This window comes from Emys orbicularis, chromosome 7 (genome assembly GCF_028017835.1).
Source record: "Emys orbicularis isolate rEmyOrb1 chromosome 7, rEmyOrb1.hap1, whole genome shotgun sequence".
NCBI classification, from domain to species: Eukaryota; Metazoa; Chordata; order Testudines; family Emydidae; genus Emys; species Emys orbicularis.
The window spans coordinates 88,383,748-88,455,836 of NC_088689.1; the positions used below are offsets into that span (position 1 = coordinate 88,383,748).

Sequence of the window (72,089 nt, forward strand, 5' to 3'; positions counted from 1 at the left end):
TACATAAACTAAAATATCCACTAAAACGTTGGTTTAGCCAGGTCACCGCCTGACATTAAGTGAGTTGAAATGAATTGTTCCATGTGTCACGCCGCTTTAGTTCCTGTCCCCATCGGTCAGTAGATTAATGTTATCAATTTTCTGGGATGACATTATTCTGGAAAAAATTGGTTATTAAAATCACTTTGTCCACATAACAAAGAGGCAGAGCAACTTTACACTTGACCCAAGGAGCATGTTGCAATAGAAAGGGGAGATGCACTCAAGAGTAAATTTGCCTTTTGTCACTGTGCAATCAGTACTTGTCATACTCCCTTTGTTCAACTCTGCCTTACTCACAATTTTTAGTACATTCCCAAAGGCCATCATTGCACCCCAGATACAAATAGATAAGACAAAGAAAGATGGTGTGATGATTTCAAGAATCTATGTAAAACTTATGAATTACTATTTGATTTTATTAACAGTCTGTATCCTTGTCTTATGACGGTCTTTTACTATGTTCTGCCTCACATTCATTGTGCTAAAGAGAACGGGAGTGGTACTTGCTTGTCTATCTAAGAAGAGGTTGATCGATAAAGACTATCATCACCTGCACAGATCTCACCTGGAGAGAACAAGAGTAACTTCATCCTACGTGAAGCCAGTTTTCTCCAAATTCTCTGTCTGCAAGGGGGGTGGATTGGAGCTCTGGGAAAGCATGTGCTTGACCAGCTTAGTAGCTCAAGTTCAACCGCAGGTCCCCTATAGGGTTTAACTCAAGGGGTTGACCCAAGTTAAAAGCGGAGTTGCCATGTCTTCTCTGCTATTTTAGCTAGCCCAAGTTAAGAACACACCTTTGTTTGAAGTGAAAACACTCAGAGAAACAGAGGAAACTTGGGCAGGAGAGAGGAACAAAGAGGAATGCTTTCGGGGGGAGGGGAGTCCTTTTCTAAATGCAGAACAAGCCAAGAAGGAAGGTAACTAGCTGGCTGGGAAGAGGGGGTAGGGGGGAAGGAGCGAAGAGAGAGACTTCTTGATTGAAAGGATGAACCATGAGAGGAAATGCTAGGAAAATGTAGAGCCCTCCTTCAGAAAAAAAGAATTGCAACACCTCAGGCAATTTCCTGCATTTTAGAAGAATATAACATTTCAAAACAAAAAGCTGATGCTAAAAAAAGTATAAAAGCCCATCTAGTATTTGACTCCACTATAGTATGAGGATAGCCAGCACGTGGCAAGCTAGGTTCCATTCATGACACAAGTGCACATGTGAGTCCAACATAGCCAGCATCTCCCAAGCACCTGCATGTAGCTCGCATCAGATGTAGATGCAAAGCTGTGTGTATACATATATATTATACACACAACCTCCAAATGCAGTTACAGAAATGTATACAGGTCTGTTGCATCTTACGTGCATTTAACATGCGCGATTTCAGTTTTACGCGGTCGGCAAAAACAAAAAGAAAAATAATTTTAATACTGTACCTGTAGTGCGGGCGATTCCGCCCGCCATTGAACTCAATGTAATGTTGACTATACGCGGTTTTTGCTTTACGCGCTAACCACGGAACGGAACCCCCGCATAAGATGAGACAGACCTGTACATATTCACAAATACAGAATCAACATGGACAAAATTCAAAGACAACACAGCTTGAACATAGGGACACTAGGCTCCTGCCCACCTTCCATTCACAACCAAGTTCTACCAGCTCTCCCCTCTGCTCTTCCACCCCCATCTTAAAGAATCATGCCCCCTGTTGTCCAGTGATATTTAAAAATTAAATTAGGTGGGTATGCATTTTTTGTAAGTGTTTTGGCCCTTAATTTTCCATAAAATACAAGTAATCAACTCTGCCTGCCTCAGGTTTTGCTTAGCTCTCTTCACTTACCTTTCTTCTTTCCTTCTCTCTCTCTCCTCCAGTTAACATCTACCATCCTCCTTGTAGTCTTCCTAACCTTGCTCCATCCCTCACTGCCCCACTCTCTTCCATTCCCGAATCTCTCCCTCTACTCACCCCAAGTTATTTCCTCTGACTCCCACTTCCCCTGCTTTGTTGGGATCCTCTCCTTGGAGTTCGATCTTTCGCTCTCCAAATTTGCCACTCTCTTTCCTGAGATCCCTTCCCTCACAGCATCCTCCTCTGGGCCTGCTCCCTTCACAACCCGCCCTCCTTCCCGTCCCAGAGCTCTCAACATCTTCCCCCATCCTTATATCTGGAACCTTGTCTCTCTTGGGGCCATCTCCCCTTCACTCTGGGAAAAGAGCTCTTCAGATCTGCTCCCATCTCTTTCCAATTGGGTTTCACCCCAGCTCCTCTCTGAACCCCATTGCCCTTCAGTCCCCGCCCAACCATTCCACCACTATCCCCAGCTCCTCTCTGCACCCCGCTGCCCTTCACCCCTCCAGCCATTCCACCCTCACCCCCTTCCAGCTCCTCTCTGCACCCCACTGCCCTTCAGCCCCCCCAGCCATTCTACCACCTACCCCACCACTCCCCAGCTCCTCTCTGCGCCCCGCTGCCCTTTGCCCCCCCATTCCACCCCTCACACCCTCTGCCCCCCCCCCCGTGCCTCACCTACCCTGCCATGGCTGAGGGGTCGCGGCTCCTTGGGACTGTTCCCCTGAGACCAAGAGCAGAGCGTGCAGCTCGCCGCTGGGCGCTGAGGAGCCAAGCCCGCAGCTCGACTCCCTCTGCTGGCGGGAGGCGGGAAATGCAGGGTTTAAAATTCCGATGCCAGCTATGGTAGTTAGCTGAGAAGGCAGCTCCCCCTACTGCTTTCCCTAGGCATAGGCCTCATTCTACCAACCACTGGCTGAAGTGCTGCACGTTGCAACTCAGCTCCATAGATCTCTCCCGGTATCTCCAACCCCACGTGTTCGCCACTGACGATGCTGTGGAGAAGCCTGATTCCTGAGACTGGTTTAAGGTTAATTATGATTTAAAATAAGCTTTGGGGGGAGGGTGTTTTCTGGTTTCTATCTGTCTTAGGTACAGTGCATACCACTTAATAGCAATCCTGATGTTAACAGCTTTCACTTAATAGCAGCACTTTGCCTAGAAATGACCCGTCCCCTTGACTTTAATGTTAATGGAACTCAGATATTGGCAACAGGCGGGATACTTCATAGCAACTTATTTTTGGAAGAAAGGCCTTGGCCACAGGCAGATTTTCAAGGCTGCACTCGTGCAAGGAAGCACTGGAACGCGTCTTCCCTGGCTGCAGCCCTGCTACAAACCTACCTGTGACCAGGAACCCACTTCCCACACAGGAGGTAAGGGGCTGGGGCCCCCACATCCCCACCAAATGAGGAGCCCTTGCCAGAGTCCTAGCACTTCAGCCTGGAAGCAGAGGCTGTAGGCAGGGCAACAGCAGAGAGAGAAAGAGTTCAGCCTGGATGCCAGGGCTTTCCACAGGGAGTAGGGGCACTGAGACCCCATGGAGCTGCATGCTACCTCAGGCTCTTCCTATCTTCTCTGGACCGCACCCTTCCCTAGCACCAGGGGCCCAGACTCTGCACATTCCAATGTTTCCTTTCCTAGCTGCAAAGTGCAACAAGTGTACAGGGTCTGCTCAACAGAATAACTTACAAACCAAACAGAACAAGAACCTTTCTAAAGAAAAAGGGACCGAGGTAGTAGTGGGTCTGCCTTGTACATGGTAGAGTAAATTATTCCAATTTGAAGTGAATGCAAAGTAGGTATGCAACTTCCAAACTCAGAACCGCAGGGTTTTACACCAGCTGTACAAGTCTAAATGACTACATGGAGTGTAGGGAAAGTGGAAAGGCAGGGAAAATGAGTGCGCACAGGTGTGTGGTTTGCATTACTACTCCCCAACTGGTGAGCGAGCTTTTTCTGTGTGGACTTCATATTTAGCAATGCAACTGTAAGAAGTGTTACTACTTCAGTCATTTCTTAAAAATCACAACTTTATCGCTACTGTAACTCCATTGGCACCATCTGCCATTATAAACAAGGTACTGACAACCACTTATGCCAGAGTATATGAATGACATTTTAATTATATATTTTCTTCAACTTTTCTGAAGCTTGAGTTCAGCAAAACCTTAAACTTTATCTCCTATGGCTCCTGGATTATCTAAAGAATACTGTCTTAAATAGTGAAGGATTTTACATTTATAGAAATCACATTCCTGAAATTGTATTAGGCCATTCTCCCCAAGCACCTGAATTAAAGCTTTTGCTAGGTCTATAGCAGTTCAGAACGAAAGTGCATCCTTAGCCCAGCAATGCCTGCCCTTTATACTCTCAGTAGATGTCCACAGAAATGTAAATGATAATGGCAAGAAGAATACGCTTTTGAGGTGTAGAATGAACCTGATTCCTTGAATATTCTGTGGTCATTACACCAACACCCTTAACAGAAGGGTCAATGTGTCTCATGATCCCTTGAATCATGATCTGGAAACAAACTAACTGTTCAAATACTATCCAGATTAGCGGCAGCATGATCTAGTGAACAGGACATTGGACTAGGACATGGGAGAGAAGGTCTACTCCCGAAATCTGCTACTGGCCTTCTTTATGATCCTGGGAGAGTCACTTTATCTCTGTGCCACTATCTCCCTTCCTACCCGTGTGAAAAGATGCGATGAAACAACATGGAACTAATCACTGAATCTGACAGTTCCAAGATCAGTTCAAACACCATTGGGCTTTAGCTAATATTCTATTTACAATGTACAAAAATAAGAGCAATAGCACAAAGACCCATACCAAATAATACTCACACACAAGTGGCTTTATTTTTTCACACTGCAACATGCATTCTGGAACATACGGTCAATCTGTAGAAAAAAATTTAAAAGGGCCTCTATACCTTGTGATTTATACTTATTCTACACCAAAAGCCTACTTTCCTGAAAAGATATTTCAATACTAATCACCAGTTCTTAACTGCATATATTTATGTTACAAGTTAAGTAGTTGCACTACTTCTTTTGATACAACATTCATCTGTATACATATCTCCTTGTGTCATTTTCATCAATCTCCATACCAAATTATAAATTTGGATGTGTACCTACCAGAAAATATCACTTAAAACACACAGTATAAAAATGTATTAAATATTATGAACCTGCCCTGCCTTCAGGACATACATTTTTCATGACAAGCGCAGCTCTATATTACTTTTTAGGTATTCCTACTGTACTTGAATTATTATCATTTATTATTTGATCACCAAGTGTGCTTAACACTGTACAAATAGGACATTGTGTTCACAAAGGCACTTGCTGTCCAGTCAAGAAAAGCAAACACTAAATAGATGTAATTGTCTAATCAACGGTATTTAGGGGAATTTAAAAAAAAAAGAATGCAGTGTGCCTGGCAGCCCTGTACGAACAACCAGCAGGAATCTCTTTGGATCACACAGCCCTATTCCCCACCCTGAAAGCCAATTTGTGCACTAATGGCAGCTATTTCAGTGAAATTTAAATGTCAACACAATGCACTGTGTAAGAAAAGAAACTGATACAAAAAGTGGGCAGCATTTGATACAAAATTTAAAGACAATTTGTCCATTTATCTTGAAGATTATTAAAAGCCTTAATGTGACTTCCGTAATATTGCTGATTAGGTACAAAAATGAGGTAGCGCTTCATTAATGAATCCATTTATTCCATTAACGTTATACGGCTCTGATATACCATGATTTTTCAGTTAAAAATGAATACTAAGTAGTGGAACTGATTGCACTGAAGTAATTGAGCACTGACTGATGATGCAAATCAATATTATGAATTTTTCCGCCTTAATTTCACATTCTTGTAAACAACATATTTCCTGCTATCCTTGAGATTTAATTAGCAAATGAGATATTTATAATATTAAGGACTAATTCATCTGCATACATATGTCAGAAAGAAAAGAGAGTCTGGCAATTTAACTATGTGCATAGCAATAGGAATAATATTTAGCCTGCATCTGACTGGCTCAGAAGGCTAATACCCAACAGTTTCGGGCTTTCACATGTTATTTATATAAGGACAAGTCTTGATCACTTTCATCACAATTCATGATTTCATTGGGAGCAAGACAAGCAGGATCTAACCTATTAAGGGTAAAATACAGAAGAGAACACTAGAAAACAGAGTTTCAAATTTGGGAACCAGTCCTGCTTCTTTAGTCATCAGGAACATGATTGGGCTCTACACATAATAGATTTCTGTATAATCCAATTGAAACATGTCAGCAACCTCAAATTCCTTAGAGTATGTAACTCATGAGTTATATAAATCAAGGTGACTTTACATAAGACTCTTGCTAAAAACATTAAGCAAGGATTCAATTTTTTAAAAAATTCTAATATTTTCATAACTAAAAATAAGTCCAAGTTACAAATCCATGAAGTTAGGCAGAAGCAAAGGGGGAAATTGAGCCAATATGCCAAACATGCTTCTCACAGGAATACTACAAAATGTATTTTCCCATTGAATTCAATGGGAAAAGTTATGTAGGTTTCCAGGTCTGCGGAGTCACTTCATTTGTGAACATGGATTCATCTGTATAACAGCACCTAGATATCTCAACTACATTCAGGTCTTCTTTGTGTTAGGTACTGTACATACCTATAAGAAACTGTAAGCTCTTTAGGATATGCACTATAAAAAAAAAAGACAAACAGTCAAAAAAAAAAAAATTTCATAGTATCCTTATTTTACACCCTTAGAATGCAACAATTGCTTCAACTTCATTCCTCTCAGTGCAATCGGACATCAGCACACAACATCATTATTCTATTTTCAGAAGAGAAAGAGGCAAACTAACCCTCCTCCAGGTTCAGCCTCAGGTCTTTGCAGCATATCTGCAAAATAATTTGAGCCGCTCTAAAGTCACAGAACCAAAAGACATAGGCTTTATGAGCATCTGAGGCACCAGGGATCCACAATGGGGGGGGGGGGCGGGGGGACTGAAAATAAGTTGCGGTTGTTAGGGAAAAAATAAATAAGATAAAAAAAAACCATGACCAGCACCTGGTTGAAATTTTAATCACTATTTTTGCAACAAAAATTCATAATTTACTTCATACAGGAAAACTATGAACAGCATTCACGTTAAAGCCTGCAAAAATCAAGGGACTGAAGCAGGCAGCTTCATAGATTCATAGATTCTAGGACTGGAAGGGACCTCGAGAGGTCATCGAGTCCAGTCCCCTGCCCGCATGGCAGGACCAAATACTGTCTAGACCATCCCTGATAGACATTTATCTAACCTACTCTTAAATATCTCCAGAGATGGAGCTTCCACAACCTCCCTAGGCAATTTATTCCAGTGTTTAACCACCCTGACAGTTAGGAACTTTTTCCTAATGTCCAACCTAGACCTCCCTTGCTGCAGTTTAAGCCCATTGCTTCTTGTTCTATCCTTAGAGGCTAAGGTGAACAAGTTTTCTCCCTCCTCCTTATGACACCCTTTTAGATACCTGAAAACTGCTATCATGTCCCCTCTCTCAGTCTTCTCTTTTCCAAACTAAACAAACCCAATTCTTTCAGCCTTCCTTCATAGGTCATGTTCTCAAGACCTTTCATCATTCTTGTTGCTCTTCTCTGGACCCTTTCCAATTTCTCCACATCTTTCTTGAAATGTGGTGCCCAGAACTGGACACAATACTCCAGCTGAGGCCTAACCAGAGCAGAGTAGAGCGGAAGAATGACTTCTTGTGTCTTGCTCACAACACACCTGTTAATATATCCCAGAATCATGTTTGCTTTTTTTGCAACAGCATCACACGGTTGACTCATATTTAGCTTGTGGTCCACTATAACCCCTAGAGCCCTTTCTGCCGTACTCCTTCCTAGACAGTCTCTTCCCATTCTGTATGTGTGAAACTGATTTTTTCTTCCTAAGTGGAGCACTTTGCATTTGTCTTTGTTAAACTTCATCCTGTTTAACTCAGACCATTTCTCCAATTTGTCCAGATCATTTTGAATTATGACCCTGTCCTCCAAAGCAGTTGCAATCCCTCCCAGTTTGGTATCATCCGCAAACTTAATAAGCGTACTTTCTATGCCAATATCTAAGTCGTTAATGAAGATATTGAACAGAGCCGGTCCCAAAACAGACCCCTGCGGAACCCCACTCGTTATGCCTTTCCAGCAGGATTGGGAACCATTAATAACAACTCTCTGAGTACGGTTATCCAGCCAGTTATGCACCCACCTTATAGTAGCCCCATCTAAATTGTATTTGCCTAGTTTATCGATAAGAATATCATCCGAGACCGTATCAAATGCCTTACTAAAGTCTAGGTATACCACATCCACAGCTTCTCCCTTATCCACAAGACTCGTTATCCGATCGAAGAAAGCTATCAGATTGGTTTGACATGATTTGTTCTTTACAAATCCATGCTGGCTGTTCCCTATCACCTTACCCCCTTCCAAGTGTTTGCAGATGATTTCCTTAATTACTTGCTCCATTATCTTCCCTGGCACAGAAGTTAAACTAACTGGTCTGTAGTTTCCTGGGTTGTTTTTATTTCCCTTTTTATAGATGAAAGGCCTACACTTCCTATCTCTCAGTCTTTCACAATTTTCTCACAATTTTAACTTAAAAAGGAATGTATCCCAAGCCTGTAACTGAGCAACAGTTTATTGAACCACATTAATATTTTCCTGAAGGCAACTGGCTGATTAATATTAATCTATTCTACTCTATCCTATCCACAGCTACACACCACAATATTTTCCCCCACATCAGAACCTATGAAGATTAGTGTTATTTAAAAAGACTGAACAAAGAATTAAAGAGTTGCAAATCAAATGTTCTTTGGCCAGGGTATGGACCAGATGACCTAATTTTTGAAAAACTATGAAATAGATACCGTATTATAAAAAGACAAGAATAACTGACCAATGCTGATTCACAAACTTAAATTAGAGACCCTCTGATCTGGTCATCAATAGTGGTTAAACCTGCAGTAATTATTTAGTCAGGACCTGAACCACTTAACTGGGAGGCAAGACATGTTCAATTGTTAAAAAGAGACCCTTCCAAAGCCTGTCCAGTAGGAAATCAAAGCAACGATTCTTTTAAAGAAAATTACTCAGAATTTCAACTACAAACTGTATACCACTTATTTTAGACAAAGTTGTTAGAAATAGCACATCATCTCTCCTGAACAACGTTACGGTCTCCCACCCTCATCTCATCAATGGGAAAATGGTTAGTAGCAAAAGTAAAATGCCAGATGTGAAGAAAAGCTTTTGTGGCATACTGGAGAAGGCAGGCAAGATTAGGGTAAAAAACGTATTCATACTCTTAAAGTATCTTATATCAAAGGTACTCAGAACACTTTACATAAACACTTTTCAAACTTCACAGTACTCCATGAGGTAGTTTAGTTTACTTTACGGACTAGGATGCTGAAAACACGGTGAAGTCACAAGTCATACAACAATAAAATGACAGTGTCCTTTTTTAGAATCCTAAAGTCTGACTCCTGTCTTGTGCTTTTCGATGAAGTAACACCCAAAGGTAATAAAACTCTACAAATATATAACACAATGGAAAAGGTCTAGACATTCTGCAATCCAAGGCCCGGTACGCCAAAATGTATTAGTAATAAGCCAGGAAAAAAGTTGTAAGAGAATATAGAGGGGAATAAAAACAAAAAGAAGCCAAACCTATTCAAAGGGACACAAAACGTTTAAATAAAACTATTGCATTCATTTTAATCAGAAGAATTTGTACCCAGACAGACAGAAGCAGCAGAGCTCCAGGCTTCTACCACCTTCCAGCTAAGAATTGAAAACACCAACAACATCACAAGGAAAGATCCTACGCACACAAGTATCTTCAAAAACATATTTTTAGGCCTGTAAAGGTCTCTCTCTCTCAAACCCATGACATTTTGCTGAAGTATTTTTATGGTATATGCTACTATATTGCAAGCCAAATCCTGCCCTCTGTGACAAAGTTCCTCCTCTATCTTGGTGGGTCCTGCGCTTATTGGCGGATTTTCTTGCCTCAGAGATTCACCATGTGGGTTGGGGAACAGCCCAGAGACCTTCCCCTCTGAAAGAACCCACAGTCCAGGTCAATTGGGAGGTTTGGGGGGAACCCAGGCCCGCCCTCTACTCCGGGTTCCAGCCCAGGGCCCTGTGGACTGCAGCTGTCTATAGTGCCTCCGGTAACAGCTGCATGACAGCTACAACTCCCTGGGCTACTTCCCCATGGCCTCCTCCAAACACCTTCCTTATTCTCGCCACAGGACCTTCCTCCTGGTGTCTGATAACGCTTGTGCTCCTCAGTCCTCCAGCAGCACACCCTCTCACTCCCAGCTCCTCACACTTCCACCACAAACTGAAGTGAGCTCCTTTTTAAAACCCAGGTGCCCTGATTATCCTGCCTTAATTGATTCTAGCAGCTTCTTAATTGGCTCCAGGTGTCCTAATTAGCCTGCCTGCCTTAACTGGTTCTAGCAGGGTCCTGATTACTCTAGTGCAGCCCCTGCTCTGGTCACTCAGGGAACAGAAAACTACTCATCCAGTGACCAGTATATTTGCCCTCTACCAGACTCCTGTACCCCACTGGTCTGGGTCTGTCACACCTCTTACAGAAAAACCCCCAAAGGAAAGCAAAATAATTTAGTAAACCCTGAGAGTTCAAACTGGTGCAGCTGGAGATAGAGTCTGAAGGAGTTCCTTTCCTGAAGAGGGATTGGGATGAGGCCCATTGCCTTCAAACCCTCTGCTATTCCAATGAATCATTGGGAAGCATCAAGGATTTTGGAACAAATAAATGGAGGACCAAGAAATCCACACATTACTCCCTAGACTTCTTCCTACTGGCAGCACAGCAGCCTACTCCCACTGCCTCTCACCCACACTGTAAGACTACCATATCACCCTCAAGGGATGGAGGGTCAACAGCAAGAGCCAGGTACTTGTGATATTTAGGCCCCAGTTCAAAGCATTTAAGCATGTGCTGAACAGAGGCTGGATTTCAACAAAGGACTTAACTTCAAGCACATGTTTAAGCATGGTGCTTAATAATGCTTTGCTTCATCAGGGTGTAAACTATGACAGCCTCAGCTTTAACTTTAAACTAACCTGGAATAACATGCATGTCAAAGTGTATCCCCCTGCTCTGCCCCAAGCCTGGCCAAGTCTTCCAAAGCACAATTAGCCAAAAATGTGTGCTTTTGCACAATTGAGAGTTAATGACATTTTCACGTATCTTTCTCTGGAAGTGGAGTTGACAATTTGGACTCTATAGCTTAGTTCTGAGCTGGTGTTTTTGTAGTTTTGAGTTAAGTTCATAACATTATCATACTGGATTTTACACAACTCCACAGTGCCTCAGACAACTAACAATTAAAAATTCAGTAAGAACACTGTACATGCACCAGCACATATTTTTCATCACTTGACTTTCTTGGTCTGTCCAAACTTAGCAAAATGAATGTTGATCATTAAAAACCTGCCACTTATGAAATCTGAAATTTCAGAGCTCTGTTCTTAGAAAACAGCTAATTGTTTTTTTAAGCTTCATTAGTATTTATCTAATTCTAAAGCCTCCAGTTTCCAACAACAACAAAAGTCACATATGGGTTAAGGTTAACCCATTAGTCTGTCCATGGAAACTATTCAGAAAGTTCTGAGCAAGTGAAAAGATGCTTCCATCCAACAATGAAGCTTTATATATATATATTACACATACACACACACACACGCCATTTTGGTCATCCAGACATTTGGGACATATTTTACACATGTGAATTATGAGAGAATATTTTTATTTAAATTTTTTGTTTGCACTGGTATTTATAAATTGACTAACAATAGAGATAAACTTAAATTCTATAACTTTTATTTTAACTCTATTGAGCTTCTGGACTTCGGGAAATTTCAGCTGTGACTTGCACCCAGGAGAAAGAACAGAGAGGGCTTACGCTTTGCAGAACTTCCTTCCAAAACACAATATTGTGTAGTTTAGTGAACACTGAAGTAGTATATTTTTGGTATATTGACCAGTATGGTAAGTAAACGGTATGTAGAAAAACAAGCACTCTTGTACAATCCACATGCATCCATATACAAGTTTGTGCATTCCATTTATTTGTTTAGAACATAAAATGTCTGAAGTTTTCTGTTCCAAATTGTTTCATGTTTCCCAACATTAGTAAGTCAATTTCTTTGTACTGGATAATGTTGTTTCTGTATACTATTAAGTTACTATTAGTTCATGCTCTATTGTCGAGTGTTGTTCTCCTTGAACACAGTATATATTTATTTATATTTTTTCTTAATAATTAAGTGGCCTCACTTTCTTTGAAGGGTCATTCATCCATTTTAATATTTGATAGTTGTGTAAAAGTGGGTAAAGTCTAATTCTTTGACACTGTCACCCTTGGCAGTCCCATTTGTAACAACAGGGGCGTCCCAAAAGGAAGATTTGCATCAGTGCAAGTCCTAGTTATTTCATTCTGCTAAAACAAAAAGTTAGGCAATACTGTTATGAAGGAAAAAGCTTTGATAAGAATGACAAGGAGAATTACCTGGCCCAGGATTGGTATAATTTGTGTTGGAACCTGTTATGAGTTTAAATGATTTGAAAATGGAAATAGTATCTGGTTGCCAAATATTTCCATTTCAGCTACACAGTGTCAGAAATATTCAGTGGGAGTTTCTTTTTAAAAAAAAAAAAAAAAAAAAAAAAACCAAACCTTACAAGGTGCCATTAAAACTTATCCTATGCATATTTTATATATAAAATATACCTTTGTAGCAAACATATACATACATACATACATACATAACAATTATTCCGTACATGATCATTTTAAGTTTCTTTCTTGGTATATCGTGACAGGAACTGCGTTCTAACAAAGTTAATCAGCTTGGTCTCTGTGACGAATATAGTGATAAGTGTTGCTGCGAAGCACAGAGCTCCCACAGTGATGTGAATCAGCCTTGCCAGCCAGCCTTTATCACAGCACAAGAATACCTACAAAAAAAACAAAAGTAAGCAAGCAGTTGTAGAAAGATTACTGGTAGAGAGGTGGATGCTCTGCATCAATGACAAGTAGGCTCTAATACTTCTCTTGACCACAATACCGGTACTACTGAGGTGATCATCAGGCTGCCAGTCTCAGGCAAGGCAATCAGATAGATTTGGCTAGTGTAATTTGAACCTACAAAATATTATAACTAATATTGGCCATATTAATATTTTTATAATACAATTTCTATGAAAATAAATAAGCATTTGGTTTCAGAGTAGCAGCCGTGTTAGTCTGTATCCGCAAAAAGAACAGGAGTATTTGTGGCACCTTAGAGACTAACAAATTTATTAGAGCATAAGCTTTCGTGGGCTACAACCCACTTCTTCGGATGCATATAGAGTGAAACATATATTGAGGAGATATATATACACACATACAGAGAGCATGAACAGGTGGGAGTTGTCTTACCAACTCTGAGAGGCCAATTAAGTAAGAGAAAAAAAACTTTTGAAGTGATAATCAAGATGGCTCAGTACAGACAGTTTGATAAGAAGCAAGTGTGAAAATACTTACAAGGGGAGATAGATTCAATGTTTGTAATGGCTCAGCCATTCCCAGTCTTTATTTAATCCTGTGTTGATTGTGTCTAGTTTGCATATCAATTCCAGCTCAGCAGTCTCTCGTTGGAGTCTGTTTTTGAAGTTTTTCTGTTTTAAGATAGCCACCCGCAGGTCTGTCATAGGCCTGGTCCACACTAACCCCCCACTTCGAACTAAGATACGCAACTTCAGCTACGTTATTAACGTAGCTGAAGTCGAAGTACCTTAGTTCAAACTTACCGCGGGTCCAGACGCGGCAGGCAGGCTCCCCCGTCGACTCCGCGTACTCCTCTCGCGAAGCAGGAGTACCGGCATCGACGGCAAGCACTTCCGGGATCGATCAGGGATCGATTTATCGCGTCTAGACAAGACGCGATAAATCGATCCCAGAAGATCGATTGCTTACCGCCGGGTCCGGAGGTAAGTATAGACGTACCCATAGAATGTCCAGACAGGTTAAAGTGTTCTCCCACTGGTTTTTGAGTATTATGATTCCTGATGTCAGATTTGTGTCCATTAATTCTTTTGCGTAGAGACTGTCCGGTTTGGCCAATGTACATGGCAGAGGGGCATTGCTGGCACATGATGGCATATATCACATTGGTAGATGTGCAGGTGAACGAGCCCCTGATGGTATGGCTGATGTGATTAGGCCCTATGATGATGTCACTTGAATAGATATGTGGACAGAGTTGGCATCGGGCTTTGTTACAAGGATAGGTTCCTGGGTCAGTGTTTTTGTTCAGTGATGTGGTTCAGTGGTTGCTGGTGAGTATTTGCTTTAGGCTGGGGGGTTGTCTGTAAGCGAGGACAGGTCTGTCTCCCAAGATCTGTGATATATGCCATCATGTGCCAGCAATGCCCCTCTGCCATGTACATTGGCCAAACCGGACAGTCTCTATGCAAAAGAATTAATGGACACAAATCTGACATCAGGAATCATAATACTCAAAAACCAGTGGGAGAACACTTTAACCTGTCTGGCCATTCTATGACAGACCTGCGGGTGGCTATCTTAAAACAGAAAAACTTCAAAAACAGACTCCAACGAGAGACTGCTGAGCTGGAATTGATATGCAAACTAGACACAATCAACACAGGATTAAATAAAGACTGGGAATGGCTGAGCCATTACAAACATTGAATCTATCTCCCCTTGTAAGTATTTTCACACTTGCTTCTTATCAAACTGTCTGTACTGAGCCATCTTGATTATCACTTCAAAAGTTTTTTTTCCCTCTTACTTAATTGGCCTCTCAGAGTTGGTAAGACAACTCCCACCTGTTCATGCTCTCTGTATGTGTGTGTGTATATATATATCTCCTCAATATATGTTTCACTCTATATGCATCCGAAGAAGTGGGTTGTAGCCCACAAAAGCTTATGCTCTAATAAATTTGTTAGTCTCTAAGGTGCCACAAGTACTCCTGTTCTTTAAGCATTTGGTATATACCTGATCATTGTAGAAGTTATATGCAGTAATATATCATTCACTATGCACACACAAAGTTAATTGATATACTTAGGAAAACTATTTTCTTGTTATGCATTGAGATTAAGGCTACACATCATTCCTTCATTTCTGCAACCATATATCCACCTATGTTTAAAAGACAGACGTATTGGAAATCTGGGAAAATAACGAACAGTTACCTACTTTTCGTTATTCTTCGAGATGTGTTGCTCATGTCAATTCCATTCTAGGTGTGTGTGTGCCCACATGCACAGTCATCGGAGATTTTTGCCGTAGGGTTGGCTGTGGCACCCCCTTGAGTCCTACGCTCATGTGTTGGCACATCAGGCGCCGCCAGCCCTATGCCTTCTCGGTTCCTTCTTGCCGACAACTCCAACAGAGGGGCAGGAGGATGGGTAATGGAATGGACCTGAGCAACACAGCTCAAAGAACACCAGATACGAAAGGTAGGTAACAGTTTTTTCTTCAAGTGCTTGCTCATGTTGACTCCATTCTAGGTGACTCATAATCAGTATCTATGGAGGTGGACTTGGAGTTCATGGTGGTACAGCTTGCAATACTGGTCTACCAAAGCCAGCATCTTAACAGGCAGTAATCCAAGATGAGATTCTCTGGGCCAACACTGGACAACCTTTCATCCTGTTGGCAACTGCGACGAATAACGGTGGTGACTTATGAAAAGGCTTGGTTCTCTCCATGTAGAAGGCTAGTGCCCTTCTGATGTCCAGAAAGTGCAACCTGTGCTTCCTCCTCCGATTTATGAGGTTTAGGGAAGAAGACAGGTAAGAATATGTCCTGAGTCATATGAAACTGCAGAACCACCTTGCATTGGAAGGCCAGACGCGATCGCAGTTGGACCTTGTCCTTGTAAACACCATGTAAGGCGGCTCCGAGGTAAGGGCCCTAATCTCGGAGACCCTGTGGGCAGATGTAAATCACCAAGAAAGCAACCTTTCAGGAGAGGAGGGAGCTCCCGTGATCTGCAACAGCACAAGATTTAGGTCCCACGGAGGAATGGGGCCCTACTGATGTGAGGGCCCTTGAGGAACCTGGCAGTCATGTCATGGGCGAAAACCAACCTGCTCTCGAGCAGAGGATGAAAGGCCGAAATAGCAGCCAAGTGGACCTTAACAGATGAAAGAGACAGACCCTGGAATTTAAGATGCAGGAGGTAATCCAGGATTAACTGCAGTGCGGCCCTCTCGGGTGGAATACGTTTATCTGAAGTACAGCATGTAAACCATTTCCATTTGGCCAGACAGGTTGCTCTGGTAGAGGGCTTTCTACTACCCAGCAGGACCTGTTGGACACTGGCCGAGCACAGCCGCTCATCTGCATTCAACCATGCAGCAGCCAGGCCATCAGGTGCAGCGCCATCAGGTTCAGATGTAACAGCCTGCCATGGTTCTGAGACAAAAGGTCCAGCTGGAGCAGTAGCTGTAACAGGGCAGCCACCAAGAGGTCGAGCAACATGCCAAACCAGTGCTTCCACGGCCAAGATGGCTCTATGAGGATCACTTTCGATCTGTCCTGCTTGATCTTCATGAGGACTCTAGATTAACGGCACTGGAGGGAAGGCGTACATCACAGGGAGCATCTGTCGGTCCCCCGAAATGAACAGAAAGTGTGACACTTTCTGTTGTGCCTGGATGCAAAACAAGTCCACCTGGGGAGTCCCCCACCTTTGGAAAATAATGCTGACTATCTCCCGATGGAGCAACCACACATGGCAAAACGAGAGGGTCCTGCTGAGGTGATCTGCCAAAGTTTCTCGTCCCGGGGAGGTGTGCGGCCACGAGATGAATGGCGGGCTGAACATGGATGTTCCAGACCCTGAGGGCTTCTTGGCAAAGAGCTGAGGACCAGGCTCCGCCTTGCTTGTTGATATAGAACATAGCAGCAGTATTGCCCGTCAGGACCTGAACCACCTTGCCTTTTATATGAGGCAGAAAAGCTTGACAGGCCAAGCATACTGCTTTGAGCTCCCTGACATTTATGTGTAAGGAGCGATCGCACTCTACCAATGACCTTGCATGCCCACCCCAGATCCGAAGCATCAGAGAACAGGGTAACTGATGGGGCCACGAAGGGGACTCGCCTCCAACACTGATGCGGGGGTCCAGCCACCAAGCGAGCAACAACAGGATGCGGTCCAGAACCTTGACTACCCAATCTATGTTGTGTCTGTTGGGGACACAGACCGACGCCAGCCATGCCTGTAGGGGCCTGAGATGGAGCCGTGCATGCCGGACCATGTAAGTGCAGACCGCCACAAGGCCCAAACAGCCTCAAGTACATGTGACCAGTGGTGAGAGGGTGGTCTTGCATATGTGAGATTAGGTCTGACATAGCACAGAATCAGGTTTCGGGGACGAAAAGAAAGGAAAGGAACACTTTCTGTTCGATTCCACGGCCCAAGTAGGGTCGAGGACCACTCCTATGGACTCTATGCGCTGCACTGGAACTAACATCTGTTTTTTTTCTCATTTATCAATAGACCTAAATCGTGACATGTGGAGCAAACCAGATCAAGGTGCTGCCACACCTGATGCCAAGACTGGCCCTTGATCAGCCAGTCATCGAGGCTTGGGTAAATTTGAACACCCTGACACCTAAGGTAAGCGGCCACTGGCGCCATGCACTTTGTAAATACTCTTGGGGCTGATGAGAGACCAAAGGGCAGTGCCGTGAATTGGAAATGGTGCTGGCCCAACACAAAACAGAGGAACTGTCTGTGTCCTGGGAAAATGGAAATATGTCGTTCAAGTACAGGGCGGTGTACCGGATCCAGGGAAGGGATGATGGAGGCCACGGAGGCCATGCAAAATTTCAACTTCTTGAGATGCTTGCTGAGGTGAGGTAGGTCCAGGATGAGTCTTGGGCCCCCTTTTGCTTTCAGGATTAGGAAAATATCGGGAGTAGAATCCTTTTCCCTTCATATCCTGAGAGACCTCCTCCACCAGTCCCAGCATTAGGAGGTTTTCCTACCTCCTGAGCGAGGAGTTGCTCGTGAGAAGGGTCCCTAAAGAGAGACAGGACGGAGGGGGGGCAGTCGAGAACTGTAGGGTGTAGCCCAAGGATATTGTGTTGAGCAGCCAACAGTCAGATGCCACTCGTGACCATGTCAACTGAAAGGGGCACAGGCGGGTGAGGAAAGAACAGGAGAGTGGATCCAGGTACTTGATTGGGGCGCCATCCTAGGTCACACCTTCAAAATGCCTGTCTCTGGGCCCCGTGTGTTTCAAAGGGCCAGGTTGAGCCTGGGCAATAGAGATCTGTGCTAAGGTGATTGTAGGCGGGAGGCTGGCTGGTACCAGGAGTGTGGGGACCTGTGCCTCGGTTCCAGTGATCCGTGTCTCATGGAAGGAGAGCGTGGCACCGGGAACCTGGGCCTTCTAGCTGGTGACCTATGTTGCAGGACTGGTGTCCTAGGCTATGGGGACAGGGGCAAAGTCTGTGATCCGGGGACCAATGGTGCTCCCCTGCCCTTTGGGGAGGTTCCATGATTGGCTTGCCATTGGGCTGTAGGGCCTTAGTCACTTCCAGCACCTGGCACAGCATTCGTGATACCGGTAAGCCCACCAAGGTCTTTGGTCACTTGGGCTCTCTCAGATGATGAAGGTCCCCTAGAAGCCAGGATCCCCTACCGCTCCTGGGAGTCAGATCCTTGGCTGGGGTAGGGGGTCCGACCATAGCGGTACTCCCCTGTAGCTCTGGGGCGGGCACACTGCCTGAACTAGGTCCTTTGCCCAGAGCCCCCTTCCCCTCCTTGGACAGTGCCAGGGAGCCCTTTTTCTTCAGACACTTCTTGGGCACTGGCGAGGGGGATCAGTGCCGGGAGGATCCCAGTGCCAGCAGTGCCACTACACCAATGCCGAGGTGCTAGGAGCGAAATCCGGTCAGGCGGACTCTGATGCCAGGTGCAGCGGCCTCCATCAGGAGGGCTCTCAAGTGGATGTCCCTCTCCTTTTGGGTTCTGGGCTGAAAGTTTTTGCAAATCCTGCACTTATTCTTTATATGGGATTCCCCCAAGCACTTCAAACAGCTGCTGTGAGGATCACTGAGAGGCATCGGCCTGTTGCACAACGAACGCAGCTCCAGGGTAAAGTTCCAGCTGGGACTCTAACCACTAAACTACCACTTACTTAAAAACGTACCTACAAACTATATAGAAAGGGAATAACAATGGGCTGTTAAGAACCGCTAATGCTCTTGCTATGCAAGTTAAGGTGCTCTGACCAACCGTCATGGGCAGTAAGAAAGAACTGAGAGGGAGCAGGGCTGGCGGTGCCTGATATACCAACGCATGAGCACGGCACTCAAGGGGGCACCACAGCCAACCCTTTGGTTGGCAAAAATCTCTGATGACTGTGCACCTGGGCGCGCACACACCTAGAATGGAATCGACATGAGCAAGCACTTGAAGAAGAATCTCCCTTTCCAATACAATCTCTAGTTTCTACCCCTCAGAGCCATGGAATATTCGACTTAATACATGTAATCGTTACCACAGAAAATCTGCAGCTGGACTGAACCATACCCATCTTCTACCCTAGGTAGGTGTGAATGGGAGAGGAATGCCACATACTGGGGAGGGGATGCCAGGGGGGAAAAAGAGGGAACATTTTTGTGGCAAGTTGTTTTTTTATTGATTGCTGTTTGAAGCTTTTGGGAGATTGGAGATATTGAAACAAGATCCACGAAGACTGATTAGTAGGCAGAGAACAGATGGTATGGTAAAAAATAGCATTATTCATTAATCTGTCAGACCCTGGCCACGTGGCATTGATAGATATTCTGTATACACATACTCACTCCACAATGTTTGGTAATACCCACGTGATAAATTGCATTTATCATCATGCACCTTTGTCTCATATACATATATACAATATAATCAGCCTTGCAAAATTGTAATAACATTTTATTAGCCTATGCTCATAATCTACTTGCATGCTGTTTAGTGAGATTCTGATAATGAAAAAACTAATTATATTTTCTAATTACTTGATATGAGCAGACTTTTACAAGAATGATAGTGAAATCTGAAAAACACACTCACCTCTGAAAAAACAGTGACTACTCCACTAATAATATAAACAAAAATTAGTGATGGCGAGAGTAGCAGCCCTTTCAAAGGTCTGTAAGAGCTCTCTTTGAAGTAATTGTCGATGTAGTGAATGCTGTGTGCTATTCGAATACTCATATTGAAGCAGTTTGCAAGGATAAAGCCTACACTGCCTTGCCACTGAGTCAAGAAATAAGAGACGCACAAGAATGTGAAGGACAAGGCCAGCATAACAAAATTGAACCTAAAGGAAAAAAGAGAAACAAGTTAAGCAATGTATGCAGTGAAAATATTTATCCATTAACACCTACGTCAGCAAAAGTCCCACAATTTTTTCCCCTAAAAGAAGAAACCAAATTATGGTTAATTTTGAACATAAACAGTAGGGTAGGGATCAAATTAAGATGTGCTAATAAAGAAGGCTTATTGAAGGGTGTGGAGGAAAACAAAGAAAGAGCCACATTAAGTGTGAGATTTTTATTTTTAACAGTGAACCATATATTTCTGATTTCTCTTACCAGATTTGACAGACTAATTAAGCTTGCAAAATCTGAAGATTTCTACGATATATTAAGTATCAGGGGTTAGCCGTGTTAGTCTGTATCTACAAAAACAACAAGGAGTCTGGTGGCACCTTAAAGACTAACAGATTTATTTGGGCATAAGCTTTCGTGGGTAAAAACCTCACTTAAAATTCTTAAACAAGAAGGCACATTCATAAACTTCTGTAAACCTTGGTTAAAAAATTTACTTCACTTACAAATCAGCACTTTGAAAAGATCATGCAAGTCAGCTGGTTCAGTCTAAAAATCTGTGTATGAAAAGCAAGAGTGGAAAAGTCTTGTAACAGGGAGTTGTTGCACACTGCTGAATAAAGGGCTGTTGCTAGTTTTAGCAAGGCCAGCAGTGTGTTAGCCTTTATAAACAGAACAGAACAAGATTCTGGTTTAAAAAAAAACAAAGCCAGATGGTCATTAAAACTTAATATATGAAGTGGATAGTTATAGCCTACTTAATTTCTGAGACTACATCGTTTTTTAAAATAGCAAGTATTGGGAAAGGGCTATAGTCTAAATAAAAACATTTTTTGGCAAGCGATATTAATCTATTTTAATTTGAACTAAAGTGCAGTAGTGATGTTACACACACACCACTCTCTGCAGGTGTGTAACATCTGCTAATTTTCAGCAAGCACGCATGCATTGGAACAGTCTCCCAGATTGCTGGATATGTGGTTACTCCAACATGAAGTATACGTGCAATCAGTGTGCAGAGAGCTATACCAACCATTTTGCCCCTACAGAAACTTAGATGAAAATTCACTTCACTTGGTCCAACTTCTATTTCTTTATAGTATCCATAGAAAAATATCCAGTTCATACATGATCATCCTGAATTGCAACAAGTTCATTAGTTCACAAAGTCACACCCATAATGACAGCTAAAATAGATGTGAACAAATAACTAATTCATGAAAATAGGGATTAATTCAACATTACAGCCCTAGTCTAAAAGACTACAGTGAATAACTTAAAGGCAGCATTGGTACAGCTGATAATGACAAGTCCTGCTGTCTTCCATTAGATGAGCACTCTGCAGCTGTTGTATTTCCCAATTAAGCACAGATCACGAATCTACAGCCTTAAAATGCATGTTGTACATCTGACAAAAACTGCAAATTTAAAATGAGATGCAATTAATATAGCATTTTTTCAAATCAACAGAAAATTATTATACTGTAACAGCAATTATTCTGCCATAAGGTTGTGGTTAAAATGCAGTGTATGCTGCCATATTTTTATTGCTCTGCTCTTGATGCTCAGGAGTGAAATTCAGTTTGAAATTTGACATTTCAGTAAGATGCCTAGATTGCCAAAAAGACATGATAGGCATACAGTCTCACTAAAGCAGGCAATTATCCCAACATGTTAAAAGTAAGTTTTAAAATCTAATTTTAAAGTTTCAATTGTGGGGATTATTTTGATGAAGTGAAATAAAAAGTTCACATTTGGAAAATTAAACTTTTAATTAAATTGACATTTAAAATGGATCAGTGGCTCAGACATTCAAACCTGTAAAGTCTGATAATTTAATCTAATGAAGACTTTGGTCCAAACAGTATATATGTTTAAAATATAATGTGAAAATTGTCTCTGTGTCAAGTCACATGACATACAAACTTGTTTCCTCAAGGCAGGATGTTTGCCAATCCAAAAATAGTCTCATTAATATTCTTATATTATTGCACTATTTTGACAGTCCTCTTATATTGATAACCATTTCACTTTTAAAAACCCAATATGCCACAGAATTGGAGAAATTGGGCGGGGGGGGACGGGGACAGACTAGGTTTTTCCATGAAAGAGTCCTTTGTCAAAAATTTGAAGAGACTTGAAGTTTAATGAGTCTTATGTACATTTTTTAATAAGACAGCTATTTCATGATGTATTGTAAAATCCCTGGACCTAATTAATTGATATATTGCCGAATACACACAATCTTCTGTGCTGGCAAATATTTATGTTCACTTGCCTAAAATTAATAAGGTAATAAGACATGCTGTACAATACAGTATTTAGCGCTTATATTTTTTTCTTTAAAGGAGAGTCAAATCTATAATTGAGATTGGCAAATTCTTTATAGTCAAACCCTCTCCTTGAAAAAGTTTGGAACCAAAAAAATGTTTGTAGCGCCACTTAACAGTGACCAAAGCTGGTAGTCATAAGCATTATGCATTAACCCTTCTCCCTGTCAACAAAAGCAGCCTCTTCTACACATCAGCACAGATTTCAGAAAAATAGGAAATAATTAGCAATTAAAATAGTCAAGGAAATATTAGACTATATAGACAGGAATTTCATTCATTCAGAAAAATACCCGAGATGGAATATTTTTATAACTGAAATTTTTAAATGAGATGTATTACTAAATCAGTATACTTTACAATAAAAAATATTGCTATTATGGAAAGTTATTTTTAAAACTACTCAATGTGCACACGTATGGAAACTAAGGTTTAGGATTTTTTCCCCCCCATTATTTTCTTCCATTTCATACTTTGACCAGATATGTATTCTGTGTATATAACGTTAAAACTTATACGTGCCCAAGATTATCCATCTAATCTATATTTAGACTGCTAAATAAGTAGCCTGTTTTTCAGCAGTGCTGAGGAGCTATGAACACCCTTTAACCTCAAAGGGAGGAGTGGGTGCTGGCTGCAAAGCGTAAATAAAGTCACTTACTGAAACACCTATATATGGATTTAGGTGTGTAATCTTAGGAACCAGAGGCTGAACATTTTGACCATATTTATATTAGTTGAGACTGTATCGCTACTTTAGAACTGGCACTGAAGATGGGAAATTCAAAACTGAAGCTTAAGTGGTGAAACAACAGTATGTAAAAAGGAACCTTAATTTCCAAAGTGTTCCTCCCTCCCCTCCCCCCCCCCCATCCCTCCCTCTAGGTACAGATGCACTGTAGACTGACAGAGTCGACCTGCAGTAAATTTGTTTTTCAGGAACACTTTAGAGGCTATTAATGGATCCACAAGCCTTCTTGCCTACCTGTCTACCTCCTCTTTGCACATAGAAGCAAATGTAAAACATTCTGTTACTCCATTGACAGCAAGAAGCAGGACATATAAAGAATAGCAGCGCAGGAGACTGGGACCTAAAAAATAGTAAAACAATAAATGAACCAATATTCCTATAATGAAGGCTCATGTATATACTTCTCTTATCTACTGGTACTCAAAGATCAATCCTTCAAATGTTTTCAAGGATGATTTTACCATTACAGCTACTTTTAAGTTCAATCTGTAATCTAAATTACACAGGCATGTTCCTATCAATACCACTATAAGACAATGAGTAGACTAAACAAAAAGCCAAGGACACCACTTGTAGCTCAGATCTTTTTTTCCCCATAGCCAAAAGGATATTTTAATAGTTGAGATTTCTTTAATAAAGACGAAAGCTTGTTAAATACAGCATTGTCTATTGTAGAGGACTTGGGGAATAAGTCTGAGGTCAGTCCTCAAGAGCTGGAAGCAAGTGAGACTATATACACACTCCAGCCAGGATATACTGTCATAAGAAACAGATAGCAACTGTGCTACACTGAGAGTTCCATTAATATTTTTAATGGGACAGAGGTAATTTATAAATGAGTTAAAAATTCTACACTAGTTTTGGAAATTGGTTTAATGCCTTTTAAAAGATTCTCGTGTGAACTTGTAAAGGTGAGAAAATTACAAAATGGCAGCTAACATTTCAGTTTGTTCTGGTAGCAAAAAATTAATGCTGACAAATGAACTCGTCTCCCAAAAACGGACTTAAATGATCAGGGTTATGACACTGCGCACTCTCCCTCTGTCTCAGTTCTGAGGAGTAATTTCCTGAGCAGCCACGGTACAGCACATTTCTTTGAGGTGAAGAGAAAGTCTTCAACTCTATGAAGATGCACATAAAGGCAATCAAAGTCAGGCTACAAGCACGCGAGAAAAAAGGGAAATGAAATAATTTAAAACAACTAACGGATACTCAAGGAAAATCAAGGTAGATACAAATGCCAGTGGGTCACATTTAGGAATTCACTTTCATAGGACCCAATCCTGTGAATATACTTGAGAGTGACTTAACGCACATATGTAGTCCTCCTGAAGCGAAGAGGCTAATACCTTAAGTACAGTTAATGTTTGATAGATTGGGCCCACAGTGAGTAACACCCTTTTTCATTTCCCCTTAACTGACGCTAAATGTAAAGCAAGTGATGCTAGCAAGGGGATAGAAAATGCTCTCTTGATAAAGAGGGCTAACTGCTGCTATTCTATAACAACCACCCACTTTCAGAATTTTCATTTTCCTGAAATTAATAAAAATCTAAGCGGATTAGTGATAAAATATGTACTCAGAACAGATGTATTGACAACTGATGCAAGTCATGTTTCTTTATTGCTAAAAATTCTTCATAAAAACCAATGTGGGCTTCCAGACATGCATCTTAATCTGTCAAGAGCCCAAAGTTCTTGAGGAACAGGTGATAATATTTAAGTGCTTATATTTATTGCTCATTCCTCTTTGACTGCATTTTGCACCATACTATCAAATTTCAGATTAAGGGACAACAGAAGCAACAGCAATTGTTACAAGCCTGTGTCCGACCAACCTCCTTAAAGATAAAAGTAACAAGGGTCTTCATGGAGCTACAATGTCTCTCAAATTAATTATCTTGAAACTGAATAAGGTAATTGCAACTTTCTCCCTGTTATTCAATTAGCGGTATTCAAAAGACAACATTTCACACTATAAAGCTCCTATATATTCCATGTAATAAATTGTGTTGTAAGGGTTTCCATTTTCCTTGTAATTTTTCAGTATTAAAGACATAAGTGTTTGTCAGTCAGAATATTAATATCCCATTGTGGCACTGTCAGTGTCTCCATATTGAAGTGAAATGTCTCAGGATGGCTAGCCCTTTAATTGGAATTGCACCCAGCCTCAACTGACAGATCAGCTACCTCCCAACTGAGAGAGATCAGCTAGGGATCTCAGTTGGGAAGAGACCTGCCAGGAGTGGGGAGGCTCTGGCAGTAAACCCATGGGTAGGGTGGGGGAAGGAAAGTTACAGGAAGCAGGTTGGCACCTATATCAGGCACTGGAGCAGGGTGACTCTCAAGCAATAGTGGCCAATAGATTGCTAACATGTAGGGAATGCATAGGCCCCTGCAGCAGATCCCAGATTAGGGGCAGGGACAATTGATGTGTTGATTTTGTGTTAGGTAGAAGAAAGCTACGAGAAAAAGGACTTGTACCAGTCTCTAGGACTAGTGTCAATTCTTCCAGGGCTAGGAAGAGAGGCCAACAGCCTATAGAAATTATTTTCCAGTTGTATGTTTTACCCTTTAACATGTAAAGCTGCACTGACAGTGTTAAACCACCAAAGGATCAATTTTATACCCAAATCGCCCCCAGTGATTACTACTGAGACAGTGATTACTGTTTTGAATAATCTAACTGCTTTGAATAATACTTATGATTGCCACAGACCTGCATCATAATTTTATAGATTTACAAATAATGGTATGCTCAGTACAGAAGCAGTTTTCAAACAAATGTTTTTGCTAGTCTTAAAAAAAATAAAAATAAAAATAAAAAAAATGCCACACACACGAGACACACACAAGACAAACACACCCCTCTTTGTATTGTTAACAACTCTGGCATTTTTATCACGAGTCTCATAATACTTGGCGTTTTCTTCAACCGTTGGCTCCTGGAATCATGTAATTAAGCAAGCACCTCAGCTTTTCATGTTTAAAAATAAGTAAGTTTGTAGCCCTCATGATTACAAAGAAAGATTTAAGAACATGACCCTAAAGATTCAGAAGCTTGAAAACCAATAAAAAGAACCCACAATCTATTTTTTATTGGGACTGGGGAGGACTGACTCATGATTTTTGATCTCTTGGGGTTGGTAATACTGCATTATGGAATAACCAAACGCACATTATCTTTTAAAGTAACTTTCAACAATGGGAAATCTTGAAAAAAAATTATGTGATCACTAATTAAACTCTCCAGCAGATTAAAACTGAAGATAACTACACCTCTACCCCGATATAACGCGACCCGATAGAACACGAATTCAGATATAACTCGGTAAAGCAGCGCTCCAGGGGGGCGGGGCTGCGCACTCCAGCGGATCAAAGCAAGTTCAATATAACACGGTTTCACCTATAACGCAGTAAGATTTTTTGGCTCCCGAGGACAGCGTTATATCAGGGTAGAGGTGTACTTTATATATTATTTATATATATAAAGAGCTTGAATACTAAAAACCAAATTCTGGACTCAAATAGACAAACTAACCTACAGGCCTCCATGGGAGCTGAATATACATGCACAAGGGAGGATTTTGGCTCTAAATCCCTGTCAAATGTGATTTGAAATGAAGGAGATCAAACCCCACAACAATAGGTTATAATGGAAATCTACAGCTGCACTGATGAACTGCACACACACAAAATTGTATATAAAATGCATCTGTAACACCATTCTCGTAAAGATATTATAAATATACCAGTTAATTGCTACATAAGTCTGAAAATGCAACATATGGAACGCCGCCCCCCCCCTCCCAAAAGGATTACCCTGCAAAAAGAATAAAATAGAACCCTACAAATTATTAGCTTCAAATGTGTCTACAGCCAAATGTAATTACACAGTGCTTCTAAGCAATGGTCTATCTTCCATAGCAGTTCTCAACAGCTACCTGGCAAGTTGGTTCCCTAGTGCCATTAAATTCTGAAATTAGGTGTGCATAACTGAACAAATGGATGCAGCGGATTATCCAAAGTGAGGTCAGTGCATGATACTGTAGACTGCAATACAGAAACTCCGTGGGATTTTAAGTACTTCAGTTTCTCATGCACAAGCAGATAGAAGTACCTTTCTACTTATCAGATAATTTTGCTCGACTGACAACATGTGTGATTTGTAAAATAACTCAATAAATCTGCATCTTCTGTTCAGAAAGATTTCTAAAACTGGCAAAAAGTGATTAGTTACCTGATCCTGAACTGAGCATTGAACCTCCATAAATATCCAGAGCCAGTTGAGAATAGGCGTAGCCAAAAACTGTAATGCTCAGGCCTACCAGAAGCACGAGTTTTAACAGTGACTCCAACACTGCTGCAGCCATTGCAAGATCATCCTGGGAAAAGAATTTCATGATCTACATGAATCAGAAGCTACAGAATTCTGCAGTTTATTTTGATGGACATTTTCACAAAGAATTACTTTTAAAAAAGAACAGCATTTTTCTACTGCTTTAGAGAGATGGTAAAATATTCATTAAGTTTTGAGTTATCCTTATACATTTTGTGTACAAACATATGCACTTTCAATCTTAACATACCGGTCATTTACCTAGCGTTTTATATGTTCAAAGCTCTGTACACTACATTATGCCTCAATGAAGTAGTGGTAAACTGAGAAGGGCAAAGTATTTTCCTAAGGGCACAGTGATTGAGTGGCAGAGGCAGGATTTTTACTGCTGTGCAGGAACATAGCATTTGCATACCAGAACAGTCCGTTAACTCTAGTGTCCCTTCCGTAGCATCGGCCTATACTAGATAGGTGACAGAAATGTGAAAATGTATAAGGCACTTGGCCAATTATACAATATGAACATGAGAAAATATACATTTGTTACCCCATGCACCAATCAAATAATGCCCTGAAGCAAGAGATTTTATTAACCCTGTTTTATCATGTGTACCAACAAGTACTACTGAAAATAAAATATCCAATTATATTATTTGTAAACTCCAGAGGCTGAACTTTATGTTTTATGAAGTATTCCTTACATAGACTTGCATCTATAATTCACTTCCCTTGTTCTATTGTTATTTACCACCATGAAAAAGCAGTACAAGGCAGTTTTTACTATGCACTTCATAATCTCAAATAGCTCAGTTACAGTCTCATCTGATTAGTCTCTTTTCAAAGCTGGGGGGGAAAAAACCACTATTTTTTTAAGCGTAGTAAGTGGCAATACGACTATATAGAGTTCCATATATTTTCAAAGCACTGCACAAAGTAACTAGGAGCGTTTTTGACAGTTAACCTAGAATAAGACAACCTGAATGGTGTGTGTGCGCAAGTGAGTTGAGTGAGGTTTATGTAAAAAACTATTTCGCAGTGTATTAACATTGAAGCTAACATTCTGGGAAATACCATACTATAGAGTTTTGTTCCCTTTATTCATTTTTACTTAAGGATGTAAGAGTGGCCATTCTGGGCCAGACCAATGGTCCATCTATCCCAGTAACCAGTCTTCCCATAATGGCCAGTGCCAGATGCTTAAAAGGGAATGAACATAGCAGGGCAATAATTGTATGATCCATCCCCTTTCATCCAGTGCCAGCTTCTGAAACACCTAGAGCATGGGGTTGGCATTCCTGACCATAATAGTCATCGATGGACCTCTGCGGATGTCTGTGTTCTTACTTCTACAGTCTTTGAGGAACACATTTTTGCAATGACTTTCCCACCCTTTCTCTTCCCCTAAATATTAAAGGAAAAACTTACTCCCTTTAGGAGCGAGTAGATTTTTATGATTAGTTCTTTACTTATTTTAAAGCACAGTTCTATAGCAGATGTTTACTAATTTAGAATTACACTCAACCTACTTGTTTCTGTAGCTTTACATCCGTCCCTCTTTCCAGCACCTTAGCAAAGAAAATGTAAAAACTCTCCTCTATTGGCAAAAAGATAAATCTAGCCACCAGAGAACCGAGGTTATTTACTATGTCATACACACCTTAAACAAAACAAAAACAAAGAAACCATATATTAAATTTTATAAAATATTTTATTTTCAGCTTCCTAGTTCTAGATCTTAAAGTTACGTGCACACAAACTCCTTTTGAGCTGGCATTTCTGGTGAATGGTCATAAATAAAACAGCACTTTGTCTCACAATATATAGAACACCACTTTTAAAAGAAGCAGGATTCCTATCCATAAGGATTTTGGACCTAAACATACTGATAACAGTAAGCCGCTGGAATTACAAATCTCATTTTTGGACAGAAAAATTAAGTTTCACTCAAACTTGTCTATGTGCAAATATGTAATGCCCCTCAAATTATATTAACATTAGCAGGGGATGACTGTAGGAAAAACTCGTTGAGATACGATCAGTAGACACCGTAGAACAAATGTTGTTTCACTGAATGGGTACAAGATCAGGACTTCAATAACTCAAAAAAAGGGGAATAGCCATCTTCAAATGCAAGGTCCTTTTTTGTTTTCATTCAAACGGAAGAATTTTATATAAGCTACCAGAATGACACTCTACAGCACTCTAACAATTCTACCCCCAATAAGAAGTTGACTAGGGTCCAATCTTGCAAAAACTACTGTTCATTACTACAATGTGACTACTCACAGTGTATTAAGTACATACATAACTCTTTTCAGGATCATGACCTATGAATGAAATAATGGTCCTAGTTAGTTTCCCAACCCTAGGAAAAATACAGTGTTACACTAATGCAACAGCGTGGATTTTTTTTTAATTTCAGTTGCTGGTGCCTCGGAATACCAAGCAGAAAAAAAATCAAATGCACTAAATGCACATATTCAAAGAGAGAAGTGAAGGCAGCAGAAGCCTCAAAAGGAGGCAAAGACAGTTTAACAAAAGTGCTAAGTAAGATACACTTTAAAATGTACAATGTTCTTGCCTTCTCAATTACTATGGGGAAAATTTTCATCAAGAGAAACATAAAATTAAAGCCTTTGATCATAAACTACCAACATCTTCTGTCTACATCTTGCACTTCCCCATCATTTCAGTACAAAGTCATTAAGACTTTGAGATCATCTCTGAAGTTTCAAAATACCATTTCAATGTGGTGTCTTAATTTCAAAGTTTATGTAAAAGCAAAAACCAAGTAACTTTACCACCACTTGGTAATATATCATGCTTACCCTGGTCTCCAAAATTTAGCACATTCAAAAAAGTCATCACGTATCTTTCACCTGTAAATTCAAAACAAAGAAATTAACAACTAACAATGAATGTTAGTACCCATATCCTTTTCCAGTTTTTAATCATCTACTTCTAGCAGGCAATGTCGTAAGGAAGCCAAAAGAAAAGGTAAAAAAATCTACTAATTACACCATAGGCCTGGCATGAATTGAAGTCAATGGGAATTGAAGGTGCAAGCAGCTCTGAAAGTCAGGCCCAAAGTGTTGAGTTGGACAGCTAGAAATAGAAACAACAAAATCTGTGGACACTTTAAGAACATTTTGTCCTCACTGATCATTAAAGACACCTAACTGTTCTTGAATTAAATCCATCCTGTTTAAACACATCCCAGAAATCAACAGCAATGCGATTAATATAAAACTTTCAGAACAGTTCCAAAATGGATCAAACATGACCCAGCTTTCTCAAGCTCCAGATTAACCATAAAATATAATAATTAGTATGCATCACCAGCATCTGTATTTTCCAGCCATCCATTAATCTTTTAAAATTTACTTCCTCTTCTCTGTGCAGGAGATGCTGGACATATTATTGTATACAAAGGAGACTTAAATAGAAAAAAGGCAAGGAAATGAGGAAGACTGAGAGTGACCTAAACTGGGACAATGTAAATGATGTTCCAGACTTGCTCAATGTTTAAATTTCTACTGCAACAGAAAACCCTAAAGGTATGTCTACACTGCAATGTAAACCCAGGGTTCAAACTCAGGCTCAAGCCTAACCCCCCTTTCATCCACACGCAAATCATGCTAAAACTAGAGCTCAGACTCAGGGTCCCAAGACCCCACAGGGTGGAAGGTCCGAGCTTAAGTCAAGCCAGGACCCAGGCTTCAAGCCCCATTGCTTTGCAGTGTAGACACAGCCAAAATGGACTTGTGCTCTGGGAGTCTGCCAAAGTATCCCACAATCCCATAGGCTGACTTTCTTTGTACTCTAGACAGTCAAGTTTATCCTTACTGCACTAGGAACAAAGGGAGAAAGAAGCCACATGTTCGGAGGGCACTAGGAAATCTGGGATATGCATAGTTGGACTTGGGCCAGTATAATGCAGCGTTTGTTAACCTGAGGTTTGAGCATCTACACGAATATGTAAGCCCCAGGTTAACAAACCCAGGGTCTGCTAATTTGACTTCTACTAACACTGGGCTTACATTGTGGCATACACATCCTCAAATCTCATATAGATACTTAATTTGTGAACACTATTAAGATGCAACATTTAAGAGTGTGTGAGAAAACAATCCTTAAATTGATTCTGTTCCATACAAGCCAATCTTCATGATTTGTTGAGTTTATTTTCTTACATAAAGCATCTGGGTTTTTTGTGTGTTTGTTTTTAAAAAAGACAAAATGTGGAGTGGGCAAATATCAGCTACAACTGATGGCCAAACTCACGTTCATTAATGTTAGAACAAATCTGAAAAAGTCTCCAAGGCCAAAAGGCTCATATGCTAAACCAGTATGGCACAGAGGCTCTACCGCAGTGGAGTGCTCTACTATAACATACATTTAAAAAAAAAAAAAAAAAAAAACTAAAAATTTACCATGACATATCGGGGCACAATCCAAGCTAGCGGGGGGGCCAAGTCACCCCTGTCCTGCAACCTTGGGTGCCTTACAATTAAGGCTAAAATTATGTCATGGAGGTCAGGGAATCCGTGACTTCCAGCGACCTCTATGCTCCTGGCAGCAGGAGACCCCACAGCAGCCCATCCTCCATGGGCAGCAGAGGACCCTCTTGCAGCTGCCCAGCAGCTGCAGGTGGTGGGACTCCCCGCAACTGCCCAGCCGCTGCCATCAGCGGCAACCCCTGAGCTGCCCAGCCACCGCTGCTATCAGGGGTCCCCCCTGCAGCAGCTCAGCCACCGCGAGCAGCCAAGGCCCCCCTGTAGCTTCCTGCCGCTGGCAGCAGTGGAACCCCGGAGCTGATCAGGGGCCGCAGGTGGGGGGTGGAGAGAGGGCACACAGCTTCCATCCGGCAGCGGCAGAGGGACTCCAGGGCTGCTCAGCACCCAGGGGTAGGGGGCCCCACCCTCAGGGCTCCCCAGCCTCGGTCGCTGGCAGGGGGCCCCCCACAGCTCCTCTGCCACTGCGGGCAGCAAGGAAATTCACGCGCGCACACACACACACACACACACCACAGCGCCCAACCCTGCAGGGCAGCAGGGGGACCCCTCCCAGCCACTGGGCAATGGAGTCCTTGCAGCTCCCAATTGCTGCAGCGGGGAGGGAGCAGGGTGCTGGACCCTCCTCTCTCCCCATTTTGTCAGAGATTTTTTAGTAAAAGTCAGGGACAGCTAACGGCTTCTGTATGATTTTTTGTTTATTGCCCACAACTTTTATTAAAAATATCCATGACAAAAATTGTAGCCTTACTTACAATGCCTTGCTGTAGTAGCTCCCACCTGAGCCACTCAGCCGTCCAGCAGACAAGCTACACACTGAGTGTCCGTGCATATCTGCAGTCTGCCAGCTACACCCTGGCTCTCACCAGCCTTGGTTATACTGCAGGGTGACTCCAACACACCCCAGTCCCAGATCTTCCCCCAGAAAGGATTGTCCTGCATTGCCCCACCCTCTCCTGAACAGTACAAATATATTTAATCTATTATTCCTTTAAAGGAATAATGTGCCATCTTAAATAGTTACCCAGGCCCTCCAATTTAAACACACTGGATTAGATTAAACAGTAAAACAATTTTATTAACTACAAAGAAGTAATGAGGCATAAAAGTCAGAAATGGTTACAAGAAGATAAAATACTTACTTGCTTCTACTTAAGAAACTAACCTAGTTGCAAAGCAAAACTTTCTAACCACATGCTTCCAACAAGATTACTGACCAAACTCTTCAGGTCAGGACACCACTACCACCACACCCCTCACCCTCCAGAGTCCAACAGCTGTTTTCTTTTGCCTTTTTAAGTGTGGTGCCAGAGAGACAGGGAGAGAGAGGAAGGTGTCTTGGAGCTTCTGCCCCTTCTTTTATAGTCCTATTCCTCCTCTGAAAAGCATTTCCAGATGGGAACAAGGTGACAGGCAATCCACTGAAGAAGAGTAACTCCATGCTTTTTTGCGAAGATGCAGATTTTTGTCCTTACCCCCTTCCTCGCCAAGGCCACTTAGCAGGTAATGGCTCATCAGCCTTGTTGACACCCGACTGAGGCATCAGCTTCCCTTTGTCTCTGAGGAACTGGTTTAGCCACTCCCCAAAGTTATTTGGGAAACATACTTCAGTCATGATTTCAGCTTATGTTCATAACTTCACATATAATGTTGCTATATGCATTTTGCCATATTATTGATCAGCAAATTATGCATTTTAAATAATACCTCATAAGGCATACCTTGCAGAAACATTATCACAATAGTGTAGGGTGTATATAGGGATATATACGTACAGAGATATATTCAGTCACACTTACCCTTGCAAATTTCATGCAGTCAAAAATGTTCTGCCCAGCTCTACTGGAAAAGCACAGAAAATAAGGCTGGGCCACCAATATGCTGATAACTCCTTTCCTATTGCGGGTGTCAGTATCACAACCACACTACTACTAGTCTTTTGTGATTCTTTTCAACCAAATGTTATCTGTGGTTTCTTGCTATTGAATTGACAGCCAAACAAGCAATACCAAGGTCTTTCTAACCATGGACAGGCACGAAGAGGGCACATAATACTCACCTTCTGTCAACATCTGTTTCAAGAAAGATTGTTTAAAGAAGCTCCAAGTCAACCTAGCCTCTTTCCAGTCAACCACAGTCTGCAAGAAAGAAATACGTACTGTGATTTAACCACTGGAGTTGATTTTGAGAATTAGAATTGCAAGATAATATGTGAATACATTGCTCTTATCATCAAGGCCAACTCCATCTACTCTATCCCCCCTGTACTAACCAGGAAAACCGTCTCTATTATTGCAACTAATGACGAACGTAAAATGCAAGCACAGACTTATCACTACAAGGTGACAGACTAAGATCAGTCTCCACTGCATCGCACCCTACAGAAACAAAAAGAACAAGAATAGCTGAAAGTTTCTACCAGGAAGCATTGCGCAGCACAGGATGGGACCAGGGAGAAGTATATTGCAGCTGATTCCTTGATATGCAGTAAGATTTCTGTTATCACTTAGTCTGCTAAGCCTCTACCATGAGGACAGCTGAAACATTAGGAAGGGTCAGTTTTCTTTCCGTCTCAAGTTCAGTTATTGAGTGTTGTTCTTGAATTGTATGCCAACCCTGAGTAGACTGAGTAAGTCGGGGTGGGCAAACTTTTTGGCCCAAGGGACACATCTGGAAATAGAAATTGTATAGCGGGCCATGAATGCTCACAAAATTGGGATTGGGGTTGGGATGTGGGAGGAGGTGAGAGCTATGGTTGAGGGTGTGGGCTCCGAGGTGGGGCCAGAAATGAGGACTTCAGGGTACGGGAGGGGGCTCCAGGCTGCGGCAGGGAGTGGGGTGCTGGGCGGTGAGGACTCCGGCTGGGGGTATGGGCTCTGGGGTGAGGCTGGGGATGAGGAGTTTGGGGTGTAGGAGGGTGCTCTGGGCTGGGACCAAGGGGTTCGGGGGGAGGAATCAGGGCTGGGGCAGGTGTGCAGGCTCCAGATGGGGATGAGGGGTTTGGGGTGCAGGAGAGTGCTCCAGGGTGGGATCGAGGGGTTTGGAGCGTGGGAGGGGGATCAGGGCTGGGGCAGGGGGATGGGGAGAGGCTCAGGAGTGCAGGCTCCAGGCAGCGCTTACCTCAAGAGGCTCCTGGAAGCAGCGGCATGTCCCTTCTCCAGCTCCTACATGGAGGCGCGGCCAGGCGGCTCTGCACGCTGCCCCGTCTGCAGGCACCGCCCCTGCAGCTTCCATTGGAGCACCGGAGGGGGGCCATGCCGCAGCTTCTGGGAGCCGCATAGAGCGACCCCTGACCCTGCTCCCGGCTGGAGCATCGGAGCGGGGCAAGCCCCAGACCCCACTCCCCAGCAGGAGCTCGAGGGCCAGCTTAAGACAGCTGGCAGGCCGAATCCGGCCCGCAGGCTGTAGTTTGTCCACCCCTGGAGTAAGTTGTTCTCAATAAAGTTCTATCTTGGATACAACTGGGAAAGGCTGAAAGAAGGGAGAACACAGTGCTGCTGTAGGAGCATTAATAAGCATGGAGAAAGCGATCTGATGATCATGCTTCCCATATTTAGGAGAAGGAGAGAATAAGGTCTACATCTAATTGGAACTGCATGCAAGTGCTCCAAGTCCTAGGAAGCAAACTATTAATATTTAAATGTCTCTCTAGTTAAGAAGGGGGTGCCTAGTGCAGTAATTGTGAACAATGAAAGGTTTAATATACTGAGATGTGTGGCCAAATCATCCCTGATTAACTAAATCACAGCCAAAGGGCAAGTTGGAGCAAAGATTCCCACTCTGAGGTCTTGTGTTGACAGAGCAGACAAACCCTGCTTTGATTCCCTTTTGCTTAACTGTGAATGCATTTTTTAAAATAGTGGTTTATTTAATTCTTGAGATGAGTAACACTATTTCTGTTAATGCTCTAGATTAGAGAGATACAGTGGGTGAGGTCATATCTTTTACTGGACCAACTTCTGTTGGTGAAAGAGCCAAGCTTTTGAGCTTACACAGAGCTCTTCTTCAGCCCAGAGCTGAACAGAAGTTGGTCCATGTAGCGGGGTGCTTACCCCGCTCCTGCCCTGAAGGGTTTATAACAGCCCTGGGGGAAGGTTGTGGCAGGGAGCTGCTAAGCTGGGCTGATTGGGAAGCAGCTGCAGCTGAGCCACACCCCAATCAGGCCTCAGCTGGCCCTATATAAAAAGGCTGTGAGCCAGAGGCCAAGCAGTCTCTCTCTGCCTTCAGAGGGAGAAGGGCCTGGCTGCAGCGAGCTAGAGACAGAGTACCTGAGTGGAGCAGGGCTGGGGAGCTCCAGCCTGGAAAGCCCCAGGCTGCGGCCTAGTAGGAGGCCAAGAGATACTGGGGGTTGCAGAGGGCAGCCCAGGGATAGGCCAAGGCAGCAAGTCCAAACACAACCTTGCCTATGATGAGTGGCTGATACTGCAGTCTGCCCCAGGGAGCGGGGGCTAGTTGGTGACTGGCAGTGGCCTTATTCTCATAGAATCATAGAATATCAGGGTTGGAAGGGACCTCAAGAGGTCATCTAGTCCAACCCCCTGCTCAAAGCAGGACCAATTCCCAACTAAATCATCCCAGCCAGGGCTTTGTCAAGCCGGGCCTTAAAAACCTCCAAGGAAGGAGACTCCACCACCTCCCTAGGTAACGCATTCCAGTGCTTCACCACCCTCCTAGTGAAATAGTGTTTCCTAATATCCAACCTGGACCTCCCCCACTGCAACTTGAGACCATTGCTCCTTGTTCTGTCATCTGCCACCACTGAGAACAGCCGAGCTCCATCCTCTTTGGAACCTCCCTTCAGGTAGTTGAAGGCTGCTATCAAATCCCCCCTCATTCTTCTCTTCTGGAGACTAAACAATCCCAGTTCCCTCAGCCTCTCCTCATAAGTCATGTGCTCCAGACCCCTAATCATTTTTGTTGCCCTCCGCTGGACTCTTTCCAATTTTTCCACATCCTTCTTGTAGTGTGGGGCCCAAAATTGGACACAGTATTCCAGATGAGGCCTCACCAATGTCGAATAAAGGGGAACGATCACGTTCCTCGATCTGCTGGCAATGCCCCTACTTATACAGCCCAAAATGCCGTTAGCCTTCTTGGCAACAAGAGCACACTGTTGACTCATATCCAGCTTCTCGTCCACTGTGACCCCTAGGTCCTTTTCTGCAGAACTGCTACCTAGCCATTCGGTCCCTAGTCTGTAGCAGTGCATGGGATTCTTCCGTCCTAAGTGCAGGACTCTGCACTTATCCTTGTTGAACCTCATCAGGTTTTTTTTGGCCCAATCCTCTAATTTGTCTAGGTCCCTCTGTATCCGATCCCTACCCTCTAGTGTATCTACCACGCCTCCTAGTTTAGTGTCATCTGCAAACTTGCTGAGAGTGCAGTCCACACCATCCTCCAGATCATTAATAAAGATATTAAACAAAACCGGCCCCAGGACCGACCCTTGGGGCACTCCGCTTGAAACCGGCTGCCAACTAGACATGGAGCCATTGATCACTACCCGTTGAGCCCGACGATCTAGCCAGCTTTCTATCCACCTTACAGTCCATTCATCCAGCCCATATTTCTTTAACTTGGCGGCAAGAATACTGTGGGAGACTGTATCAAAAGCTTTGCTAAAGTCAAGGAATAACACATCCACTGCTTTCCCCTCATCCACAGAGCCAGTTATCTCATCATAGAAGGCAATTAGGTTAGTCAGGCACGACTTCCCTTTGGTGAATCCATGCTGACTGTTCCTGATCACTTTCCTCTCCTCTAAGTGTTTCATAATTGATTCCTTGAGGACCTGTTCCATGATTTTTCCAGGGACTGAGGTGAGGCTGACTGACTGAGGCAAGGTAGGGATAGTGGGTGAGGGTTCCCTGGGGAGGGGAGACCCTAGTACTGAGGGGTGTACTGCCAGGGGGAGCACCCCAGATAAAAGGGCACCGGGGTCCGGGAGGGACATGGGGGCCGGAGGACAGGCAGACCACCAGCCTGCAGGGGGCACTCCAACGGTGAAATGAGCTAATTCCCGGAGACGACCAGCAGGAGGCGCCGCAGGGGTGAGTCCCCTCCTCTACAGTCCAATAAAAGATATTACCTCATCCACCTTGTCTCTCCAATATCCTGGGACCAACACAGCTACAGTAACACTGCGAACAGCGTTCTATATTGTTTGCAAGCACTTTTTATTCGTAATAACAGATTTAGCTGTGCCTTAGAGCTCATCAGGTAAAGCAGCATGAAATGGTTTGTAATAATCGTGACTGACATGAAAAGTTTAGTTAATGTCTATAGCTCATACTACTGCTCAGATTTACTGGCAGTACCATTTTAGGCTAAAAGTTAATGGGTGTTATTTTACATTCCATTGACTTCTTGAATACATATGCAGGGCTTAAAGCAAATAAGGCTTTCTACAAAATTTCTCACAGGATATGCACAAAGTGCAGTCAGCAAAAGGTCACTACTTCACCCTTTTGCATAAAACCGGATGCCAAAACCCCCCAAACCACTGCAACTTACTCTGGCAGCTGCAGACTTTTTCCTCCTTCTCTTCCTTTCTTCTGCTTAGTGCCTGCCAAGCTGGCTCATCTGCTTCAGACTCAGCTGCTGCTTTTATGCAAGGCAGTGCTGCCACCACCACTTGGAATATGAGCACCTGCAGCCTCACTGGGGAGACAGGAGCACACCCCAACCGCTGAGTCCACCCTCTAAATTGTTGCAATTTTTCTGACAGCAGGAAGATAGAAGCAGGCATCTGTGCATGGAGGTCTCATACTCGGTGTGGCTAGTAATGGACAGCATCATCATTTTGGACAGCAGTTCGGGGGGGAGGCGGAGAGACACGGCAGCTGGTGCAACTTCTGCCTCCCTGCTGAGGCCGCAGCTGCTCATGTGCACCAAAGAACAGCAGTGCCACCTCACATAAAAATGGCTACTAAGCCTGCAGCAGGTAAGCCAGCTTGGCAGGCAGGTGGACACCGAGCAGCAGACAGGAAGAGAGCGTGGAAGAAGTCTGCAGCAGCCAGAGTAAATTGCAGCAGTTCGGGAGTGGACTCAGCAGCCAGTTTTATGAGAGGCAAGACGGCCACCACTTGAAATTGCTGCTCCAACATGACACTGCCACATGCTACACGCCACACTGAGCCCCAGACCAGTGCGCACAGGTGCCCACTTCGATCTCCCTGCTGTTGGAAAAATTCGGGTATTGGGCTAATTTTGCCCAGTCCATTAAATCACAATTTTCCTCAGAGCCCTATCTACGAAGAGAATGGAACATGTTTTGCTGAATAGGGATTCTGAATATTTCAGAGTTCAGTATTTTCCAAAAACATTGGGTAGAAAACTCCACAGCACAACAGTGAGATTATCATTCCATTAGGAGAGAAACTAACCTGCTTGGAATTCAATCACAAATGCTCATTCTATTCATTATTACATGCAGCTACATTCTTAAAGGTCTATGCAAAAACACTAGAAAATATATTTCAGTGAAACAATCCTGCATTGAAGAAATTAGCTAGTTAATAACTGATCTCATTTCTCACTTCAATAAAAAGAGTGCTTGAGAAGTTTGGGGGAACCAGAGTGTTGACCAGAGTGAGGTGGTGGCCATGTTTTAAATAGTAATAAAAGCTTTATTAATACAAAGAGAACCATTACAAGAATAATTTACCCAACTTGTTTGTTCTTACTCAACTGTATCCTCTGCAAGGAGGCTACATCCTGCAAACTCACACTTAAGATGGGTATTACTCAAGTAGTTTCTCCTTATTCAGCAAAACCAACTTTGAAATTCCCTTATTCATGAAAGACTACAATATTAAAAACTTTAAGCTCTGCAATTTACCTGGTCTTCAGTCAAGTTGGGTAACAGATCTGTCATTCTAGAAACTGGAAAAGATTTCTTTGTTGCTTCAGGAGAACCCAAAAACTTCATGAAATACATTACATAGCACAACACCAGAATACTGGTGTATAAAAGCTGGAAGGAAAAAAAAAAAAAGATATAAAACATAATATAAACTACAGATTTAAAACTACATACTAGGGTTCAGCTAAATAATAATTGGATACCTCACAATTATTCTGAAATTTCAAATAGTAATAGTTTACAAACAAATGTTCTAAACCAAAATTACTACTATCACTAGTCACCTTAACACACAAAAATCCCATTTTTTTTTTTTTCTTTTAAAAAGCACATTTTAACATTACTGGCCCCGATCTGTGTCACTCCACCCTAAAATTGGTTATATTTGCACTGCAATAAAAGATTTGCAGCATGGCTGCAGCTGGCCCAGGTCAATTGATTCAGGCTCACAGGGCTCAGGCTGAAGGGCTAAAAAGTGTAGTGTAGATGTTTGGAGACAAAGCTCTGAGACCACACAAGTCTTTCACTGCACTGTTTTCCTCTTGTGTTGTCCAATTCATTTGTCCTAGTTAGTAGATATCTAATTATAAAGCTTTAATTAATTCATAGACTATTTTATTGTATTGATCTGTGCCACAAGCACTTGTATATGGAGAAGAGGTTTATAAATAATTCAAAACAGTTGAAATTTGCAGCCAAATTATAATAATCTCTGTAAAAGGGGGACCTAAATGGAAGGATTGATAGCAACTACAGTGACAGACAGCATTAATATTATAACGCCACAGGTATGCACTACATTTTGCAGAAAAATTAAAGGCAGGATATTTGCAATCTAAGGGCCTGATCTTACAAATTCTTACTGTGAAGTAGAGTTTTGCAGGATTAGACTCTAAACTGGAAAGGGTTACAAAGATAAAAATATGTAATTGATTCAGTTTGTTATGCCTAAAGTAAGGTGTTCAAGCATGTATTTAACAGAGGAACAGCTAACTTTCAAATCCTGATTCAGTCCATATATTATTTCACCATCCATACAACTGCTATGATTATAAATCAGTCTGAGTCTTGGGGGCAGGTCTGTTATGTTCCTACAGTGCCTAGCACAATAGGGCTCAGGCCTTTAAGCACTACCACACCACAGAAAAATAACAGAAGTATTTAGTCTGCACAAAGGCTCTCTTAGGGTACGTCTACACCCAGCCGCTAGTTCGGCGGCTGGGGATCGAAGTTCCGAGTTCGATTTATCGCGTCTGGTGTGGACGCGATAAATCGAACCAGGAAGTGCTCGCCGTCGACTGCGGTACTCCAGCTGAACGAGAGGAGTACCGCGGAGTCGACAGGGGAGCCTGCCTGCCGCGTGTGGACCGCGTCTGAACCGCGGTAAGTTCGAAGTAAGGTATGTCGAATTCAGCTACGTTATTCACGTAGCTGAATTTGCGTACCTTACTTCGACTTGGGGGGTAAGTGTAGACCAAGCCTTAGTTTGGAATAAATTCTCAAATATTAAATGCCAGTTATTAAAGTTGTTACATATAAACATTGATCTATTTGGTCATATTTATCGTTGAAATTCTTTGCTTAAGAACTCAAGATCTTATTTCTCATACACAAAGTCATCTGATCTTTACTACAATAAAGGGGGGGAAATCAAAACATATTTGTTGAACTGGTACACACATCGTCATTTCCTGCTGCAAACAGTAGGAATTCAAAGTAACAAATTCAAAGATTAAGCCCACCAATCATTAGCATATATAAGTGAATTAGAAATAAGAAGAGAATAATAAGTGTCCATATTTGGAGAATGTGCATGCATACATAAAACATGGTGCATGTTTCTGTTAGCACTAATCTGGGTCAGTCACAATGCTAAGTGTGTAGTGGACATCGATATACAAGAACAGTATTCTGTACAATATTGCAGAAGCATCTTCCTCTTACTTTCAGAATTAGTTAATTGGCTAAATCCAAGAGGCAGCAGCAAATAGAAGTTTGGTGAGTCACAAATATACAGTAGAGAACAAAGAGAAAACTTACCTGGGCCAAAGAAAAAATGTAAAGTCCCCATTGTGGATACAGCACTACTAAAATAACTGTCAAAATGCATTTGGAGATTATTGAAAGACTTTCAGCAATTACCTAAGGGGAGGAGGGGGGAAAAGAACACAGATTCACTGCCAACTGCATCAGTCAAAAGACCTGAAGTGTACACAAACTGCATATTCACTTATTATATATGTACATTTAAATACAGGTGTTAAATATTAGGTATCTCATCACACTAGTCTAACTTCATTCAGGGTTATGTGGTTAAATACCCCAGTCATCTTTGACTACTTCAATGAAGACTTTCTCCACCATTATCCAGTATATGCAAGTATAGTGCTCATTTTACTAACCTTAAGCCTTATAAACAAATGTGCTTGTGCCAAAACCCAGAATGGTTCTCCTAGAAGTTCAACCACTGCAGAAAGACCAAATGCAACTACTCCAATCTTATAGTAGGGAACTGAGTTAGGATCAGGAACTTCAAGTAACCGTAGCCAGATCCAGCCCAGGAACAGTGACCAACACACCCCCAAAGGAACTCTTTAAAGAAAGAAAGAAAGAAAGGTCAAATAAATTGTTTTTCTGAGTTATAGAGGCGCTTGTCTAAATGGCAAAAAACAAATTAAATTAAGTGATCACATATTGCAAGCAAAAGAGGAGGGAAACGTGCAGTTTTCACTTTGCTATATACACCATTAAAATATTTGAATTGATACTACAGGATACAAGTATTCATATTTAATTTCTTTGTAGTGCTTATATTTACATAAATACGTTAAACATTCTAATAGAAAAAGTTCAAACCATTACCATCCACTGCTCCAAAAAAACCCCTCAACCCTGCCCATTGTTGCTGTTGTTTTAAAAAGATCGCTAACAAACTTCCTTGACTTCTTTTTATAGGCCTACCCCACTCAGTGCCTCCTCAAGTGCACCATGTAAGAGGCTGCAGACAGCCTCCTCACCTCTAGGGGACCATTTGCATGGCTGTAAGACAGACCCTTCTTTCTGAAAAAGCCAGTCTTCAGTAAGACTGTAGAAAGACATACTAAATCTTTTAATAAGTTACAATATACTAATGACTACTGCATTATGCTGCTAATAAAGTAACAGTATAGAAATAGGAATTGCTGTACAATTTATCTTACCCTATGATAACCCAGACTGGAAACAAAGCCATAGCAAAAGCCCCTGGAACACACAAATAAGTAGGAAAAACTGCTTTCTCTTGGAGATTTAGCATTAACAATTACAGCCATAGCAAATCATCATTACTAGCACAATTTCAATTATGGATGACACCACTATTTATTTAATACAAATAGGCCTTTTTATTTATCTGCTTTACCATATCTGAAATAACTATTTGTAATTCAATTTAAGCAATATGGACAGTAACAATATTTTTACATCACTTCGTACAACAGGGCCCTGACTGGCTGGTTTCAGCTACTACCACACAATGCAAGTTAAACAATAATAAAATTAATGGCTTGTCTACAGGAACACTTAGTTCACAACAAGCTGGGGCACACTAAGTGTTCATGTGGACCCAGCTGACACACACTAACAGTTCCTTAGTGTGCTTTGATCTACTCTCGTTTCAAAGCAGGGCACATAAAGTACACTAAGGAACTATCAGTGCACGTCAGCAAGGTTCACATGGATACTTTGTGCACAGCAGGCTAGTAATGGGCTAGATTCACACCCCAGCTTGCCATGAACTAAATGTTTGCATAGACAAACCTGAAGAAGCTAAGTAATAAGAAAATAACATGCTACATTTTGGCTAGGCACCTAGTTTTGCTTCTTCCACATTTGAAAACATAAGCACACCTCTGATCTTATCTAAATGTGGCAGTTTTGTGGGTGAGGGAAGGACAACGTGTTTCTCTGATTTCTCATTCTCCTAGTCGCACTTCCACTCCAGGGTCCTGTACTGGGCCAACTATTACTTCTAAGCAAAAGTTGTACTCTGCTTCCTCCAGCAGCAGACAATTCTAGTACTTAATTAGCCTCTAAAGTAACCAAAGATAGCCGAGCCCTCAGGGACCAACCACAATGCTTTCGCAGTGCTCCAAACCCCAAAGAGATTTGGGATCAAGCACTAGATCCAAACTTGGATCCTCCACATAAATTAAAACCTTCATTTTCGGTTTTACTTCTCCCCATGGGGAGAAGATAAGCAAACACACACACGACAGATGCTAGTCACAAAGCTTAAGGCGTTACGAGAAGGCGTTCCGGTACTATGGTGATGAATGCTGTATAAGAACCTCTAAGGAATTTAGTTCTAATACTTTTGAAGTACATGTTCCTAAATAATCAAATTTTCCCTTGTGTGTATCTTGACTGTAGAATTTACTTCCCTAGTATAGCTCCAAAAGAGGCCAAGTGCATGGATACTAAGAGCACAGTATACACAATAATACTTAACTCTCATACAGCACTTTTCATCAGTAGATCTCAAAACACTTTTAAAGAGGGAGGTAAGTATCATTAATCCCATTTAATCTAATGCCTTGAGTCTTTGTCTTCAGGCTGCAACTGAGGAGATCATAATGTGCTACATCCTGGAACAGTAGTCTAGTTAGGTAAATACATATTTTCATCTTTATATGTGCTCAGACATCTGGCAATGAATGCTTTTATAAACATAGACTGGAATAAATAAGAATCTCAAAAGGAAACTTACGTTAGCCACAAAAGATTAATAGTTTTGGTCCAATTTCGCTTTGTGCTGCCACTCAAACAAGCCCTACGGAACGCCTCTCTGGCTAAGAAAACAACTGTAGAATAAAGCAATGTTAGCCTAAAGAAAGGGGATAAAAAGATAAAGTGATTCATTTGAGGGCTTGTCTTCATGTACAGCACTACAGCGGCTAAACTGACGTTTAAAAACTAAACCGACAAAGGTACTTTACCTATAAACATAGTTTAAATACCATGGAGCAAAAACTTATTTCTAACAGATGATCTGATAATAAAAATCGTGCATAATAGAGGGTTGACCAACTTGCTCCCAATGGGGGAAGATGTGGTGTCATGATATAAGGTTTAATACAGATATAGGCAAATTGTATTTTTTTTCCTCATGTGGTACATTGTTAACATACAGTTCTCCTGAAGGGCAGGAAAGGAATAAGAGTACAGCAGTGTTTTTCAAATGGATGCTCCAACCTTTACCAGGTAAGGTTTAAGCAAGTCCCAGGGAAGTTGGGAGGAAAGGGAATACTCTACCCAATTTGCTTAAGATTTGCCAAAGCCAACACGAGGTACCTGTATGTTCAATATTGAATATTAAGAACCTACTAGACAGTTACTCATTTATAACTTCAAAACTGAACATTATAAAGCTACTCTTATCACAAGATTACAGGCACACCATTGTACAGTTCAAAATTCAGACAGAAATGTTTCTAATGCCACTGGAAACAGCTCTAAACATTTCACTTAGTCATCCTGCTAGTCCATGAGGCAGAAAGTGAAACGGATTGATATACTTTCCTTGCTCAGATTTAGAGAAATCCAACAAGCAAACAGCACAAAATACCAAGAAGTACTTTGTTAAGATTTTTTTTTTCTGAAGTGTTACTAGCAAAATGGGTAAGAATTTGTTTTTAAATACAAGGCATATAATCTTACTTCAAGCCTTTAAAATGTACTGACACTAGCATCTTCATTATGCTACCATGCACCCACTTTTTAAAAATCTTGCATTAGGGAAAGCCCAGGTACTTCATTTGTATTTAGACAAGGAACAACGTGACAAACTTGTATATTGAAATCATTCACCCTCAATTCTATTCATTACCTTACATTCACAAGGCCAATCATTTCTTTTGATACATAGCGGAGAGTAAATGCATTTAAGCCAAAAGTAATCACCCGAAACAATATCTGTGAAGAAAACACACAGAATAAGTTGCATTAGTTACTTTCAAAAATGGGCCAATATCAATCTTAACAAGGGACCACATCCTGTGCAGGGCCAAGCACTTTCTGAAAGGTGCTGAATTCTTTCAGCTCCTACTGAAGTTGATGAGGATATGTGCTCAGCTCACATGAGGTGTCCAGTATCTCACAGGATTAAGCCCATGGACAATAATTTTTATTATTTGCTATCTAAATCAGTGGTTCTCAACCAGGGTATGACACATCAACTCATCTACATCATTGTTTCTCAACATAGGGGTTACGACTCCCAGTGGGATCACGGGACGGGTTTAGAGGCACCACAAGTGCAGGGCCAGTGTTAGAGAGTGGCAAGCAGGGCAACTGCCCAAGGCCTTATGCCACAGGAGGCCTTGCAAAGCTAAATTACATGCGTCAGCGCTGGGTGGCGGGGCTTGGGCCTCAGACTCCTGAAAGGCATACAGTAGTCTGCAAAGGTTGAGAACCACCCATACAGCATCAATTTATCTAGAAATAATGTACATTGGAAACAACTCACATGCTAAATGCATTGTTAGTCTAGAAAGGAAAAATTACTCATAGGGAAGAACTACATGGAGGTGCAATGTCATACATCTGACGAAGTGGGTGTTCACTCACGAAAGCTTATGCTCCAATACGTCTGTTAGTCTATAAGGTGCCACAGGACTCTTTGTTCCCCCTTAAATATACTGTAAGCACAAACTTACTAACCAAGGAAGAAAGCATTTTCTCTGCTTCACAGATGAAGTGGATTGCATAAGATGTCACAGCAGGTCTGTGGTAGAGCTAAAAGACCCTAGTTGTCCTGACTCCTGAGCAGTGACCATGATGCTATCTATTTAGCTTTTGTCTTATGTTGCTTAATTGTGTTCTTTCCCCAGTAACCTATTATGGGACAAGGTACAAGCCTTGACACTGTTTGCAGAATAGCTTGGTTTTCATCTGTAGCAGACCCAGAAATAAGTAGGAACACAAAACAGCAGGCAGTGAGCACAGCAGGAAGCCAGGCACAAATGACACAAGAGAACCTGCAAAACTCAAGTGTCTGAAGACAAACCTCAGTTACGAAAATAACCGAGCCAGAGAAAGGGATGGAAATAGGAGAGGACAACTTAACCTAGCTGGTCTCCGTTCTCTGTCAATTGTCACGATACGCTATGGCAACACACAGGAGCGTGAGCCACCAATACTGCTCTGCATAGTAATGTGCTACTTACGGTGTACTGAGCATGCTCAGTTCATCTGAGCATGCTCAGTTCATCTGCTGAAGCCACTGCCCTTCACCCTACCCTTATACCCATAAGATTCTGCGGACTGCTTTTGACAGGGGTTAAAAAGTGGTAAACCCCTGAGCTAGCAAGTTAGAGCGCTTTAACTTGCCAGTATAGATAATCTCTGAAACTTAATTCAGTGAAACATTTTACATATATCCCCTCAGAAACAAAGAATCCCTTATCACTGTATCTGAATGCATAAAGTCTCCGAGTCAAGTTGTCTTATCTGCTGCTGGGATTCCCTGAATTCCCTGAATTTTTTATTCTAATTTTTTCTTCTAATTTGTAGAGCAGATGTTTATTCTGTTGGATCATCTGACTTCCACTCTGATTGAATTTCTGGCCTATTGTCAAAACTTCGTTTTGAGTCAATCCACCAATGGGGTAAATATTGGTGGTCAAACCAATAGTCCGCCTAATCTAGTATCCTGTCTTGTGACAGTGGCCAATGCCAGGTGCTTCTAAGGGAATGATCAGACCAGGCAAGGACTCATTGAACCATCCCATTGTCCACTCCCAATATGTTGCAGTCAAAGAATGTTTTAGGGACATGCAGAGCATGGGCCTGCATCCCTGATTATCTTGGTTAATAGCCAATCTACTTATCCTGAGGGACTGATCTAATTCTTTGTTCAACCCATTCATTAGTTTTTCCTTTCAAAACATAATGCACACACATCTACAACCCCAAGATACCTTTACAATCACAAGAATTCTAAAATCATGGAGTTATACACCCTCGAGTCAAGAAATTTTAATAAATAAATGATATCTTTTTTTTGTGCCTCTTTGTTCCTGAGCCTGTAGGGTGCAGTAAGGCCAGTTCCAATGCCTTGAGCCTAAACACCTGAATGAATCTTAGTCTACCCTCATACTCCCAAACATTTAATATACCTAAGGCCATATGTACACTTTAAGTTTGGGTTAACTCAAGTTATGTCACCATAGAGTCACTACCATTACTATGTCACTTGTGTGCATGCCTCCTGGACTCCTTGCCTCAGCAGTCAGGGTACTCACCAGAAGCACTTGTATAGATTCAGAGTGAGATGCACCATGAATAGATATCCCACGGTCCACCCACTGTATTTTGGGAAGCTTTGGTTTGGCAGTATATGCTGGGTATCAAACAGGTCAGACGGGGTGGTTGTGGCCATGGGATCCAACTTCTTATAATGTTAACCATCCACTAATTTTATAAGTATCCCATACATAAATGTATACATAATGATTACACCTTTTTTTCTAAACCCACTAACCTGCCTGGCCCTCCTCACTGTCTGCCATCTCACACAGAATCATGGAGCTTGCATGGCTCTGCATTATTGTCATGAGCATTTAGACCCAAAGGTTCATGCTCCTTTACTATTTGCAGAGCAGCAAACATACATGTGGGGTGTGATATGATACTCTACATTCTTTATGAAAATATGCTTATGATATTATATTACACAAACATTGCTCTACTGGTGGTTCTTGCCACAAAAGCTCCTCTAATCCAATGGCGCTGTAGCGAGGTCAAGACTCACCAGCACAGTGCCTCCTGCTGGTCGTCTCGGGAATTAGCTCTCTAGTGTACAGAGCGCCTCCTACTGGCCAGTGTCTCGCTTGCTGCTGGCATCCGTGTCCCTGCCGGACCCCAGTGCCCTTTACCTGGAGGTGCTGCCCCCACAGTAACCCCTTATTCTGTGTTTCCCCTCCCAGGGGAACCCTCAATCCTCTAAACCCACCTTGCCTCAGTGGGTACTGCCAGTCATCATCTAGCACAGGCGTCTCAAACACGCAGGTGATTTTCTGCGGCCCACAAGCCCCTCGCAGCCCCCTGCCCTCCCCCAGTGTTTACCAGAGTGGCTCCGGACGGACGTGCACCGGGAGCAGGGCATGCTTCCTGCCTGCCTGCCCTGCGCAGCTCCGGGAAGAGGCTGGAACATGGGGAAGGGGGGGCGGAGGGGCTGTGTGTGGCTGTTGCTTCAGGCAGTGCCCCCAGCAGCTCCAATTGGCCGGGAACGGGGAACCGCAGCCAATGGGAGCTGCTGGCGGCGGTGCCTCAAGCAACAGAAACACAGCCCCTCCACCCCCCCTTCCCCACGGTTCCAGCCTCTTGCGGGGGCAGGGCAGACAGGCAGGCAGGGAGCCTGCCCTGCCCCCGGTATGCGCCGGGCCAGATCCTGCCCCCTGAACCCCTCCCGCATCCCAACCCACTGCCCTGAGCCCCATGCCGCAACCCTCCTGCACCCCGACCCCCTGCCGTACCCTGCACCCTGACCCCTGCCCTGAGCCACCTGCTGCACCCTACACCCCAACCCACTGCCTTGAGCCTCCTGCCGCACCCCACACTCCTCTTGAAACCCAACCCCCTGCCCTGAGCCCCTTGCCGCACCCTGCACCCTGACCCCTTGCTGTACTCCTCACCCCTCCTGCACCCCACACCCCAACTCCCTGCCCTGAGCCCCCACCACACCCCACACCCCTCCTGCACCCCCTGGGGGCAGGGAGGGGGCAGAGTTGGGGTGGGGATTTCGGGGAAGGGGTTGAAATGGGGGCAGGGAAGGGGTGGGAAGAGGCAGGGCCTCATGGAAGGGGTGGAGTGGGGGCAGGGCCGAGGGCGGCAGGGGGGGAAGGTGTCAGTAGTGCGGCCCTTGGGCCAATGTACTAGTCCTCATGTGGCCCTCATGGTCATTTGAGTTTGAGACCCCTGATCTAGCACCCGCTCACTGGGGCAGACTGCAGTCTGTCATGGCCACTCATCATTGGCAAGGGGTTAAGACCTGCCGCCTTTGCCTATCCCCAGGCTGCCCCTCTGCAGCCCCAGTACCTTTTCATAGGCCTTCATCAAGGCCTGCAGCCTGGGGGTTTAACAGGCTGGAGCACCCCAATTCTCCTTGCCCTTCCCCAGCACTGCTCCACTTCAAGTACCTTGCTTCCCTTCCCACTCACTCCAGGGCTAGAGTGAGACTTCTCCAGCTTCTGGCCCACAGCCCTCTTATCAGGGCCAGCTGGGCCCTAATTGAGCTGGCCACAGCTGTGTACCATCCAGAAACATATGTAAGGAAAAGGTTATTTTCATGTTTTGTCAGCAGAGGAGTTAAAACTGTCATATCTTTAGCTTGTACCCAATCCATCTCACTTTCTGTTAGCAGAATAGCTAATAATTGTTGTTCAGAACACCACAAGGCTAACAGATATGGCCCTTCACAGCTCTTAGGAGCTTCTAATGGTAAGAATTCACTAAGGCCATCTGATGTAGCTAATTCCTACAGATAGCAGTCTCACATACCAATGGTGTGAGAAACTGCTGTCTGTAGGAATTAGCTTCATCACATTGCAGTGTTACAGGTAGCACATCCCTATAGTTTGCAGTTTCATACACGTCTGTGTGTGAAAATGCTATCTGTAGGACCATGCTACCTGCAGCAGCTACAGGTCCTACTTTGCTAAAAGGGTATTTCAAGCAGTCTCACGTGTAAAACCAACCTGCAGGGCCGGCTCCAGCTTTTTTGCCGCCCCAAGCAGCGAAGCGAAAAAAAAGAAGGAAAAAAAATAAATAAAGCTGATCGACAGCACTTCGGCGGCAGCTCAATTGTGCCACTTCATTCTTCGGCGGCAATTCGGTAGCGGATCCTCCACTCCCTCTCTTCCTCTTCCCGCCGCTGAATTGCCACAAAAGACCCAGACGTGCCGCCCCTTTCCATTGGCCGCCCCAAGCACCTGTTTCCTTCGTTGGTGCCTGGAGCCGGCCCTGCCAACCTGATAGCTTTCTTTAACAGTGTAACAAGCCTGGTAAGGCTTTTTATACTGTCTCCCATGACCTTCTCATAAACTATGGAAAGGAAACCTAGATGGACATAACGATAAATAAGATGGGCATAACAAGTGGGGTTCTCCGGGGATCAGTTCTGGAGATGTTTCTATTCAAAATCTTAATGATTGAGATAATGGCATAGAGAGTACACTTATAAAGTCTGTGAAAATTTAAGGTCCATAGAAAACATGACCTATGAGGGAAGACTGAAACATGATAACAGTTTTCAAGCATGTACAAATAAGGTAGCATCTTTTTTAAAAAAGCTGTTTCTTACAATCTATACATATCACTAACTGCTACAGATAGCACATTCCTACACGTAGCAATTTCACATACACTATAGTGCAAGACCCTGCTATCTGTAGGCATTTGCTACATCAGGTAGCAGTTTAATACAATAGCAATTTCTTACAATCTAGGCGTATCGATAAGGGCTACCGGTAGCACATTACTACGCGGAGCGGTATCCTACACTCGGAGGAGTTCGCTCTCACACCGGAGAGGAGATTCCCTCCTTCCACGATAAGGCGGGGAGCGGGAGCCGCCTCACTCGCCAAGAGCCGCGTCTGCCTGCCCTGGAAGGGGGACCCCGCGGGCGTGGGGGACGCCCACCAGAGGAGCGGGGGTGGGGTACCTGCAGCAGGGCGCTGGAGGAGGCCAGCCGGGTGGTCTCGCTCAGCACATCCTGGGAGCCCATGGCTCGCGCCCCCGACGCACCAGGGGGAGACGTGCTATCTCCGCACGCCGGCGGGGCTCAGCACCCGGACCCCCGGCTGCCACGCGTGGGAGCCGCTCTCAGCCTCCGCTCCGGCTCCATCCCGCTCCCAGACCGGCGTCGGTCTCGGACGGCAGAGAATCGGGAAGTCAGTGGCGGTGCCGAATTGTCGCGCATCGATCTCGTCAGCAGGGGCGGAGCGTGGGGCTCTGGCTGCCGGGCCGCTTCCTCAGGCCGCCGGAGCGCAGCGCAGCGCCTCCCCCACCCCGAGGCGAGGCGAGGCGCTGAGCCACTTCCCCGTTCCAGCCCAAACCCTGACAAGGAGACATATCCCCTCCGCACCCACACCCTTATAGGGGACAGGCAGACAAGCTCCCGCCCGAGAAGGGACAAGGGGAGCCACACAACTGCCCCCCTGCATTAGGCGGGAGAAGGGGGCAACCCTTACCCATGACCCTTGTAGGGAACAAGTAAAAATACCTCCCAACACTCAAAGAGAGATGCTAACTCACACCGAGCTCTTGCCCGAGCTCTTAGGGGGAAAGGAAAACATTCATATAGGTCCCCCAACCCCTATGGAGTCAAGGCAAACACCACCAGCGCTCCTCCAGTCCTTCTAATGGACCAGGAGAGACATCCTTCACAGGCATACAGCTCCCCCCAAACTCTACCCTTATATGGGACAAGGAAAGACAGCTCCCCAAACACCAACTCTTAAAGGCAGCATGGAGACACCTTTCACACACACTTCTCTCCCTTTGGGTAGATTAGAGATGTACTTTGATTCTGTCCTGAAGTGAAGAATTTGGCTGTTTGATGAGACACATTCTCACTGATAACTATTTCTAACATTTCCTCATGCAGCTATCTCTGTTAAGAGGTGAACCTGGCAACTATCCAAGAGCTCAGACCACCAATGTATCACTCAGGCTGATCTCAAAACGGCTGGTTTCCAGTGTAGAGTTTTGAGTCACTTTCACTCAGACACTTAGTTTTTAGATACCCATAATGTCAAAATAGATAACTTTTGTGTACTTCACCAAAGCAACAAACAGCCATGGGTATAACTCAACACCTTCTAAGGCCCAAATGTGGAATGCAGTGTGACGTAAAGATCCAAAAAATGAGGAACACACAAATCATTCATGCAGGAAAATTAATTATTTGGAGTGCATTCCTTTAGTGTAAATAGCTGTTTGTGTTTATTTATTATGTAAATAATTTTCATCAACAAAACTGAAGATACAGAAATTTCTATGGAACATAGGGAACTTTGGGAGTAAAATAAATCATGTTCCTCAAAATGATGGACATTTGAGATGTGTATGGCCACGTGCAAATCAAAACTGTTTGTGACTCTCCTGTTTCTGTAAAGTTGCTGAAGAGACGTTATTTGCAGTAAATTATATGAAATTACTTCTGTTAAGATGACACCAAAGATGATACAGTTAACCTTTGGGGTGGTTTTCTCTTGGGTTCCTAGCATAAAATGCACTTCCTATATTGCCATTTGTGTCTACATTTTTAATGTACCTGTGTGCATAATTTCTAGGCTTTATGTTAATGTTACCTCTCATTCTAACCGCTCTGAGCAGACTCATTCCTATTAAATTATTTTATTTACACCCATCATTGCAGTATCTGAGTGCTTTGGTTATTTTCTACAAGAATATCTTTACATGAAGAGTTGGGTTTTGCTATGTGATAAAAACGTGGCAAGACCAGACTCTGGCTCATTGTTATCACTGCAGGAAGCATGTACTGAATATGCTCCCTTTGCAGTGCCAGTATTCCAATAGCATTTTCCTGTCACATTAACTGGATTGTGTCCACCCGTACATTGGCACGTCACTATGTTGTGCTCTAACATTGCACAGGGGCAGCAGCAAAATGGTTAACAGTATTTAGGACTCCATTTCAAACAGATACACATGTATAGCCCCTAAGCCTATGAAAGGTTTGTGGAGTGAAAAGCAGTCCACACCAATTACTAAGCTTAACTAGTTTAAAGCTTTAATAAGAAAATTTTATGCCATAATCAAGCATAAAGCATAAGTGAAACAGATAGCGCGAGATAGAATAACAATCAGTTACCAAGTCCTGGAGTGCAGGTAGGCTGTTTCTGTCTTCATCAGGTCCATGCTGGTCTGATCTGGTGGGTGTCCTGCATTGCTCTACCCTCCCTTTTATAAACACACATCCTTTATACCTTGTCTCATAATATCATGCAAGCACAAATTATTAAAACTACCTTATCTATAATCATTGTATTCCAAATATAATTTCATACACACATCATAATAGCTCTAATACATTTTTACTTAGCTTGCTAAAACTCTAATTGGTACCTCCTTATCTATCCTTTGTAACCATTGCTACCCTCCTCCTTACTCATTCTAGTTGTCATTTCATTACTTTCATGTGTTCCATTGTCTTTTACAACAGTTGTCTTATTCTTATTTGCTTCTTTTGGCCTTGGAGTTGCTGGTTGGTTAGTCCTGTCCAGTCAGTGTCCATACTCCCTAATCTGTTTTACTAGGGAGAGCTGCGCCTGGCTAGTAAATCACACATTTGTCTGGTTTTACTCCATTATCTACACAGACCAAGAATCAACTGTAGATAAGACAGCTTTCTGGTTTTTTACAACCTTTGAAATTGTTTTAGCAGAGTTTTGAGAGCTGTGTCAACACGACACACAGAAAGCAGAAAAATCCCTTTTATATTTTCTTATAACACTATTAAATATATAATATCTAATTCTCTACCATTATTTAATATACATTTATCTAACAATTCATTATATATTTATTTACAGACTAGTTGCATCTATGCTGTGTTAACTTTATGGATTATGGAGGGACAATCACATATGTCAAATGTATCGGTACTCAAATATCTTTAAATAAGCAATATTTCCCCAGCTTTTTAATCAGTTATTTATATATTTCAACCCTCCCCACAAGTGTCATTGTGCCAAATGTCATGAGCATAAGATACTTCAAATGCTTCATAGAATAAAGGATCATCTGTATATGTGCTCTGCCTCCACACTCTGCTTTCTTCATGTTTTTTCTGACTGGCTGAAGCTCATGTATCTGTTCCCCACAAAAGACAGAATAATTGGCAAGTCAGTTTGGTAAGAGCATGCTGACCCTTTAAGGGCAGGTGCCATCCAGCATTCCTGTTTTGGGTCTTAGTCTTTTAAGCATGGGCATTCTGGGAACACAGCAAAATATGAAAGCTGAGCAGCTGTAGGTAAACAGGGTAGTTCTGAGGTCTGACTCAGGAAATAATTTTTACTGAGTTTTAAGTTGTTGTGCTAGTTAAGGACTGTGTGCATGTCTGCAGCTGAGAGAAAAAAGAATTATTCAAACTCTAATTGAGAAGACTTTGAAGAACCCCTGTAGACTTGGTCAGGTACATTGTAAGACTTCCTATGAAGATTATTAATAGGTAACAATGATTGTAGCCTGAAAGGGAGCTAGCAAACAGGGGAGTTTGAGAAGGGGAGAAGGAGATCCCCCTGCTGAACGAACAAGCTGCGAGTACTAATCTTGGGGTGAGTGAGTTTGATTGGCTGTTTGTGTTTTTCTTTCTCTTTCAGGTTATTTCAGTTACAGAATCAGTTGGGATTGTGTGTCTGGGGACTGTTTGAGCTTTGTTCCCTGAATCATCCTTGATCATCTTTGATCAGCCTGAATCAGCCTTATGATCACCCTCCCCCTGTGTGATTAATGAGAGGGTAGGGCTGACCTAGGAAAGAAAGCCTTAAATGCCAGAAGCTAAGCAACCAAGGGGAGCTAGCAAACAGGGGAGTTTGGGAGGGAGTTTCGGAGAGGGAGATGTAATATAATCACTATGGTTAGAAAGGGCCTCATCACCAGTGCCAACACTGCTCCTGTCTCCTCCACCTGCGCCTGTATCCAGACAGACAACCTAACCATGGATGCCTCTACCCAGATCCTGGTGTGGATTTTCAGAGACTGTGGTCTGCATTTCCCACTCACAGAAAGCCAGGCTGGGGGGACCATCCAGTGTGAAAGGTGCCTGCTGGTGGAATCTCTCAAGAAGCAGGTGGGAGAGCTACAGGAGGAGGTGGCTAGGTTGAGAAGCATCCGTGCCCATGAGGAATTCCTCCAGAGTATTCATATGGAGACATCCAAGGCTGAGGAAGCTATCCAGCTACAGAGGACTGCTGTCACACCACTGGGGGAGTAGGATATGGGTCTCTCATAGGGAGAACACTGGCTGCTGGTTACTTCTGGCAGCAGGCAGTGCTCTATCCCAACTAACAACCCACCCACCATGGTGATGGAAAACCGATATGCTGCCCTGGCAACAAGCGATGCGAAATCACCCCCCCAGAGGTGGAGGAGGAGAAGCCATATACCCCCAAGGCTGGGAGGATAGCAGCCACTACTCCCAGGAGGAAACGTAGGGTAGTGGTTGTTCATGACTCTCTTCTGAGGGGGACGGAGGCACTTATCTGTTGCCTGACATGGCATCCCGGGAGGTATGCTTCCTGCCAGGGGCCCGTATCTGAGACATTACGGAGGGATTGTTGAGGATAATCCGGCCCTCTCACTACTACCCCATACTACTCATCCATGTGGGCAGTGATGATACTGCAAAGTATGACCCTCAGCAGATCAGAAGTGACTACAGGGCTCTGGGAGTAAGGGTGAAGGAGTTGGGGCGCAGGTGGTGTTCTCTTCGATCCTTCCGGTCAAGGGTAGGGGCCCAGGCAGAGACAGATGCATCCTGGAGGTGAATGCCTGGCTGTGAGGATGGTGTCGCCAGGAGGGTTTTGTCTTCCTTGACAACGGGATGCTGTTCCAGGAAGAAGAACTGCTAGGCAGAGATGAGGTCCACCTATTGAGGAAGGGGAAGAGCATATTTGGATACAGACTGGCTAACCCAGTGAGGAGGGTTTTAAACTAGGTTTGAAGGGGGCAGGTGACCAAAGCCCACAGGTAAGTCAAAAACGTGGAGACCTGGGACAAGGGTCAGAATTTGGGTGGAGCATGGGCTATTATAGCAGGGATAAAGGAGAGACAAGACCTAACTGGGGAGGGGAGGGAAATAAATCCATATCTTAGATGTCTGTATCATAATGTGAGAAGTATGAGGAATAAGCAGGAAGAATTTGAAATGCTAGTAAATAAACACAACTATGACATAATTGGCATCACAGAGACTTGGTGGGATAATACACATGACTGGAATATTGGTACAGAAGGGTACAGCTTGCTCAGGAAGGACAGGCAGGAGAAAAAAGGGAGGAGGTGTTGCCTTATATATTTTAAAATGTATACACTTGGACTGAGGTTGAGATGGAAATAGGAGACAGACTTGTTGAAAGTCTCTGGGTAAGGATAAAAGGGGTAAAAAACAAGTGTGATGTCATGGTAGGGGTCTACTACAGACCACCTAACCAGGAAGAAGAGGTGAATGAGGCTTTTTTAAATAACTAACAAAATCAACCAAAGCCCAGGACTTGGTGGTGATGGGGGACTTCAGTTACTCATACATCTGTTGGGAAAATAACACAGCAAGGCACAGATTTATCCAACAAGTTCTTGGAATGTATTGGAGACAATTTTTTATTTCAGAAGATGGAGAAAGCTACTAGGGGGGATGCTGTTCTAGATTTGATTTTGACAAATAGGGAGGAACTGGTTGAGAATTTGAAAGTGGAAGGCAGCTTAGGTGAAAGTGATCATGAAATGGTAAAGTTCATGATTTTAAGGAATGGTAGGAGGGAGAAATGCAAAATAAAGACAATGGATTTCAAGAAGGCAGACTTTAGCAAACTCAGGAAGTTGGTAGGTAAGATCCCGTGGGAAGCAAGTCTAAGGGGAAAAACAATTGAAGACAGTTGGCAGTTTTTCAAAAAGAGACATTATTAAGGGCACAAGAGCAAACTATCCAACTGCAGAGGAAAGATAGGAAGTATGGCAAGAGACCACCCTGGCTTACCCAGGAAATCAAAAGAGTCCTACAAAAAGTGGAAACTAGGTCAAATTACAAACGATGAATATAAACAAATAACACAAGTATGTAGGGACAAAATTAGAAAGGCCAAGGCACAAAATGAGACATAAAGGGTAACAAGAAAACATTCTACAAATACATGAGAAGCAAGAGGAAGACCAAGGACAGGGTAGGCCCGTTACTCAATGTGGGGGGAAATAACAGAAAATGTGGAAATGGCAGAGGTGCTTAATGACTTCTTTGTTTTGGTTTTCACGAAGAAGATTGGTGGTGATTGGACGTCTAACATAGTGAATGCCAGTGAAAATGAGGTAGGATCGAAAGCTAAAATAGGGAAAGAACAGGTTAAAAATTACTTAGACAAATTAGCAACAGACGTACTGGAGCATGAGCTATCGTGGGTGAATACATCCGACGAAGTGGGTATTCACCCACGATAGCTCATGCTCCAATACGTCTTAGTCTATGGGTGCCACAGGACTCTTTGCTGCTTTTACAGATCCAGACTAACACGGCTACCCCTCTGATACTTAGACAAATTAGATGTCTTCAAGTCACCAGGGCCTGATGAAATGCATCCTAGAATACTCAAGGAGCTGACTGAGGAGATATCTGAGCCATTAGCCATTATCTTTGAAAAGTCATGGAAGATGGGAGACATTCCAGAAGACTGGAAAAGAGCAAATATAGTGCCAATCTATAAAAAGGGAAATAAGGACAACCCAGGAAATTACAGACCAGTCAGCTTAACTTCTGTACCTGGAAAGATAATGGAGCAAATAATTAAGCAATCAATTTGCAAAATCTAGAAGATAATAAGGTGAGAAGTAACAGCATGGATGTGTCAAAAACAAATTGTCAAACCAACCTGATAGCTTTCTTTGACAGGGTAACAAGACTTGTGGATGGGGGGAAGCGGTAGACGTGGTATATCTTGACTTTAGTAAAGCTTTTGATACTGTCTCGCATGACCTACTCATAAACAAACTAGGGAAATGCAACCTAGAAGGAGCTACTATAAGGTGGGTGCAAAACTGGTTGGAAAACCATTCCCAGAGAGTAGTTATCAGTGGTTCACAGTCATGCTGGAAGGGCATAACCAGTGGGGTCCTGTAGGGATCAGTTCTAGGTCTGGTTCTGTTCAATATCTTCATCAATGATTTAGGTAATGGTATAGATAGTACACTTATAAAGTTTGCAGATGATACCAAGCTGGGACGGGTTGCAAGAGCTTTGGAGGATAGGATTAAAATTGAAAATGATCTGGACAAACTGGAGAAATGGTCTGAAGTAAGTAGGATGAAATTCAATAAGTACACCTGCAAAGTATTCCATTTATGAAGGAACAATCCATTGCACACATACAAAATGGGAAATGAATGCTTCGGAAGGAGTACTGTGGACAGGGATCTGGAGATCATAGTGGACAACAAGCTAAATATGAGTCAACAGTGTAACACTGTTGCAAAAAGAGCGAACATGATTCTGGAATGTATTAGCAGGAGAGTTGTAAGCAGGACACGAGAAGTAATGCTTCCGCTCTACTCTGCGCTGATTAGGCCTCAGGTGGAGTATTGTGTCCAGTTCTGGGCACCACATTTCAGGAAAGATGTGGACAAATTGGAGAAGTCCAGAGAAGAGCAACAAAAATTATTAAAGGTCTAGAAAACATGACCTTTGCGGGAAGATTGAAAAAATTTGGTTTGTTTAGTCTGGAAAAGACTGAGAGGGGACATGGTAACAGTTTTCAAGTACATAAAAGGTTGTTACAAGGAGGAGGGAGAAGAATTGTTCTTCTTAACCTCTGAGGATAGGACAAGAAGCAATGGGCTTAAATTGGAGCAAGGTTAAGCACTCGAATAAATTGCCTAGGGAGGTTGTGGAATCTCCATCATTGGAGATTTTTAAGAGCAGGTTAGACGAACACCTGTCAGAAATGGTCTAGAACAGTGGTCATCAACCAGTCGATTGTGATCTCCGGTAGCACAGCGGGGCTGCCGGTAAGACAGGCTCCCTGCCTACCCTGGCCCTACACCGCTCCCAGAAGCAGCCAGCACGGCCCCGTGGCCCCAGGGGCTGGGGAGCAGCGGTCTCCCTCCACATGCTGCTTCTGCCTGCAAGCACCACCCCCACAGCTCCCATTGGCTGGGAACAGGGAGCTGTGGCCAATGGGAGCTTTGGGGGCGGTACTTGCAGAGAGGGGCAGTGCGTGGAGCCACATGTCCCCCCACAGGGGCTGCAGGGGCGCGTTGGCCCCTTCCGGGAGCAGCGTGGGGCCGGGGTAGGCAGGGAGCCTGCCTTAGCGGCAGCCACACTACACCACCAACCAGGAGCCGCCGGCGGTAAGTGCTGCCCTGCAGGAGGCCGCACCCCAACCCCCAGCCCTGAGCCCCCTCCCAGAGCCAGCACCCCAAACCACCTCCTGCACCCCAAAGCCCCTCCTGCACCCCAAGCCCCAGCCCTGACCCCCCTCCCAGAGCCATCACCCTGTACCCCCTCCTGCACCCCAACACTTTGCACCAGTCCAGAGCCCCCTCCTGCACCCAAACTCCCTCCCATAGCCCACACCCCGCACCTCCTCCTGCACCCCAACACTCTGCCCCAGCCCAGAGCCCCCTCCTGCACCCAAACTCCCTCCCAGAGCTTGCACCCCCTCACCCTCTCCTGCATCCCAATCCCCTGCCCCAGGCTCAGCCCAGAGCCCCCTCCCACACTGCAAACCTCCCAGCCCAGAGCCCATACCCCCGCCCGAATCCCAACCTCCTACCCCAGCCCTGTGAAAGTGAGCGAGGGTGGGGGAGAGTGAGTGACGGGGGTGGGATGGAGTGAGTGAGGCATGGCTTTGGGGAAGGGGTGGGGCCTCGGGGAAGGGGCAGGGTAGATCCTGGGTTGCCCTTAAATTCAAAAAATGATCTTGGGTGTAAAAAGGTTGGAGACCACTGGTCTTGACAATACTTAGTCCTGCCATGAGTGCAGGGGACTGGACTAGATGACCTCGAGAGGTCCCTTCCAGTCCCATGATTCTATGATTCAGTGTCTTTGCAGAGCTGAAATAGACAGATGTATATTTGCATCTAATTTTGTGGGTAACAGACTGCATATGCACAAGCATGCTTATTTTCTGGTATTTTTCACACACATCAATCACATGGCAATGAAAATAGAGCCCTGAAGCCTTTTTTTTTTTTAAGTGTATATTGAAATAACTCCTACAGTGTTGAATATTTAACACTCTCACAACAGTTAGTTAGGCATTATGGTAGATAAATATGGCCTATCGTTCTTGAGCATGATATCGTTTAATAAAATTAACTTAATGTGAGGAAGGAGCAAGTTTTTATGCAGTCAGTGACAGTTCCAGAGGGAAATGAGTCAGATCCAGGGCTGGTTAAAAGCATAGATGACTGCTAGAAGAAAATATAAACTTAATACAAATAAGGATGAAAACTAAACAGCTGAATTTGGAGGTGTACTTGGCCAGGGAACAGCAACATTATCAATATATTTATGCTAATATTTAAAGCAAAAATCTGGTAAAATCTTAACCTATGTAGACTAAAGGATTCATATATGCCCTTGTGACCACCCCAATACAGTTTGCTGTCATTTATCAGTTGCCTTTGGATACCTGGCTTTCAGCAGAGATTTGTGAAGAGTGTTTTTGGAAGACTGTGGTGTAAACTCAAAAGCATATTAATTATTGGGATAAGAAATGTGATGTACATTATTAACTAAAAAAATTCTTAAACTCTATCTGCATGGTCCAATTTTCTATAGTCTAGACTTGCATTCCCTACTGTAAGCAGGGATATGTTCAAAAGTTTCTTTGCAATTCACAACTTTGCCTGTTCTCAGGTGGCTCTTAAACTTACAGTAATCTTAATATTGTCCAGTAAATCAAGCTCTTACTAAAGTTACAATTGGCCCCTAATTTGATTAAACATATAGTAGGATCAAGGAGTAATTGCTATGATATCTGGCATATGATTCTGATCCTTATTAGGGTTTTCTGGGTGCTGCTAATGAGATAATTATGTGAAATAAATAACAGTTATGTACTGTACTATTCTTCTACAATATGAGAGGAGACAGAAGGGTTGATTAATGCTTTGAATTATGTCCTTTGATTTCTGGAGATCTGGATTCAAGCTACGTGAAGTTTGCCTTAAAAACTACTACAGTGTTACCCCTTTTCTCCTGAGCAATTAGCCAGTATTTGGGACCTTACTGGGTTGTTCTCTTTAGAGGAGAATCCAAGTCTAAATACGGATGATTTAGTTGGGATTGGTCCTGCTGTGAACAGGGGGTTGGACTAGATGACCTCATGAGGTCTCTTCCAACTCTAATCTTCTATGATATGATAAGTCTCCTGAGCCCCTAAGACACGCTGTCTCCCTTTGCCCTATTCTCCCCTTCCACTGCTCTCCAACCAAGTCCTAGAAGGAAAGTACATTCGGAAGTGTCAAGACATGTCAGACTCATCAGATCTCGATTGGTGGAAGCTATACTGTAGATGACAGTAATAAAAGCACCTAGGATACACTACCACCTCTGCTTTTGCTGCAATGGTGGAGAATTATGCGTCTGAACTTTTCCATTATGGACAAAACCACAAATTATCTAGTATATCACAAAGGGAAAGAAAAGAGCACTTAATAAATGTCAAACAAGAAGCATCTACAAATAGAGTAACAAGGATTTACATGCCCTCCACTTTTCTTTGCATATGTAAATGAAGTGGAGGCCTAGAATTAGGAGGGAGAGAAATGTGTGCTAATTGGGGGCCATTGTCTGGTCTTTTTCAGACATGTGCTGTGAGCAGCAGTAAGTGACAGCTGCTGCTGACTTGCTTGGGAGTTTGATTTGTCACCTCATAAATATGAAGCCGTAGAAACTAGCGAAAGAGAAATTAGTAACTTCAACTGGTTTCAGTTGGAATCATCTCAGCCACCTGCTCCCTTTTTGATTTAATGCATCTGAGCCACTAGATGGCAAGCCCTCCTTAAGGCAGCAAACAGGGAATACTGTTCAGACTACAAAGCAGTATGTGGCACAGATGATATTTAAAATCAACAACTTTAGACCTTTAGCATCCTCACTGTTTCTGTTGCATGCCTATGTCTCAGCAACAGTTAAAACAGGCCTGCTTGAACAGGCCTTGCTAGAACAGTGGAACAACAACAGCTGATCAAATGCAGCACAAGAGTCTTCATGTTTGTAACTCCCTTTTATTCATGAAAACTTGGGAGAGTAGGCTTCTTTACTTACCAGTACAATCGATATCAATGACTTAGCCTCAAATAACATTAACAGACAGTATCAAGCATTTAAACTAAGACAAGATACTGAATTGGAACTATGATCTGAAAAAGGCTTTGTCAGCCTAACCAACCTAAGGGTATGTCTACACTACGAAATTAGGTCGATTTTATAGAAGTCAATTTTTAGAAATCGATTTTATACAGTCGATTGTGTATGTCCCCACTAAGCACATTAAGTCAGCGGAGTGCGTCCTCACTACCGTGGCTAGCATCGACTCAGGGAGCGGTGCACTGTGGGAAGCTATCCCACAGTTCCCGCAGTCTCCGCTGCCCATTGGAATTATGGGTTAAGTGCCCAATGCCTGATGGGGCAAAAACATTGTTGCAGACGGTTTTGCGTACATGTCGTCACTCTCCCCTCCCTCCCTCTCTCCCTCCTTCCTTCCATGAAAGCAACTGCAGACAATCATTTTGCATCTTTTTTCCCCGGGTTACCCGTGCAGACGCAATAGCACGGCAAGCATGGAGCCCGCTCAGCTCACCGCTGCTGTTGCGAGCATTGTAAACACCTCGCGCATTATATTGCAGTATGTGCAGAACCTGGCTAAGAGACGGCAGCATGAGGACGATTGTGATGAGGACATGGACATAGACATTCCTGAAAGCACGGGCTGTGGCAATTGGGACATCATGGCGGCAGTAGGGCTGGTTGATACAGTGGAACGCCGATTCTGGGCCCGGCAAACAAGCACAGACTGGTGGGACCGCATAGTGTTGCAGGTATGGGATGATTCCCAATGGCTGCAAAACTTTCGCATGCATAAGGCCACTTTCCTGTAACTCTGTGAGTTGCTTTCCCCCGCCCTGAAGTGCAGGAATACCAAGATGAGAGTTGCCGTGACTGTTAAGAAGCGAGTGGCGATAGCACTGTGGAAGCTTGCAATGCCTGACTGCTACCGGTCAGTCGGGAATCAATTTGGAGTGGGAAAATCTACTGTGGGGACTGCTGTGATTCAAGTAGCCAATGCAATCACTGATGTTCTGCTACCAAGGGTAGTGACTCTGGGAAATGTGCAGGTCATAGTGGATGGCTTTGCTGCAATGGGATTCCCTAACTGTTGGGGGGCGATAAACGGAACGCATATCCCTATATTGGCACCAGACCACCTTGCCAACCAGTACGTAAACCACCAGGGGTACTTTTCAATGATGCTGCAAGCACTGGTGGATCACAAGGGACGTTTCACCGACATTAACGTGGGATGGCCGGGAAAGGTGCATGACACTCGCATCTTTAGGAACTCCGGGCTGTTTGAGCAGCTGCAAGAAGGGATTTACTTCCCAGACCAGAAAATTACTGTTGGGGATGTTGAAATGCCAATAGTTATCCTTGGAGAACCAGCCTACCCCTTGCTCCCATGGCTCATGAAGCCATACACAGGCAGCCTGGACAGTAGTAAGGAGCAGTTCAGCTATAGGCTGAGCAAGTGCAGAATGGTGGTAGAATGTGCCTTTGGACGTTTAAAAGCTCGCTGGCGCTGTTTGCTGACTAGGTTAGACCTCAGCGCAACCAATATTCCCATTGTTATTACTGCTTGCTGTGTGCTCCATAATATCTGTGAGAGTAAGGGGGAGACATTTATGGCAGGGTGGGAGGTTGAGGCAAATCGCCTGGCTGCCAATTTTGAACAGCCAGACACCAGGGCGATTAGAAGAGCACAGGTAGGCACGCTGCGCATCAGAGAGGCTTTGAAAACCAGTTTCATGACTGGCCAGGCTACGGTGTGACAGTTGTGTGTGTGATGCAAACCCGCCCCCTTTGTTGATTTTAACTCCCTGTAAGCCAACCACCCGCCCCCCTTCGATCACAGCTGGAAAAGAAAATAAAGTCACTATTGTTTTGAAACCATGCATTCTTTCTTTATTAATTAAAAAAAAGGGAGATAACTGATAAGATATCCCGGGTGGGGTAGGGGAGGAGGGAAGGACAAGGCCACATTGCTTATTGTAGCCACACTACAAATCAAAACTGTTTGAATGATAGCCTTCTGTTGCTTGGGCCATCCTCTGGAGTGCAGTGGCTGGGTGCCCGGAGCCTCCCCTCCCACGTTCTTGGGCGTCTGGGTGAGGAAGATATGGAACTTGGGGAGAAGGGCAGGCGGTTGTACAGTGGATGCAGCGGCAGTCTGTGCTCTTGTTGGCTTTCCTGCAGCTCCACCAGACGCCTGAGCATGTCCATTTGCTCCCCCATTAGCCTCAGCATTGCATCCTGCCTCTTCTCATCGCGCTCACTTAATGCTTTCCTGGACTCTGCCACTGAATGTCTCCATGCATTCAGCTCTGCCCTATCAGTGCGGGAGGACTTCATGAGCTCGGAAAACATGTCAGCGCGAGTGTGTTTTTTTCACCTTCTAGTCTGCGATAACCTCAGGGACGGAGGTGATGAGGGAGCACAGAAACATTTGCACCTGCGGGGGATAAAAAGGGAGAGTAAAATTTAAGATGATACATTTCTGAGAACAAAAGGGAGACTCTTTCACAGTGAATCAAGCAATTCACAGCAGACAGCACATGTACTTTAAGTACAAGGTTGCATTTTGCCTTTTATATTGAGCGCCTGCCGGTATGGTGACACATCACACACGGCTGGGCAACAGAATTCGGTTTCCAGGCAGCCATGGTAAGCCAAAGAGTATATGGGTTTGGCTTCTAATGTCTTGATAACATGTGGAAATGTTTTCAAACTGCAGCGCCCTCCTTTCCCATAGCAAGTAACGGCAGTTGGGTTTGCCATTTAAAAGGAGGGGCTGTGGTTTTCGGGTGGATATGCAGCACACACTTCTCCCACCCCTCCACATGGCTATTTGGGATGATCCCTTCACCCCTCCCCCCACCGCGTGGCTATTCTCAGGGATGATCCCTTTTAGCCAAGCGCAAACAGCCCAGCATGAACGGGGTCCTTTTACTGTTCCCTTACAAAAATTCCCCTATTTCAACCAGGTGACCATGAACAATATCACTGTCCTGAGGCTAACACAGAAAGATATAGATAGAATGTTGCTTGAATATGACCAAAACCCAGGACCATTCGCTGCCATGCTTTGTGCTGCAATGATTCCAGACTACTTGCTACTGGCTTGGCATGGTAAAGTGTCCTACTGTGGAGGACGAAATTAGGCAGCCCTCCCCAGAAACCTTCTGCAAAGGCTTTCAGAGTACCTTCAGGAGAGCTTCATGGAGATGTCCCTGGAGGATTCCCGCTCCATCCCCAGACACATTAACAGACTTTTCCAGTAGCTGTACTTGCCACAAATGCATCCCAAGTCTTCAGGGCAAATCAAACATTAAACACTATTGCTTTTAAACCCTGTACTGTAGTTGCAAATGTGCACTCACCAGAGGGGATTTCTCCGCCTTCAGGGTCGGGGATCCCGTCTTGGGAGGGTATTGGCTCCAGGGTGATGAAAAGGTCCTGGCTGCTGGGGAGAACGGATTCACCGCTTGCCTGCTGTGCATTCTCCTCCTCCTCTTCCTCTTCCTCATCCACAAAATCCTCCTCCATGTTGCGTGAGACTCCCCCCTTGCAGGTGTCCACGGACAGTGGTGGGGTAGTGGTAGGGTCCCCCCCTAGAATGCCATGCAGCTGATCATAGAAGCGGCATGTATGGGGCTCTGACCCAGAGCAATTGTTTGCCTCCTTTGTCTTTTGGTAGGCTTGCCTGAGCTCCTTGACTTTCACGCGACACTGCTTTGTGTCCCTCTTGTAGCCTCTGTCCATCATGCCCTGTGCAATTTTGGCATATATATTAGCATTTCTTCTTTTTGATCGGAGTTCTGCCTGCGTCTGCACTACCTCAAATTCAACCCAGCAAGGTCCATTTTAGCGCTACTTCCCTCGCCAGGAAGGAGTACAGAAATCGATTTTAAGAGCCCTTTAGGTCGACGGAACAGGGTTGCCTGTGTAGAAGCATTCATTATAAAATCGACCTAACGCAGCTAAATTTGACCTAACCCTGTAGTGTAGACCAGGGCTAAGCCTTTGAAGAGCAGTCTGTGCTAGTATGTAAGGCTAGTGTTGCCAAATCTTGTAATTTTTATCACAAGCTTTGATATTTGGAGTTTGTCTTAAAACCCCAGTTTCTGAAGTCAAGAGCTTACATAAGAATCTGTCTTCTTTAAAAGTGTCTTTAGCTCTCATGGTTGCAGAGAGCGTCTTTAAATATGACCCAGGTGTATTCTCACAGCTCCAACAGGAGGCAAATAAAAAGAACCCCAATTTATTATTTTTGGGCCAATTTTGTGATTTACTTGAATACTTGGGATTGACAACACTGCATAAGGTAGGATTTACCTAGGTTCATTGGAGTCGCATATGAAACTTGGAAGGGTCAGCTCCTAACTTAATCCTCTCTTAGGAGAGGATCTATTAAGGAAGATTTCCTATGTCCTAGTAAGGAGGAGAGGATGGAAGATGATAAAATACGGGTAGGATCTGATGAGAAACAGTCAAATGAAAAAGAGTCCCATTCAATTACATCATGTAAGGGCAGACAGCTAAAAAGTAACAAGTTTTTAAAGTGCTTATATAGAAATGCTAGAATCTAAATAATAAGATGGGTGAAATAGAGTGCCTCGTATTAAATGGGGATATAGAAATAATAGGCATCACAGAAACTTGGTGGAATGAGGATAATCAATGGGACACAGTAATACCAGGGTACAAAATATATCAGAAGGACAGAACAAGTCATGCTGGTGGGGGAGTGGCACTATATGTGAAAGAAAGCATAGAATCAAATGAAGTAAAAATCTTAAATGAACCAAACTGCTCCATAGAATCTCTATGGATAGTAATTCCATGCTCTAATGATAAGAATATAGCAGTAGGGATATATTACTGACCACCTGACCAGGATGGTGATAGTGACTGTGAAATGCTCAGAGAGATTAGAGAGGCTATAAAAATAAAAAACTCAATAATAATGGGGGATTTCAACTATCCTCATATTGACTGGGTACATGTCACCTCAGTATGGGATGCAGATATAGTTTCTTGATACCTTAAATGACTGCTTCTTGGAGCAGCTAGTCCTGGAACCCATAGGACTAAATAAAGAATTGCCTTTCCTCTTAAGTGGATCTGGTCCAAAAGGTGAATATAGCTGGACCATTTGGTAATAGTGACCATAATATAATTAAATTTAATATCCCTATGGTGGGGGAAACACCACAGCAGCCCAACACTGTAGCATTTAATTTCAGAAAGGGGAACTATACAAAAATGAGGAAGTTAGTTAAACAGAAATTAAAAGGTACCATGCCAAAAGTGAAATTTCTGCAAGCTGCATGGAAGTTTTTTAAAGACACCATAATAGAGGCTCAACTTAAATGTATACCCCAAATTAAAAAACATAATAAGAGAACCAAAAAAGTGACACTGTGGCTAAACAACAAAGTAAAAGAAGCAGTCTGAGAGACAAAAAGGCATCCTTTAAAAAGTGGAAGTTAAATCCTAGTGAGGAAAATAGAAAGGAGCATGAACTCTGGCAAATGAAATGTAAAAATATAATTAGGAAGGGCAAAAAAGAATATGAAGAACAGCTAGCCAAAGACTCAAAAAGTAATAGCAAAAAAAAATTTAAGTACATCAGAAGCAGGAAGCCTGCTAAGCAACCAGTGGGGCCACTGGACAATCGAGATGCTAAAGGTGCACTCAAGGATGATAAGGATATTGTGAAGAAACTAAATGAATTCTTTGCATCAGTCTTCACGGCTGAGAATGTGAGGGAGATCCCAAACCTGAGCCACTCTTTCTAGGTGACAAATCTGAGGAACTGTCACAGATTGACATGTCATTAGAGGAGGTTTTGGGACAAATTGATAAACTAAACAGTAATAAGTCACCAGGACCAGATGGTATTCACCCAAGAGTTCTGAAGGAACTCCAATGTGAAATTGCAGAACTACTAACTGTAACCTCTCATTTAAATCAGCTTCTGTACCAAATGACTGGAGGATAGCTAATGTGATGCCAAGTTTTTAAAAGGGCTCCAGAGGTGATCCCGGCAATTACAGGCCAGTAAGCCTGACTTCAGTACTGGGCAAACTGGTTGAAACTATAGTAAAGAACAAAATTGTCAGAAACATAGATGAACATAATTTGTTGGGGAAGAGTCAACATGGTTTTTATAAAGGGAAATCATGCTTCACCAATCTACTAGAATTTTTGAGGGGGTCAACAAGCATGTGAACAAGGGGGATCTAGTGGATATAGTGTACTTAGATTTTCAGAAAGCCTTTGACAAGGTCCCTCACCAAACGCTCTTAAGCAAAGTAAGCTGACATGGGATAAGAGGGAAAATTCTCTCATGGCTTGGTAGCTGGTTAAAAGATAGGAAACAAAGGCTAGAAATAAATGTCAGTTTTCAGAATGGAGAGAGGTAAATAGTGGTGTCCCCCATGGGTCTGTATTGGGACCAGTCCTATTTAACATATTTATAAATGATCTGGAAAAGAGGTAAACAGTCAGATGGCAAAATTTGCAAATGATACAAACCTACTCAAGATAGTCAAGTCCCAGGAAGATTGTGAAGAGCTACAAAAGGATCTCTCAAAACTGGGTGACTGGACAACAAAATGGCAGATGAAATTCAGTGTTGATAAATGCAAAATAATGCTCATTGGAAAACATAATCCCAACTGTACATATAAAATGATAGGGTCTAAATGAGCTGATACCACTCAAGAAAGAGATCTTGGAGTCATTGTGGATAGTTCTCTGAAAACTTCCACTCAATGTGCAGCTGCAGTCAAAAAAGTGAACAGAATGTTGGGAATCATTAAGGAAGGGATAGAAAATAGGACAGAAAATTTCATATTGCCTCTATATAAATCCTTGGTACACCCACATCTTGAATACTGCATGCAGATGTGGTCACCCCATCTCAAAAAAGTTATAGTGGAATTGGGAAAGGTTCAAGAAAGGGCAACAAAAATTATTAGGGGTCTGGACCGGCTTCCGTATGAGGAGAGATTAATAAGGCTGGGACTTTTCAGCTTGGAAAAGAGATGACTAAGGCGGGAATATGATAGAGGTCTATAAAATCATGACTGGTGTGGAGAAAGTAAATAAGGAAGTGTTATTTATTCCTTCTCATAACACAAGAACTAGGGTCACCAAATGAAATTAATAGGCAGCAGGTTTAAAACAAACAAAAGGAAGTATTTTTTCACACAACACATAGTCAACCTGTGGAACTCCTTGCTATAAGACTATAACATGGTTTAAAAAAGAACTAGATAAATTCATGGAGGATAGGTCAATCAATGGCTATTAGCCAGGATGGGCAAGGATGGTGTCCCTGGACTTCGTTTGCTAGAAGCTGGGAGTGGATGACAGGGGATGGATCACTTGATGATTACCTGTTCTGTTCATTCCCTCTGGGGCACCTGGCATTGGCCACTGTTGGAAGACAGGATACTGGACTAGATGGACCCTTAGTCTGACCCAGTATGACCATTCTTATGTTCTTCAAAGGCACCATCAGTCCATGGTCTGTTTGACTTCTTTGCACTAGAGCTGAAACAGAGCTTCTCTGCTCTATGGCTCTTAGGGGCTTTTGTAAGAGCAGGGGATTGTCCTAAGCCAAAATTTCTCTTTCCTTGTAGTGCTTTGTGGAGTTTAAAAGCTGTGAGATGACTGAAATTCAATGCTAGTTAGTGATGTATTTCAGGATGAAAGGGACATTATAAATGCAAATTATTATAACTCTTGCCAGCAGAATTACTCACTTATTAAAGCTCTTTTCTTTTATACTTATTTCTGGTTTCAGACTATTAAAGGAAAAGAGCATTCGGGGTTTAAATGGTTCAAATAACAAAGCACATGAAAGTACTATAGTAAGTTTTAAAATGTGCTAAGTGCAGTTAAAGGTCTGTTCAATCATATCACTTCCTCAGAGGGGAAATCAGCTTCAACTAAAATATTACAGCTAATTTCCTAGGATTCAAGCATTCGCAAATTAATGATAATGACATAGCAAGAGTTGGGAAATAGGAATCTATTAAACCAGCAGCGAGACATTGCATGGAGTCTGAACAGTTGACATTTTTCATCTAGTCTAATATAAAGGTCTCTTCCCAGAATCAAAGTCAGGGCCAGTTTAATGAGCAATACCAGAAGCTGAAACCTTAGTATTTTATTAACCCAAATTAATATTGTGTTTCACAACTAGCAATATAAAGCCTACAAGCATAAAGAAAATGGAAAATTATCTGTCCTTTACTTGAGGGGTCTTCAAGAAACTGAGTTTAGAGCTGAAACAGTTTTATTAAATCTAGAAGATTTATGTGAGATAGCACAGCATTAACTGAATAGACTATAAACCCAAGATTATGGATTTCCTGCAGGAGTTGAATGTGCCTCTAGCTTTGCAATATACAAATTCTTTGTAGTCTAGGTTACATTAGAATGTGTAATTTTTTTTTAAATCATGCACATGAGGGAAATCCAGCCTCATTATCCATGGCTGTGAAGAACTTCATATTGGTTCCACTGCATGAGTAAGTGGTGAGAAGGCTGCAGATGGAAGGTTGTGTATGTTCCCTAGACAGAGAAAAGCTTTTGTCCTACTGAACAGCTGCAGAAGGTAAAGGTGAGCAGACCATTGGCCAGGGAAGAGTTAGAAGCAATTGGTTTGCCACTGCAGAAATATGTGTCATTGCCCTCAATATAGGGGCCCTCAGGAGGATTTGTACAGCCCAGTTCAGTGTACAGGCCACTGCAGAGTCACTCTGCAGCCTGGCGGGCATGGAGGATTATGTTTTTCCGCAACAGACTGAAGCTCAACCCAGCAACAGTGGCTAGATGCTGTGTTCAAGATTTGACCCTTGGTGCA

The 72,089-nt window shown here is 43.1% G+C and overlaps 1 protein-coding gene across 1 annotated transcript; it reads right to left on the minus strand.

The window, feature by feature from the left end:
- Nucleotides 1-12,681: 12,681 nt before the first annotated feature.
- On the minus strand, nucleotides 12,682-46,094 carry RFT1 (RFT1 homolog). The gene is made up of 12 exons (XM_065408107.1): nucleotides 46,022-46,094; nucleotides 44,903-45,019; nucleotides 42,558-42,747; nucleotides 42,196-42,297; nucleotides 40,132-40,266; nucleotides 34,351-34,429; nucleotides 30,606-30,656; nucleotides 29,304-29,434; nucleotides 27,679-27,823; nucleotides 23,674-23,779; nucleotides 20,099-20,348; nucleotides 12,682-12,965 (listed from the first exon to the last, which is right to left on the minus strand). Exons 1-12 carry the CDS (start codon nucleotides 46,042-46,044, stop codon nucleotides 12,801-12,803), a joined length of 1,494 nt encoding a protein of 497 aa, XP_065264179.1. The 5' UTR covers nucleotides 46,045-46,094; the 3' UTR covers nucleotides 12,682-12,800.
- Nucleotides 46,095-72,089: the final 25,995 nt, after the last annotated feature.

Excerpts from the sequence above, each read along its gene's own strand:
- RFT1 (XM_065408107.1), bottom strand. The coding sequence starts at position 46,044 with ATGATTGGCCTTGTGAATGTAAG. Across the intron at positions 42,298-42,557 it reads ATTTGTTTATAAGGCTTAAG|GTAATTGCTGAAAGTCTTTC; the intron begins GTTAGTAAAATG and ends TCCTCCCCTTAG. Across the intron at positions 20,349-23,673 it reads TGCAAAGAGGAGGTAGACAG|GTTCAATTTTGTTATGCTGG; the intron begins GTAGGCAAGAAG and ends TTTTTCCTTTAG.